Here is a 72089-nt window from a genome sequence, read left to right as displayed (position 1 = left end):
TATGGATATATGGAAATAATAAAAATCTTACGTGTGTAACATTCACTATCGACAGGGTCGCTCCTAACTAAATTGTGGCCCTAAACAGAATTTTTTTTTTTAATTGTATTTGTTTACACTGTTTATTTGCGCGGAACTATTTTTATACATTTTTGCTCCTACTTGAATCTAATGTAATGCTTGATTTGGACTAAATTGAATTAATGGGAAAGCTTAACCCTAACCCTAACCCTAATGCTTACAGGGAATTTTTACAGAAACTCTCCCATTTAATTTACCCGGGTAAATAAAGTTCTCGCTGTGTTTCCACCAAAAAATCTACCCGGGTAGATTTAGTTCTTTAGGAACTTTTTGGAAGGGGTCGAACGCTGATTATTGGAACACAATTGGCGGCCTTCCTAAAACGTATTTTACAAACACACAAACATCATTACAGAATGCTAGACGACTTGTTTATTTCTTATTTATTGTGTATTTCTTGACAATTTGACAACGGAGTGAAAGAAGAACGAAACGCTGATCACTGGAACTATCTTGCAGTGTTTATACTCAGTCCTGGTCTTTAAATTAAATGCAGTTTATTGTTGTTTATTAGTTTTTTATTAACTTAATTTCATTACGAGAAGCTACAAGAAGTGGATGGACTCTTTTAAACGTATTTACGGAGAAGTATGAAGCCCGACTCGAAGCAACGACCGCAGCTGCTCACTACTCTCAATTAATTGGATAAACAAGAAAAAAGGAGGCACTACACGAATGGAACGAAGGTAAATAACATCAATTATGAACTATTTACCTTATTACATGTTGTAAAAGTAGTCAGTGACACGCCATTTGTGTAGTTATTAACCTAAACTCGAGTGAACATGCTAATGCTAACAAGCTAACGTTAAAGCTGATGTGTTTGTGTTGTTGGCGTGAGATAAACACTGATATTTATTATTATATGTGTTATTTATAGCTGAAATGGACTAAAAGGAATCGCCTGACCCTTGGACAAAAGCCTACCGTATTTTCCGGACCATAGGGCGCTCCGGATTATAAGGTGCACTGCCTATGAGCGGGCCTAGTCAGGTCTATGTTCGTACAAAAGGCGCACTGGATTATAGGGTGCGTCAAAGGAGTCATTTTATTTTTTATAAATGTAAAACACTTCCTTGTGGTCTACATAACATGTAATGGTGGTTCTTTGGTCAAAATATTGCATATATTATGTTTTACAGACCATCTTCAAGCCGCTTTCTGACAGTCCCTTCAGGATGCGCCGTTTTGTGGGCGGTCTAATTTACGTGGCTCACCTTTGACAGCATCTTCTCCCCGTCATTTTTGTTGTAGCGGTGTAGCGTGCAAAGACGGGAGTGCAAGAAGTGTCAAAAGATGGAGCTAACTGTTTTAATGACATTCAGACTTTACTTCAATCAATAACAGAGCAGCATCTCTAGTGCAACAACAAAGCCGGAAATGTGTCCTTTGAACCACCGTCCGACCGGAACTGTCTAATAACTAAAAGTTCCTTGGGTGAATAATGTAAACTCACTACACCGGGATGTTTTAGAGCTTTCATAGCGAGTTTACCTACAAGAACTTTACACTACTTTATATTAGAAATGGCAACAGCGGAGAATAAATGTCCCATAACAAGAAGATCGAAGAAAAGAAGAAGCTTATCATCTACGATGTCGTCACGGACTACAAATGCGGATTGGCGCAAATTTTCAGGACTTATGCAGATCCCAAATACAGATCAGCAGGTACCAGAAGGTAAGAAAATATGCTTTTGCATAATATTGCGAAACAAAACGCCAGATAGTATGTCTTATCTTATACACACACCATAATATTATGTGTATCTTGAAGCACAGTACAATTCATCAAGGGGTGCGGCTTCATAGCTTACCAAAGTCATATTAAAACATTTTGATAGATTTTTGAGCATGTGTGTATTATTATTATGTGTACCGTATGTTTCTGTACTGCATGTCTAGTTAATAGATGGTGACAATATTTTGTTGCCATGAAGCTAATAGTAGTATTGTAATTATTGTACGTTACAATTAGGGATGTATACCAAGTACCTGTATATTTTGGTACCAGTTCCTAATCCATCGATCCATGAGAACCCCTAAGGTTCTGGACTAACAATACTGCTAACAGTAATTTTTGACATGTTGTCACATTCAGTTCAGCTGCCACTGCTCCACATTAAAATCAGCTTTGAATAATGACAAATAAAGAAGCAACACCACACAAAGAATATTTCCTCCTCAAAAGTTCCTTAAAGACAAGCACGCTGTGTCAGTTTGATGTGAACACACTTTACTCCAACGAGTCATGACCGCGTTAAGTCAACCCTCCTCCTTGCGATCCACTAACTCGCTGGCCGATATGAATCCACTCAAAAAAGTTAAAAATTGAGGTAATATAATAAATTGCTTTGAAGCAAGATAGCGTCTACTGTGACTGACAGGTCTCTGGTTGCTGTCTGACGTCACTCCATTGTGTCATTAAAAAACATTTTGCTTAAATGTGTTTCAGTCTGTTCTGTCTCTTGATTACAAACTGGACGATTGATCGTTACACTTGCTAACTGAGTCATTTCATTTATATAACACACACTGCACACTAGGGTTGTACCCTCTGTCAGGCAGTTCTGTTTGCTTCACACAACATGTTACGTCTTTGTTTCTTGTTCCCGTGCTAGTTTATATTTGCTAATCGGCACGCTTTTCCTGTTTTGCATTCTTGCGTGATTTATTTATTGAAATACGTCATCTTTCTCACCTGCACACTGCTTCCGGAGGTCCATCTGCAACTTGGGGAAATGATCAGCGCATTACCATACGACCCTGGCGTAACAAAACCAAACCCAATACTTAAACTATTGACATTTCAATTAGGTGGAAGAGTATAATATTGTAACAAAATATGTACCCAGCACATAGAAAACAAACACCAACATACTTTCAAAACATATTTGTAAAAAGAGAAAGTAATTATAACCTAAAATAAATTGATATTAAAAAAAAAAAGTAGATAGGACAGTGGTAATGGAAATCTGTTTCAATCAAAAGGTGTTCATTCAGAGAATAAACTTGACAGTGGAACAAAACATTGTACATTAAATCTGACAACTAGTACAATGGAACCAACACATGAGCACAAGGACGTCCATCAGTAATATTTGTGGATTCCAGGAAGCGACTATTGAAGGCTCGCCTTGGACCAGGGGTCGGCAACCCAAAACCTTGAAAAAGCCATATTGGACTAAAAATACAAAAAACTAATCTGTCTGGAGCCGCAAAAAATGAAAAGCTGTATATAAGTCTTAGAATGAAAGCAACACATAATGTAAGTGTCTATATTAGCTATAATAGCCTACTATCAAAATGACTATGTGTCACAGGCTGAAGCAAATCTTCCTTGACAGAAATGTTGAAATGTAATATTTATTCTACACATTTTTACAACATTAGAAACCATTAGTGAATCAGAGGCTACACAGAAGGTGAGATAACTCCTGGAAATTGCTGGCTTTTTAATGGCCAAAGGTATAGACGTGTGTGTGCAAGTCTTCTTTTAATAGATTTATTACAATATTTGGCAAGCCAGGTAATGTTTGCTGTAGTCTGGAACAACATGGCACACAAAATCTGAAATGCAGCCAATATGAGACATGAGACATGCAAAACTAAATTATATACAAAGAGGATAAAAGTAAAGGATATTAAATTAGCTCAAATATACCTACACATGAGGCATAATGATGCAATATGTACATACAGCTAGCCTAAATAACATGTTATCATTGATTAGTTTCCAGTCACGGATAGACCAAATATGCCTGATTGGCTCTCCAACAAGTCAATAATATCAACAAAGCGCACCGTTATGCATTTACGCACAGCATAAAACTTTTGGTGGACAAAATGAGACAAAGAAGGAGTGGAAGAGTTTAACATGTAAACAAATTGTTGCGTCACAGTCCACACTATGGTGAGTTCAAGAACTGCTGAAATTAGCAGGACAAAACCATGTTCACCAAATACTCTCATCAGTGAAGCATACACACAAACATATTAAACAGTGGGCTTTCTAACAATTGGGAAGGTTTGTGTCATGTTTGTTCTCAAACAAAAAACATACTAAAACAAAAACATTATTTTTCCATTTTCAATCCTTTTTAAAAAAATGCTCCAGAGAGCCACTCGGGCGGCACGAGAGCCACAGGTTGTATGTGTGTGAAATAGGGGCAGATATAAGTTTATACTGCTCCTTTTCAGTCATGATGTAATTGAATGCTGTATCAAATATTTGATTTAATAATGAGTGGATTAAAATACAATGCCAATGGAAAATATTGCCAACTATATAGTTAATTAGTTTTATTTGGCCTGAGCTCTTAATCATTTAAAGTACTGTACTGTAGTGATTCTCAAACTGTGGTACGTGTATGGACAACTAAAAAAGGCACCATGACTGCTACCGAGGACGTGTGCAATTGCTGTTGTATTGATGTTTGTTTTTTCTGATGAAATAAACCAAAATAAAATGTGTATATACAGTTTTAAACATACTCCAGCTCATAAACTTACAATAAAACATGCTTTTATTTCGGGAAAGTAGAATCTTACGGCCGTTGTTATGATCCGTCGCCCGGATCATAGTTTGTTTACGTTTTATGTCACTTGTTGGCTTAGTTCTGTTTCAGCACCCCTGTTGTGTGTCTCCTCGGTTGGTTGCCATGGTTAAATATTAGTGTCACCTGCCTCTGATTAGTGTTCAGGACACTCACCTGTTCCTGGGCACTAATCAGAGAGCTATTTAGTCCTGCCTTTTCGCCTCACTCGTGTCGGTGCTTTTGTTTGCTTAACGCAACTGTGACTTGTGCTAAGTCCCGCCTTTAGTGTTCCTCGTGAGCTATCCCGTTAGCTTCCTGCGCTCTATGCACGTTTGTTTTGTATTGTTTCCTGTCATTTTGTTCGATTTATGCAAATAAATAATTCTTCTTACCTGCAAGCTGCTTCCTGTTGTTCCGCCGCAACCTGGAAGGACGACCTCCGGCATCACCATGCCTTGACAACGTTACAGATTTTGCTACACCCCTGCAGTGTTTTGTGACAAGCAGGCACTTTAACACGCACCCGACGGCGCAATAAGTGTACAAAAAAATACACAGAACTACCAAAAAAACAAAAACTTATTACCCTTGTTTTTGTGACTTTTGTATGAAGTATGTCAACTGTGGTGTCTGCCTGCATTTGTCATCACTGTACATATCACTCATTATGTACTATTATAACTCTTCTTTCTGTTTTGGAACATGCTAAGTGAATTAGTATACTTTTGTACTTATTTCCCCATATTTCTGCACAACAACTCAGATATGGTAACACTGGCGAGCAGTAGAAAATATAGAGTGATTTTTGGTCCAGAACATATTTTACTCTATTCGTTATTGACGTGTTTCTTGCCGCTTTATGTATATTTGACACACACATCAGGACTGGCGAAAATTGCCATCTAATAAAAAAATTTTTTTTTAAAAACTCAAAATTGCGCTCTAGCGCCCCCGAGGAAAAAACACAGACAAAACTGCTTGTAACTTCTGGTAAGAATGTCGTAGAAACATGAAACAAAAACCTCTATATAGGAAGTGGCAATTCCCCCTTCAAAACACAAATGTAGTAAAAACTGTCACTTTTGCCTCTTTGAGCTGTAATTTGACCCTCTTAACATGCTTCAAAACTCACCAAACTGGACACATACATCAGGACTCGCAAAAATTGCGATCTAATAAAAAAAAAACAACCCCAAAACTTAAAATTGCGCTCTAGCGCCCCCTAGGAAGAAAACACAGACAAAACTGCTCCTAGGAAGAAAACTCAGACAAAACTGACTGTAACTTCCAGTAGAAATGTCTTAGAGACATGAAACAAAAACCTCTATGTAGGTTTCACTTAGACCTACATTTCATATATTGACAACCCCCAGCAAAACTCAACAGGAAGTTTGCAATTTCCCCTTCAAAACAAAAGTTTTGTAAAAACCGGTCACCTTTTTTCAAACATTATCTCCTCTGAGCGCGTTTGTTGTGTCGGCTTCAAACTAGCACAGGAGAGAGATTGAACCCTTCTGATTAAAAGTTGACCAAAGAGTTTTAATTACTGCTCTGGTTTGGATTTTATGTGCCGTCAAAGTCGGTCCCGTCCATCGCTGCTTGCAGCTTTAATTTGTATTAGCTCCTGCGTGTTCTCTCCTGAACAAAACGCAGACAATGTGTCGTGTTTACCTCGCACAAGACGCTGTAATCGGTGCCTCTCCGGTTCCTCTCCGGTGTTGTTCGCGAACTTTCACTTCCCACACTTGTCGTCTTTCCAAGTTATGGTAAAGGCTTTCCACAATTATTTCCACAAGGTGTTTATACACGCCCGAAAAACCAGCAAGAAAGCGCCGCAAACACATAGTCTGAGCTCGGTAGCAAACATGGCGCCCTGTAGTCACGTGAGTGCCTTTTGACCTATTATTGAAGAGATTGCCTGAAACCGAGTTGACCATACTCTCTCTATACATACTGGTCGTACGCGGGCTCCATCAAGTGCAGGGGTCGGCAACCAAAAATGTTGAAAGAGCCATATTATACCAAAAATACAAAAAAGTAATTTGTCTGGGGCCGGGAAAAATTAAAAGACTTATATAAGTGTTAGAGTGATGGCAACATATAATGTAAGTGGCTAATTAGCTTACCTGCATATGCGGTCCTCTCCAAGGTTTCTCATAGTCATTCACATCGACGTCCCACTCGGGTGAGTTTTTCCTTGCCCTTATGTGGGCTCTGTACCGAGGATGTTGTTGTGGCTTGTGCAGCCCTTTGAGACACTTGTGATTTAGGGCTATATAAATAAACATTGATTGAATGATTGATTGACTTACACATGCCTTCTCTATCTGACCGACCACATCAAACATGAGGTGGACGCGGGCAAATACTGTGGCATGGTCATGCTGGACCTTCAGAAGACCTTTGACACCGTAAACCACGCTATACTGTTGGATAAGCTTAAAGCAATCGGATTTGACAAAACCTCATCGAGCTGGATGCAATCTTACTTGGAGGGGAGGGAACAGGTGGTAGAGGTGAACGACACCGTGTCCTCCCACCCCTCTCAGTAAGCTGTGGAGTCCCCCAAGGCAGTATATTAGGGCCTTTACTGTTCCTAATATACGTAAATGACATGTCATCAGCATGCGACTGTGAATTGTTCCTGTTTACGGATGACTCGGCCCTGCTGGTATCTGGCAAGGACAAATCACAGGTGGAACAAATTCTCAGTGCCGAACTCTGTAGAACTTGCACCTGGCTCGCCAACAACAAGCTATCCATACACTTGGGTAAAACGGAATCCATCCTATTTGGGTCCCAAATCAACCTTAAGAAAGTCAGTGACTTCACTATTAAAGTAGGTGACATTGTTATCACCAGGAAAGATGAGGTCACCTACCTAGGTTCCATTCTAAAGACTAATCTTTCCTGTGATAAAATGGCAACCAAGGTAATCAAAAAGGTCAACCAACGAACGAGATTTCTCTATAGAATCTCCTCTCTGGTCAACAAAAGCACCATGAAGATTCTAGCGGGATCTCTCATTCAACCCTTTTTCGACTACGCATGCACCTCCTGGTACCCTAGCACCTCCAAAACCCTCAAATCAAGACTCCAAACATCCCAGAACAAGCTAGTTAGGTTACTTCTAGACCTCCACTCCAGATCACACCTCACTCCTACCCACTTCTCCAAAGTGGGCTAGCACAGGGTGGAGGACAGAGTAAAAACAACTTGCACTGAGCCTAGTTTATAAAATTTGCTACACCTCCCTGATACCGAAGTACATGTCAAACTACTTCCAAAACGTAAATGACGGCCATAACCACAACACCAGGGGGAGCTCCACAAACCACGTCAAACCCAGATTCCGATCTAACAAAGGTCTTAACTCATTCTCCTTCTATGCCACATCAATATGGAATGCACTCCTAAAAGGTGTAAAAGAAAGTGCATCTCGGTCCTCCTTCAAAACCGCACTAAAAGAACACCTCCAGGCAACTACAACCCTAGCCCAACCCCTCCCCCCACCACATCCCACCTCCCCGGATTGTAAATAATCAAATGTATATACTTGTTCTTATGCTTTCTGAGCTCACTATGTTCACCGCTCGCTGTACACATCCTACCAAGTCAGACCTACACTGTTACAATGTCCATTTCTCAGATGATATAATTGTTGATGACTGAAGTATGCTGATAGCATTTTTCTGGTGTTACCATTTAGTGGTCAATTGTACGGAATATGTACTGTACTGTGCAATCTACTAATAAAAGTTTCAATCAATCAAAAGTGTCAAACTTAAAGGAAACATCAGGCTGTTTTCTTTTAATGGATTTATTACAATCTTTGCAAACTGGCTAACGTTTGCTGTGGTCTGGAACACACACTAACAACTATCAGGAATGCACACAATATTACATACAGATAATGGGACATGCAAATATAAACTAAATACACAGAGGACATAAGTAAAGGAAATTAAATGAGCTCGACTATACCCACAAACGAGGCATAATGATGCAATATGTACATACAGCTAGCCTAAATGGCATGATAGCATCGATTATCTTGCAGTCATGCAGTGACCAAATATGCCTGATTAGCACTCCATAACAAGTCAATAATATCAACAAAGCTCACCTTTGTGCATTCACTCACAGTATAAAACGTTTAGTGGACAACATGAGACAGAGAAGAAGTGGCATAAAACACGTATTTCTGTGGCAGTGTCAGAGAAAGTCATACATGTAAACAAACTGTTGAGTCACAGTGCACACAACGGTGAGTTCTAGGGCCACTGAAATTAGTAGGGCAAAACGGCGCTCGCCAAAAACTCTCATCAGTGAAGCATAAACACAAACGTTTCAAACTGTGGGCTTTTTAACAATTAGGAATGTTTATGTTGTGTTTGTCTTACAGAAACCATATAACAACAAAAAATATATTTTTCACCCTGTTTTCTTTCAATTTCCATACATTTTTTAAAAAGCTCCATGGAGTCACCAGGGCGCCGCTCAAGAGCCGCATGTGGCTCTAGAGCCGCGGGTTGCTGACCCCCGATCTGTCAAAGAATCACTTCATTAAGTAAGGTGTTTTATTTTCCTATATTTAAACACAGTTTTACTGTTCAAACTGTGTGTGATGTTACAGTGGCCAAAAATGCATAATGTACTTGTAACGATTATTTAGGCCTACTACGCTACCGCATTTTAATGTTGGTCATTATGGGGCCACTTTTGGAGGCACTGCTGTATGTATACAAGATGATGATCATATCACCGTTCCTCTCCTGTGGCGACATTTGCATAAATATCACAAATCACACATAAAAGCCGAACAAATAAAGCAAACACAATTGTGGAGTTAACTCTTGTCAAGGTACAAGGGGCTGCGGGACATCTTTTCTCAGAGAAAAATGATGCAATTATTTATTTTTTTTCATTTTCTGTGAAAGAACCCATTTTCTATGATCGAACACTTGACATTGTGCCCACACGTTTCTATTGTGTTGCTCAGTTCCACTTAATCTCAGTGTAAAGAGTGTGTACATTTTAGGGGAAATTTCATTTTACTTTGTACATAAAGTTTGTTGTTTCCCAGCTGGACTAAATGTGTTTTCGTATCAGCCTTGCAGCAAGGGGAATGATCACATTAGAATAGGATAGTATAGAATGGACTGTTTATCACTTAAACTTTGTCGTATTTAAATAAAAATGACCACCTGCTACTATAAAATATTACCACAGAGTGTGTAAAGTACAGCATTCCTATTGACGGGCCACAATCTTGCTTTAATTTTGGTCCGCCGAACATCACCCAAATAACCTGGATAAAACCATTAAAACTAGGGTTGATCATGCATGCAGTACTCCCGCCACCATGCAGGGGGCAACAGTGAGGCATGTGTGTCACAATGAAGCAGCACTGGGGTGAGTAGAAGAAGACTACTTATTCAACCCTGGAAAAAAAAAATCTAAATAAATTGCAAAAATCTGACTTTCAACAACGACTGGGCAACAAAGTGCTCGGGTCATTGTTTCCTGTCGGACTTTTTTAGTGACGGACACGTTGATCCAGATAGGTAACAACACGGGTAGAAATCCCAGCTTCATCACTAAACTTGGTCAAACATTTGTAAGTAGATATCATTTGTGCATAAAGATATTTAGTTTGTTTTGTATTGAAATTGCTGACTTTGTGATGTCTTTTGTATTTGTGTCGTGTTGTTTATTTCTCTGAGAGTACATCCAAACCTCCTTTAATGCATGTACTGCTAATGTTGACCAGTAGAGGGCGACAACACTCATAGTGATAAGTCACATACAATGTTTGGTGTGTGAATGATTTCTGTATGTGTAAAATGTGTAGTTTATTGTGTGGATATATTAACACTAAACATTCTATTTTATTTATGTAAATACAGAATGGACGATCTACATTTGTTTAGTTTATTTTATGTTTATATTTTCCGTCTTACAAACTTAAATGAAGGAGTGTAAAGAAATAAAACGAAGGAAGGCAAATAATTCAGAAGAAGGAACATCAATCCTTAATAAAAAAAACGGAGCTTATTTTTCTTCATGCTAACTAGCTGCACACGCTGTAATGGAGTAGCGAGGGCAGAATAATGAATTTATTGACAGTGCAGTGTGAAAGCTGATGTGTTTACTTTGTAATTAATGAAAACACAGTCTCAAAGGAATACAACCTGTGGAGGCACTTTCTGACGAAACACATTTCGATGTCCGGCCCCTGAGCCTATGGGCTCTTGAAACTGTGGCCCTTTTCATTATGTGGTTGAATAGCGCTGTACTATAGTATATGGCAGCAACGATTAATCGAATAAAAATCATGTGGCTTCGATTGATCGTTTCAGTGTAACGAATACAAATTAATAAAATCTGGACCGCTTGGAGTACCTGGAAAATTGTTGTCTATACCAATATTTTGGTATCGGTACCACAAAAAAATTAATTATTGGCTTTATTTTAACATACAATCGTATGATACATGAAAAATATGTTTCTTATTGCAATCAAAGAACAATGTTGTCCTTATATAAAATAGTGAACATACTAGACAACTTCTCTTAAGTAAGCAAACAAAGGCTCCTAATTAGTCTGCTGACGTATGCAGTAACATATTGTGTCATTTATCATTATATTATTCTGTCAGAATTTTGAGGGCCAAATGGTAGAAAATGTATTATTAATCTGCTTGTTCATTTACTGTTAATATTTGCTTATTTCTGTTTCAACATGTTCTATGTACACTTCTGTTAAAAAGTAATAAACACTTATTCTTCTGTTGTTTGGATACTTTACATTATATTTTGATATCAATCCAATACCAAGTCATTACAAGATCATACATTGGTCATATTTAAAATTATTCGGTGTCTAGGGACATTGTTCCTGAATTTATGAACAATAAAAAATGACAAAAGATGTTGCGATAATATTAAATATCTATGTAATAATTGCAGTATTGACTATAAACGGGTCTTGTACTCTGTATAATTATTACAATTTATATCTGTGTAGATCCACCCACGACATTTGTTTACATTCAGGAGCGCTAGCTTGCTTTTAGCGGTTAGCTATTGTATCCTCCTACAGTGTGTAGTGAAGCATCTTTCTGCTATTCCTCATATGTGTCAGGGACTGCTGTCCGCCTTGAACCCTAAGATGCAAAGATGGCAGGTGTAACACAGTAAAACATGACTTTGATGTCAAAAAAATAATAGTGCAACTGGTGAGTGCACGTGCAGGGAAAACAAGAACCAGGATAACAGGTTACTGGAAACAGGCAACAGGATACAATCATTGAGCCCTGACTGGAGGGCGAGGCAGGCATAAATAGTAGCCTGGTTGGCAACTGCAACCAGGTGAGGGAAACAAGCGCTCGGGAAGACATGCAGGAAATGGAACCAAAATAAGAGCGCTGACAGGAAATAAACACAAAAACAGAGGAAAACCCAAACAAAACCAAACTGTCAGTAACAAGCCTGACAATATGTACTTAAGAAACGTAGTTTGTGTCGGATTGGATGCAAGGATCAGTGATTTAGAAGTAGCTAAAACACTGCCGACTATGGATGGACGTTAGCCGCCAGCTAGCTATGTTTTAAAGCCCCAAGTATTTATTTAATGTGCTATATATGTTCTACATCGCTAGCAATAGTTGTCAGTGGAATGCTCACAACTCGACGTGACATCATTACCAGCTCCGACTTCCAACTTCCGAGGTAAACGGAACGCACCTAATGACCAACCTGTCAGCATTTACCAAGTGAAGGATATTAATGCTGCAATTACTTAGTGCTGCGATAAAAATAAATCAACAAGGACGTCCAACCTCTCATGTTTCTTTCCTCTTGTTTCTGCAAAATGTCCACATTTTCACAATGTTTGATAGGAGAGAAGACAGGGTTGCTTGGTAGCAGGGTGACAAGCGCAATGCCATGGATAAAAACACGGCGCTAAGTACATGTACAGAATCGTATTTGATCTGTAGATGCATCTGACAGATAAAAAATGTGCAGATAAAAGTCGCTGATAATAATTGTCAGGAGTCATTAATAATTGAGAGCGTATGCAATCCACATTTTTTTCATATTAAATGTATAGTATCAATTATTCAGGAGTAAAATTGAACTGTTGTTTATATTTTGTTTTAATTGAATATACATTATATATGTTATTTATGAGTTTAAATTATTCAGGAAGGTTATGTAGTATCCCTACCCATGACTCGTTTATCTTATTGTAGTTCTCAGTTCTCTCTAAAACTACCAAATTTCCACAAAATAATCACACTGTTGGAGTGAAGATCTGCTTCATGAATAAAGTAGAATTGAAATGTTTGCATTCATACAATTAAAATGTGATGTCTGCAGAAGTGTCTCCACGCATATTTGTACGTGCTATCGTAATGGAATGACGCCAGCATCGCTAGCATTAGCTTGTATGCTAACATATGTACGAGTGTCTGTGTTAGTATTATTAACTTACAATGGCATTCTTTTTGTGTTTCAGTTTCACAAATTCCACAGTAAACTCACCAAGACGTCAACGTGGAGTTATTGAGTCTGTTGAGTTGATTGGAGAGCTAGCTTTCGCAGTTTGTGGGTCCATGACGATGACTTCTGTTTTGTTTGATCAGCCGTTTTACTGCCTTGTCATAGACACTGTTTGAAAGCAATTGAGGTATGTAAACAAACATTTACTAAATCTTTTTATTTAAATAACTCATTTTAAAGTGTATATATCTGCGGCTAATATATGAAAAATATGTTTTCTTCAAAAATATAGTGGGTACTGTTACGTTTGCAGGAGGGAGGAGTGACGGCACAGTTCCACAAGGGGGCGGTATAGCTCTATGTATTTTTTTTATTTTTATATATTCACTATATATATATATAATAACAGACAATAATCTAAATTAATTAACACGGGAATGGTGTGTGACAAAACCCAAGGGCTGTATAGTGTGAGACTAAGTGTATGAATGATTAGCTGTTGAGTATTACCGTAATTGTTGGATGAGGAAGCAGACAAGTCCAAAGGGGCTAAGCAGAAGAAGGTCCATGAGACAGGCAGGTTGTTGGGGAATAGAGCGAGGCTTCAACAGGTACGTGTACAGAGTGGGGGTGGAGGGGGCAGGCCAAAGTCCACAGGAGAGTCAAGGCACACAGCTCGACGGCGGAAGACACGGGAAGCACTGCGGTAAACACAAAGGGACATGAGACACGGGAATAAGGAAGTCACAGGGAGAGATCAGTATGCGGGAGGGAAGCCAGACACGGGATGCTTACTACGTAACATAGGATTACGTTCCGGCGCAGGATCCTTGGGTCCACTGGTCCTTATACTGCTCGCACTCATCAGACCCTGGTGTGCGGATTGCTGATGGAAAGCAGCTGCTGCTGCCGGCCGGAGTGACGCGAGCAGGAGATGCAGAATATGCATGCCAATGCGCCCGGGCATAGACAGACAACTAATATAGTCTGGAAAATGTTGTACATCGTGACGTTTTCAGCCACATGGCCCAGCCCTTGTCAGAAGCATATCCGTCTGCCGTGCGCAAGGAATTGGAACCAAACATTTAAAGATTTGCGCACACATCAAATCAAGAGCTAGTAAACAGAGCGAGCCTCTGGGTTCCCCGCCTAGGGGGGGCCAGACGCACAGCCGTTTTTGTAATTTGAGTTCCACAGCCAACGCGCCGTCTATGTCCAAGCAGCTAAACTGTCAATCACTGACGTAAAGATGCGGCAGAAAAGCACTCAGTAAGACAAACCAGATTGCTTCCCCCAGCAACAAGACGCCCCCGCAGAAGCCCAGAAATAAAACATTATGGTCGAATCACTGACACACTTGACAGCTGCAATATCAGAGATGCAGAAGACTCTGCAAAGCTCCTCAAGAAATATAATAAAGTATTACCTAGTAGTTCTCTTAACTCAAAACACTTGTATCTCAAATCAGCATTGTCCATTGAAATTAATTAAAATACTCTAATTGGTGCTGGGCCCCCCCCAAAACAGAACCATTTTAACATGTAACAAGACTTTTAAATAGAAAAAAAAATTGTATGAACAAGAATAAAATGTGCGGCAAAACTACAGCAGTTGTATGGAGTAATGTATTACTAATGTACAGCATTTACCTAATACAGTATGTCCTTTGAGCTGCTTTTCCGTCAAACACACCATCAGCAGCATCAACATATTTTGTTTATGGGAAAATTGTATTTTAACGTCGTTGGCTGGTGATATCAACTCATGCTGTTTCAGTATGGTGCAGAGATACGCTTCAACTGCTTCACCAAGAAAAGTAAAAGTTATGTCATGTTTTTTTTTAATTCAATAAATATCTACTTCTTCTCAGCACTGTCCTCCACACTCACTTTCTTCCTTCCCATGCTTGGAAAAACAAAGTTATGTCCATCTATAGCAGGGGTGTCCAAACTTTTTCCAGCAAGGGCCACATTCAGTAAAATTGAAGGATGCGGGGGCCACTTTGATACATTTTGTACATTAAAAATGCTAAAAGCAAACCAATGTATGTTGATATAAGCTAAGCTAGCTGAACAAAACATCAATGCTAGCTTTGTGTTATACTGTAAGTGACAAAGAAAATTGGTGTAATCGAATAACTAGGGCTGTGTATAAATAACAAAGTTAACTAATTCAAATAATCACAAACAAATATTGCATTAATGACATATGTACGCATATAAATCGCACAATTTAGTTTGCTCCTTTACTTTTTAATCTGTTCTAACAATAAAACTGCATTTGTGACCAAGTACTAGGGTCTTTTTTTAATTTAATTGACATGTTTAAGTTAATGGTAATCAGCAAGTTTATTCTACTAGTAATATTTGTGATTAATCATGATTAATCCACATTCAAAAGTGTGATTATTCTGATTTTAAAAAGGTATCGTTTGTCAGCATTACTACAAACATCTACAAAATTCTGAGTTCATTTTACGATTTACAGAGGGCCAAATAAAAAACGAGCTGCGGGCCGAAATTGGACCCAGGCCACACTTTTGACACCCCTAAATTCTCTCGCTTTAATGCAATGCCAGCGAGGAAGACCAGATGTTTTGGTCGGATCTTGCTTGGAACCCCAGTTTTGCTTGCAACTTAAAGCATAACAATTACAGTAGGACGAGGATACACACAGCACCATTCGACGCGGCTTACCTGACACACGAAACGTGACAAATTTGTCTGCATGCACTTTAGTTGGCAGATGGCAGTCGAGTGTTGAATATTCTAAAATGCGTTCTGTGGCAATTCCAACTTTGACTATAGCGTCAGTTGTTATGTAGCTTGGCGCTTTCCATCATTTTCAGCAGACTGCGTTGCAAAATGATGGCCAAAAAACATTGTTTTAAAAATGTGATTAAAACAAATTTAAAAAATGATATCAATTGCTAAGAAATTAGGAATTTATTTAGAATGAGAATGAATAATAATCGCGATTCGGATGTGAATTTTTGTTTTTGTTTTTGTTTTTTTATGTTACAAAAGGTACATTTGTATTTTTGCCTCATTCCACTTCAAATCATGCGTGTGACTGAAGCATTAAGGAGTAAGACTATCCAGGGCTAGCTGTAGTGTGCTCAGTGTGAGCAGATAATACTGGAGCATCTCTTTCTCTCTTGGACTTTTCAGGTCTTATTAAAATATTAATGTGACAACCATGGTGGTTGTCACAATGTGTCACTCCTGGAAAATGAGAGGGACGCATATTTTACACAAACACCTTAAGCCGGAGGTCGGCAACCCGTGGCTCTGGAAAAAATGGGGCGGGATATATTTTTTGTTGTAATATGGTTTCTGTAGGAGGACAAACATGACACAAACCTTCTTAAATGTTAGAAATACCACTGTTTATATTAAACATGCTTCACTGATAAGAGTATTTGGCAAGCGACGTTTTGCCCTACTAATTTTGACGGTCCTTGAACTCACCGTAGTTTGTTTACATGTACAACTTTCTCCAACGTTGCTGACGTGTCTTATGCCACTCCTTCTTTGTCTCGTTTTGTCCACCAAACGTTTTATGCTGTGCGTGAATGCACAAAGATGAGCTTTGGTGATGTTATTGACTTTTGTATAGTGCTAATCAGGCATATTCGGTCAATGCATTACTGCAAGCTAATCAATGCTAACATGCTATTTAGGCTAGATGTATGTACATATTGCATCATTATGCCTCGTTTGTAGGCATATTTGAGTTGATTTATTTCCCTTTACCGTATTTTCCGCACCATAAGGCGCCCTGGGTTAAAAGCCGCGCCTTCAATGAACGGCATATTTCAAAACTTTGTCCACCTATAAGCCGCCCGGTGTTGTAAGCCGCATCTAACTGCGCTAAAGGAATGTCAAAAAAACAGTCAGATAGGTCAGTCAAGCTTTAATAATATATTAAAAACCAGCGTTCTAACAACTCTGTTCACTCCCAAAATGTACGCAAATGTGCAATCACAAACATACGTATATCAACATGGACAGAGCTGCGTGAAAAAAGCCACCCGGCCTCTTCGCGTAAACTTAAACTTACCTTAACCACTCGCTCATCTTTTCTTCATCCATCCCTTCGAGTTAGCTTTTTATGATGACGCCGGCTGGAAAGGTCTCTTTTGGCAAGGTCTTCCTTTTGAATATCACCATGGGTGGAAGTTTCTGGCCATTAGCATGGCAAGCTAGAACCACAGTGAAGGATGACTTCTCATTCCCTGTGGTGCGAATATTCACCGTACGTGCTCCCGTTGTATCCACAGTGCGTTTCACAGGAATATCAGTTGCTGTGAAATAGTAATCCGTGTGTGGATGGAGAGATTGCGTCTTTTCATGAACCGGATCCCTGACGCTTAGTAGGAGCCATTTTGTGGTCTTTACAGATGTAAACACACAAAGGAAATGAAACGTACGGTGATATCCGCGCGCTTTTTCTTCTTCTACGCGGGCGGGTGGTTGCTTACAGTAGAAGAAGAAGCGCTTCCTGTTCTATGGGGGCGGGTGCTTACCTTGGCGGTTGCTTGCGTAGAAGAAGAAGCGCTTCCTGTTCTACCGGGAAAAAAGATGTCGGCTGTTTACCGAAGTTGCGAGATCGAAACTTTATGAAAATGAATCGTAATATTAATCCATATATAAAGCGCACCGGGTTAAAAGCCGCACTGTCAGCCTTTGAGTAAATTTGTGGTTTTTAGGTGCGGCTAATAGTGCAGAAAATACGGTACTTATGTCCTGTGTGTATTTAATTTAAAATTGTATGTACTATTGGCTGCATTTCTTATAGTTGTTTGTGCGCCATATTGTTCCAGACCACAGCAAAAGTTACCCAGCTTGCAAATATTGTAATAAATCCATTAGAAGTAGACAGCATGCCTTTTCCCTCAACTTGGACACACACATCTATAACTTTTGGCCACTTTTCCCAGAGTCATCTCACTCTCTGAGAAGCCTTCGTTTTACTAATGTTGTAAAAATGTGTAGAATGAATATACCATTTCAACATTTCTGTCAACGAAGATTTACATCAGCCTGTGACACAAAGCAGACCTGCTTTTTGGCGGTTCTCGGTTGACTCTTGATCATCCCGACCAATTTTCTCTCAGCAGCAGGTGATAGCTTGTGTTTTCTTCCTGATTGTGGCAGTGACAAAACTCTGCCATGCACTTTATACTTACGAACAATTGTCTGCACAGTTGCTCTTGGGACCTTAAGCTGCTTTGAAATGGCTCCAAGTGACCTTCCTGACTTGTTCAAGTCAATGATTCAATTTTTTCAGATCTGTGCTGAGTTTCTTTGACTTTCCCATTGTCGCGTTTGTAACCGAGTCTAATGACTGCATCACACGAGCCCTATTTAAATGGGCTCAGACAGGTCAACAGGTGTCATCAATCATAATCACTCACATGAAGTTAAGAGGCCATGCCATGAAGCTAATTTGATTTGATTGTAACTTTTCTACATCACCAAAATTGATAATGTATGTTGCTGTATGTATACTTTTGACCCAGCAGATTTGGTCACATTTTGATAGTAGGCTAATATACACCTTGCCTTCATTATAACACTTACTGTATATAAGGCTTAATTTTTTGCGGCCCCAGACAGATTTTGCTTTTGTATTTTTGGTCCAGTATGGCCATGTCAACATTTTGGGTTGCCGACCCCTGCCTTAAAGGGGAACATTATCACCAGACCTATGTAAGCGTCAATATATACCTTGATGTTGCAGAAAAAAGACCATATATTTTTTTAACCGATTTCCGAACTCTAAATGGGTGAATTTTGGCGAATTAAACGCCTTTCTATTATTCGTTGTGGCGTCACATCGGGAAGCAATCCACCATTTTCTCACTTTCCTCGGTGTGTTGTTGGAGGGTGTAACAACACGAACAGGGACGGATTCAAGTTGCACCAGTGGCCCAAAGATGCGAAAGTGGCAAGAAATTGGACGAAATTTGTTCAAAATACGAGGCTGTGGGGAAAGCCGACGAAATGGTCAGTAGTTTGTTCCGCACACTTTACCGACGAAAGCTATGCTACGACAGAGATGGCAAGAATGTGTGGATATCCTGCGACACTCAAAGCAGATGCTGACATCAACTCCAAAACTGGACGGATCAGCTTTCAGGAAAAGAGAGCGGATGAGGGTATGTCTACAGAATATATTAATTGATGAAAACTTTATTCATTACTCGCGGTTTTACGTAAATTATTATACATAAACTGTGTTTACCAATCATTTAGCTTAAAAACATACATTTTTTTCAATCATTCGAGTACATTCGGGTAGTCTTGTGTAATGCAGTATTTTGTGTCTATTTAGGTATGGTTAACCTGAGTGCTGAAATCGTGGAAAAATATATGTTCTTAGCGCACCTGAAATGGGCTGTCTGCACTCTCAAAGTGCATGTTGTTGCCAAATGTATTTCATATGCTGTAAACCTAGTTCATAGTTGTTAGTTTCCTTTAATGCCAAACAAACACATACCAATCGTTGGTTAGAAGGCGATCGCCGAATTTGTCCTCGCTTTCTCCCGTGTCGCTGGCTGTCGTGTCGTTTTCGTCGGTTTCGCTTGCATACGGTTCAAACCGATATGGCTCAATAGCTTCAGTTTCTTCTTCAATTTCGTTTTCGCTACCTGCCTCCACACTACAACCATCCGTTTCAATACATGCGTAATCTGTTGAATCGCTTAAGCCGCTGAAATCCGAGTCTGAATCCGAGCTAATGTCACTATACCTTGCTGTTGTATCCGCTATGTTTGTTTGTATTGGCATCACTGTGTGACGTCACAGGAAAATGGACGGGTGTATATAACGATGGTTAAAATCAGGCACTTTGAAGCTTTTTTTAGGGATATTGCGTGATGGGTAAAATTTTGAAAAAAACTTCGAAAAATAAAATAAGCCACTGGGAACTGATTTTGTAATGGTTTTAACCCTTCTGAAATTGTGATAATGTTCCTCTTTAAGCTTAAAAAAACAATGTAGAGATGACTTTTGAAAGATGTTTTGATGGACATTGGACTTGAAAGTGTGACGACCAACCCCATCCATTACGTTTTATATACAATTACTAAAAATCAGTACGGGGTATGCTTCACAGGAGTGTGAATTAATAAGAAAAAAAATACCTAAGTGACAGAATAAGTGTAGATAAAGGAGGTGTGAACTGAACATGTTCGGAATGCATTGCACATTTCTATACTCGGGCTGCCACAGCACTGATCCAAAGAACCGGTACAATATCGTCCGCGTTAGTTAGGCTCAGCACACTACCTCACGGATTTAATAATAATAACGTGTCAGCTTGCTCCCTCGGTATTGTGAACCTCAGCGTGTGTACTGCTCCATCACATTTCCTGTAGCGGTACTGGTGATTTCCCTCTTTCTGTTCCTGCAGCAATAGTCCAACACAAATGTGACAGAACTCGCAGGAATACTAATAATGGCTCACAGTGTGCACCAGTATCCCTTGCACGCCTACTTCTATATGTACTCACTGATGCTGATAGGTGTTCAGTGTAGTAAGTCCCAGGAACCACAGGTGGTGATTTGAGTATAGGTTCCGGAAAATGTCCCCACTTAAGGGGAACTGCACTATTTTGGGGGGGATTATGCCTATCATTCACAATCCTTGTGTAAGACAAGTACACATAAGCTTTTATTTTTTTATTGCATTTCATAAATAGTAAATAGTTTAACTTACAATGGAGCCTAAAGGTGCCTATAAATCCTGTTAAAAACACATCCATTAAGGGTTTATATACATGATGTAAGTATATATGTAATGCCATAACAGACACCTTTTATAATAACATTTCATATTTAGGTATTTTGATCATTTTAAGTATATTGCACATTAAAAAAAAAAAGCATCACGTGTGCTATTTTTAATGGTAAATGGTAAATGGGTTATACTTGTATAGCTTTTTTCTACCTTCAAGGTACTCAAAGCACTTTGACACTAATTCCACATTCACCCATTCACACACTGATGGCGGGAGCTGCCACGCAGGGCCCTAACCACGACCCATCAGGAGCAAGGGGACTACGTTGGTAGAAGCTGGGGATCGAACCAGGAACCCTCAGGTGGCTGGCACGGCCACTCTCCCAACCTCACCACGCCGTACCCATTAACAACTAATCAACAACATCACTGATTATTTCTCACTGCAGATTTCATGAGAGCCAATAAACATAATAAAACATCACCTACTGTACAAGGTCTGCTGTCATTCTTCGCCATTTGGCGAAGAATGACTCATAATTGTTACAAACGTGTATGATCCGCTGCCCGGATCATAGTCTGTTTATGTTGTCGGTTCACTTGTGTTCTCAGCACCTGTTGAGTTTGTGTGTCTCAGTTGCCATGACGGCAGATTACAGTCACCTGCCTCTGGTTAGTGTTCGGGACGCGCACCTGTTCAGAGGGCTATTTAGTCTATGCCCTGGCCTCACTCGGTCTGGCTTCCTAATTTGCTTTTTGCGACAGATGACGACTTTGGTTCCCTGCTCTGTACCTGCTAGCTTCTGCGCTAGGCTCTTTTACTTGCTAGCTCCCACGCTAGCCCCTTTAGTTTTTTAACTTAAGTGCTATGAGCACGTTTTTCTTTGTTCTGTCTGATTTATTCCTCAAATACATAATTTCCTACCTGTACGCTGTGTCTGAAGACCGTCTGCATTCCTGGGAGAACAAACCCCGCATCACCATGCGACCCGGTCGTCACAACAATCCTGGCAAAAAAAAAGGGGGGGGACTAACCGTCTTTTCTCGCCAATTCCGGGTGTAAGTTGGCTATCAAAGTGTACCAACATGTCGGAATTGTCACGGCGCGGATTCGAACCCGTGTCTCTCTTAATTCTGAGTGTCACAATTCCTCTTCTGGCTGCTCGCTCGGACACGCCCCCGCTCACGCTGGGCAGCAACAAGGCTGCAGGCAATCACTCATCATCACACCTGGGCTTGACGAGAGGGAGCGGCATAAAGAGACAGCGAAGCCAGGAGACCTTTGCCAGAACGTAGCCAATCTCACCTGAGTAAGCATCACGTCTGGCACCTCTCCCTCGTTCCTTGCTCGCCTTCATTGTGCTCTTCCTCGTTCCTGTTTTGATGTCCTTTGTGTCTTCCACAGTGTTTTCCGCGATCGTGTCTTGCCTCACGACCTCCTCCCGGATTGTTGCTTGCCTTCCCCGATCCTTGACCACTGTTTGGACCCTGACATCGTTGCCTCTCTCCAGCCCCCGACTGCTTGCCTTCCTGCTGACTACCCCTTCGCCTTCCCCTTTGGATTCGACGAAAGATACATCCAACACGCACCGACAACACCCTCTGGTAAATTATACATTGTTAATTCCACACATAGTCTGCATTCACTCACTAGTGGTAGCATACACTTCCCACACATTCATCAAAGGTTTAAATAAACCTTCAAAAACGCAGTTCTGCCTTGGTGTCGCCTCCTTCCCTTTGCCTAGTACACAACAGTACGTTCTGGCCAAAAACATGACGGAACCAGGCGACACCCGAGAAGCCCTGTCTCGATCCCCCAGGACTTCTGGCTTGTCCATGCTTAGTGCTGTGGTTAACGAGCACCAAGAGCGTTTTATTGCCCTTGAGGACAATTTTGAGAGAGCTTTTTCTAAACTTCACTCTAGGCTGGACTGCCTTATGCCTAGAGTGACCCCCTCTGCAGCTACCCCGCAGCTCACTTCCCCAGTCCAAAGACCGGAACGCTGCGGACTGGAACGAGAGCCCAAAATGGCTTGTCCTAGACCCTTTGAGGGTGATTTTGAGCTGTGCAGGGGATTTCTTGTTCAGTGTGATCTTATTTTTCAACACCAGCCTTCACGCTATTCTTCTGATGGGGCTAAGATCGCTTTTATTTTTGCCCTACTCACGGGACCTGCACTCAAGTGGGCTACGGCTGCCGTGGACAAGACCTTGGGGCTAGGCACAGACTACGCTGCTTTCCGGGCCGAATTTCGGGCCGTATTTGACCACCCCAAAGATGGGGGGGACGCGGCGGGACACCTTCACTCCATCCAGCAGGGACTTCGCTCGGTGGCGGCCTACACTCTGGAATTCCGGACCCTGGCGGCTGACAGCGGATGGGACGATCGGGCACTCCAGAGCGCGTTCCGTCGAGGACTTTCGGAGGAGATTAAGGACGGACTACTGAGGGACAGACCCAGATCCTGCAGGGACCTCATCGAACTTGCACTCTTGTTCGATCAGAGATTGACGGAACGTGCGGCTGAGCGAGCCCAGGAAGCCACAAGGATCAGTACCCGACCTCAACTGCTACCCACTTTTGAAGCTCCAGCCCCACCACATATGGCTCCAACCACCATGCTGACAGCCCCGGAGCCCATGCAGTTGGGAAGGACTCGGCTGACCATTGAAGAGAGAGAGAGAAGGTTCAGACAACGCCTTTGTCTTTACTGTGGTCTAACCGGACATATCCTTCGTTTTTGTCCGGCTAAACCAAAAGACCAGGCTCGCCAGCTGAGGGGGTCCTGGTGAGCCATACTTGTTTTCCCCAAGATAAGGAAAACCCCGACTTCGTGATACCCGCTACCCTAGCGTGGGGCTCTAAATCTATCCAAATAAAGGCTTATTTGGACTCTGGAGCCGATGAGAGTCTCCTGGACTATGAATTTGCCCAAAGGATGGGCATTCCCCTGGTCCACCTGAACCGGTCACTTCCTGCTCAAGCCCTGGACGGACGACCTTTGGGACCCATCAGGTTTCGTACTGAACCCATTACCATGACAATTTCAGGAAACCACAGCGAGACCATCAGTCTTTGGGTTCTGGAGACCCCCGTCGCCCCGCTGGTGCTGGGTAGATCTTGGCTCCGTCAACATGACCCCCACGTCTCTTGGTCTTCTGGCAGGATCTTGGCATGGAGCACACCCTGCCACGCTAACTGTCTCAGGGCTGCCTCCCCTCCGGTCCACGTTCCCAGTATTGCTACCCCCCAGACAGATCTGTCCCGTGTACCTGCCTGCTACCATGACCTAGCGGAGGTTTTCAACAAGCAGCAAGCACAGGGTCTACCCCCGCATAGGCCATACGATTGTGCTATTGAGCTACTCCCGGAGGCTAAGCTACCTGCAAGCCGGCTTTATAACCTGTCACTCCCCGAGAAAGAGGCCATGAAGACATACATCACGGAGGGTCTAGCTTCAGGAATCATCACTCAATCTAAGTCTCCACTGGCAGCTGGATTCTTCTTTGTCTCCAAGAAGGACGGTTCACTCAGGCCTTGCATCGACTACCGTCATCTCAACAACATTACTATTAAGAACAAGTACCCCCTGCCTCTTCTCAACTCATCCTTCGAACCATTGGCACCAGCCACCATCTTCTCCAAATTGGATCTTCGGAACGCCTATCATCTTGTGCGGATTAAGGAAGGGGACGAGTGGAAGACAGCGTTCAACACCCACCTTGGGCACTTCGAATACCGGGTCATGCCTTTTGGACTCACGAACGCCCCAGCTGTTTTTCAGGCCCTCGTCAATGACATTCTGCGTGATATGCTTGATAAATTTGTCGTTGTTTATCTTGATGACATTCTGATTTTTTCCCAGAGTTTGGCTGAACACCAGGAACATGTTAGACTTGTACTCCAGAGACTTTTAGAGAACCGGCTCTTTGTCAAGGCCGAGAAGTGCAACTTTCACACCTCTTCAGTGGAATTCCTCGGTTTTCTAGTCGAGAAGGGACACATCCGAGCCGACCCCAAGAAAGTGGATGCTGTGGTGGATTGGCCTCAGCCATCTTCTAAAACGGAGTTGCGGAGATTTCTCGGCTTCGCTGGATTTTACCGACGCTTCATCCAGGACTTCAGCCGGATTGCCGCACCACTCCATGCCCTCACCTCTCCTAAAGGTTTTTTTGTCTGGTCTCATACTGCTAACAAGGCTTTCGAAGAGCTGAAGAAGAGATTCATCTCCGCCCCTGTCCTCGTCCACCCTGACTTGGACGTTGCCTTTCTTGTGGAGGTGGACGCTTCAGATTCCGGGATTGGAGCTGTACTTTCTCAACGCTTTAAGATTGACAATCTCATTCACCCAGTTGCATTTTTTTCCAGACGCCTATCCCTGGCAGAGCGGAACTACGACGCTGGGAACAGAGAACTGTTGGCGGTCCACGAAGCTCTTGCCGAATGGAGACACTGGTTGGAGGGGGCTCGTCACCAGTTCCAGATCCTAACTGACCACAGCAATCTCCTCCACATCCGCTCTGCCAGGAGGCTGAATAATCGACAGGCAAGATGGCAACAATTTTTCTCCCGCTTCGACTACTTGCTGTCTTTCAGACCCGGATCCAAGAACGCTAAGGCGGACGCTCTCTCCAGAGTGTTTATGGAGGAACCTTCTGAGCGCCCAGTGGATGTCCCCATTCTTCCTCCCTCTCGCATTGTGGGGATGGTTTCCTGGAAAGTGGAGGAACTTGTTAAAACTGCACTGTGCTCCAATCCAGGACCTGGGGGTGGACCACCCAACAAGCTCTTTGTCCATCAGGAACTGCGATCCAGAGTCCTGGATTGGGGCCACTCTAGCCTGTTTTCCTGCCATCCTGGATTCCAAAGAACCCTTTCACTGCTTCGTAGACGCTTCTGGTGGCCATCCATGGCCAGAGACACGCGTGAGTTTATCGCAGCATGTTCTTCTTGTGCCCGCAGCAAGGCATCACACAGACCCCCAGCTGGTCTCCTTCACCCGCTCCCCATCCCTGCCCGCCCTTGGTCACACATCGCCTTGGATTTCATCACTGGATTTCCAGCCTCCAGAGGTAACACTACCATATTAACCATTGTAGACCGATTCTCCAAAGCAGCCCATTTCATTCCTCTTGGCAAACTACCTTCTGCTTCGGAGACGGCTGACCTCCTCACACTTCACGTCATCAAATTGCATGGTATCCCGGTAGACATTGTGTCTGATCGGGGCCCCCAGTTTTCTTCACAAGTCTGGAGAGCCTTTTGTAAGGGGATTGGGGCCTCGGTCAGTCTCACTTCGGGATACCACCCCCAGAGCAACGGGCAGGCTGAAAGGGCGAACCAGAGCGTGGAGACCATGCTCCGCTGCGTCGCCAGTAAGAAGCCCACTACCTGGAGCAAGTTCCTTCCTTGGGTGGAATACTCCTACAACTCCTTGAGGAGCTCCGCTACCGGTATGTCACCTTTTGAATGTTCTTTGGGCTATCAACCCCCATTGTTTCCCCAGCAAGAATTGGAGATTGCAGTGCCCTCTACTAAGGCCCACATAAGGAAGTGTCAGAGGGTGTGGAGAGCCGCTCGAGCAGCCTTAGAGAAGGCTTCTGCAAAGATGTGCCGCAACGCCAACCGTCATCGCGTCCCGGCTCCATCCTATCGGCCGGGCCAGCAAGTCTTGTTATTGGCCAAGGACCTTAATCTTCAGGTACCTTCTAAGAAGTTAGCACCCCGTTACGTTGGTCCATTCCCCATCATCTCTATAATTAACCCCGTATCTGTCAAGCTAGCTCTCCCACCCTCGGTTAAGAGACACTCGGTAGTACATGTTTCACAGATAAAACCGGTAGCGGAGAGCGCTCTGTCTCCCCCTGTCCCTGCCCCCCCTCCCTCTAGGTTCCTGGAAAATGGAGATCAGGTTTGGACGGTTAAAGAAATCCTCAGGGTCCGTCGACAGGGTAGGGGGCTTGTGTATCTGGTCGACTGGGAGGGTTATGGACCAGAGGACAGGTCTTGGGTACCAGCCTCCTATCTTGCCGATCCCTCACTTCTAGAGGATTTCTACCGCGCCAATCCTGATGCTCCCCGGCGCTCGTCGGGTGCCTCGCCTAAGGGGGGAGGTACTGTCACGGCGCGGATTCGAACCCGTGTCTCTCTTAATTCTGAGTGTCACAATTCCTCTTCTGGCTGCTCGCTCGGACACGCCCCCGCTCACGCTGGGCAGCAACAAGGCTGCAGGCAATCACTCATCATCACACCTGGGCTTGACGAGAGGGAGCGGCATAAAGAGACAGCGAAGCCAGGAGACCTTTGCCAGAACGTAGCCAATCTCACCTGAGTAAGCATCACGTCTGGCACCTCTCCCTCGTTCCTTGCTCGCCTTCATTGTGCTCTTCCTCGTTCCTGTTTTGATGTCCTTTGTGTCTTCCACAGTGTTTTCCGCGATCGTGTCTTGCCTCACGACCTCCTCCCGGATTGTTGCTTGCCTTCCCCGATCCTTGACCACTGTTTGGACCCTGACATCGTTGCCTCTCTCCAGCCCCCGACTGCTTGCCTTCCTGCTGACTACCCCTTCGCCTTCCCCTTTGGATTCGACGAAAGATACATCCAACACGCACCGACAACACCCTCTGGTAAATTATACATTGTTAATTCCACACATAGTCTGCATTCACTCACTAGTGGTAGCATACACTTCCCACACATTCATCAAAGGTTTAAATAAACCTTCAAAAACGCAGTTCTGCCTTGGTGTCGCCTCCTTCCCTTTGCCTAGTACACAACAGGAATACCTCCTCATCCTTCTACTATCAAGGTGAGAGTCATGATTTATGATCTATGATAAATGTCCAGAGGCGAGGAAGGATATTAACACTTGATAATATCAATATAGGCACACAAGCTTGTGATCACGGCGCCGCTATAAATAGTTTTTCTGCGTTAGCGCTTATAATAACAATATTATTAATGCTTGGTTAATATTGAAGTCATTAAATGTTTATTTATTGGGTGGAATGGGTGGAATGGAGAAACTACCACTGGCTTTGCAGTAAGCTGACTTTTATTTACGTTTATTTACAAGTTAGAAAAAAAAAACAGGACTATTGTTCCCTTCGAGGCGACAGTTTGTGATTGTGTTAGCTTCACGTTAACATTTTGTTTTCATATGTTCACCGTTGACGAAAGCCCACATATTTATGTTTGTTTTCATGCTATGCTAAGGGCTATTCTGTTGCCTTATTAAAGGATTAAGGAGATCTTACTTGCCTACATACTGCTTCCTGCCGTCCTTTTTGCATCCTGTGAAACACGACCAATTTGACTACCGACCGGAACGTAACAATTTAAGCTACATTTGCATCAGTCTGGCTGGCACTGGGAGCCAGGTGGGTGAAGTGTCTTGCCCGGGACTAAGATGGCGGAATCAGGCCGGCGAACAGGTTTGTGCCGGCCCGCGAGATGAGTTTCCTAAGTGTAAAAATGAGCTGAAATGTCTTAATTTAAAAAACTGCTGTTCTTAATGTGTCCACTAGATGCCGCAATAGCAATTCTTTGCAGCTCCGGCCGCCAGAGTGCGCATGACTTCAGAGGGGGCGGAGCTACAGTATGTGTTAATACTTCCGTGTTTGGGCACTACATACTTACTTTACTTGTAGTGATAGCATACAACATGTTGTTTGTTATGTTCACGCCTTGATTGTCAAATATGTTGTTGGTAATGTAACCTGTGACATTTATAGCCAAACAAATGCTTTTGATTATATTTACATTTTGTGTTGTACCTATATGTATCCAAATTCACAAGTTTTGTCGAAGATATGTACTGTACATCAGTTGAGAACTGGTTTCTTGATCTTTTAAAACTCCCCTAAAGTAATAAATTCTGGTAGCCTCAGATCTTTTTGGATGCCATTCCATGACCAGGGAGCAGCATAACTGAATGATTTTTTTTTTTTCTAAGATCTGTGTTTTTAGGTTATCATGCCATGATTTTATCAGCCCACTAAGGAATATCTTTTCTTCCATGTGGCCACAGAGTTAAAGTGAGTTTGAGACCCGTGGTATACACATTAATGTACTCAATGTAAGACAGCAGTGGTTCTGATTTTACAAAATATATTATCTGTGTATTATCTGTGAATATTACATTATTTTTTTTAAATGCAACAAACACAGCAAAATATGAACACAAATGGTATAAAACATCTACAATCTGATCAGTGACGTGCGGTGAGGTTGATGGCTGGTGAGGCACTGACTTCATCACAGTCAGATTTACAAACATATGAACCCTAAAGAGTATCTTATTCACCATTTGATTGGCAGCAGTTAACGGGTTATGTTTAAAAGCTCATACCAGCATTCTTCCCTGCTTGGCACTCAGCATCAAGGGTTGGAATTGGGGGTTAAATCACCAAAAATTATTCCCGGGCGCAGCGCCGCTGCTGCCCACTGCTCCCCTCACATCCCGGGGGGTGAGCAAGGGATGGGTCAAATGCAGATGACAAATTTCACCACACCTAGTATGTGTGTGACAATCATTGGTACTTTAACTTAATTTTAACTTTACACATACAAACTGTAGCACACAAAAAAGCACATTTAATAAAAAAAACATTATGGTCTTACCTTTACTTATAAGTGCGGGAACAGTGGTGTTTGTGTTGGAGGAGTTGTGAATGAATGAAATATGAAATCCGTACTGCAGTCTGCAGGTGTACCTAATGTTGTGTCCCTGCAGTCGTTCACGGCTCCTCCGGCGCGAGCATTGTTGTGTTTGCACTTTTTGGCTTCTTGTTAAGTGACTTTTTTTGGGTGGATTCGGTCTTGCACGTGGAGGGTTTGGGTGTGGGCTTTGGTTGGTGTGGCGCTCCCGTCGGGAGGTGCATTCTGCGGCGGAGGTGCATTAACCGGCCCCAGGAGGCAGGATTACTGCGAGCCTCACACAGTGCGTCTTCGCAGCAGTTTTATGATTGCTCAGCACAAGAAATACGTTACACACATACAGTTGTTGACAAAATACACTGTACATTATATACCTCAGCTAACTAAACTAAGGAAATGTATAATATAATTCATATAGCAATACGGTCTCACTGCACAGCAGGCCAGCAGTTAGCCGAGTCCGCAATCCATGTTGAGGCACAACTGAGTGACGTGCCTCAACTGGCTGCTGATCACCGCAAATCTCTTCTCAGTATTTGAACGGAAAATGTGAAAATTCAGCGATTTTGAATAAAAATAATCTAAAACTGGTGAAGTTAAATGGAAAATAACTTTATAGTATAATCACTGAATACATATAACAATTTAATTTTTTTTTTTTCTTTTTACATTTTTTTTCTTTCCATGATGGCAGGTGAGGCGGGGCGGGTAAATCTGATATAATATCACTTTTTTGGAAACCAACACTGCTTGGTGCTTTGTCGGAGCTGCTGTGACGAAGATTACCGTAATAACTTGTATATGTTCCTGAGGGAACTCTCCTGAAGGAATCAATAAAGTACTATCTATCTATGACTCAAAAGCGCGGATTCCAACCATTGAAATACTTTCTATAGTTCAAGACCTAAAACAGCGCTGAATATCATAATGGCAAATACAGTATCGATGTTAAAGGTCTAAAAAAATCATTTGAAACATCCGGCGTGCCGGATTGAAAATCTTAACGGGCCCGCGGCCCATAATTTGCCCAAATCTGACGTGGGGTTTAGATCTTAGCGCTAAAAGCAGATACGAGCAAAAAAAGCAAACAATGCAATAGAATCGATCCCTATACGCTAGCAAGGGGGCAGCACGGTGGAAGAGGGGTTAGTGCGTCTGTCTCACAATACAAAGGTCCTGGGTGCGATCCTGCGCTCGGGATCTTTCTGTGTGGAGTTTGCATGTTCTCCCCGTGACTGCGTGGGTTATCTCCGGGTACTCCGGCTTCCTCCCACTTCCAAAAACATGCACCTGGGGATAGGTTGATTGGCAATATTAAATTGGCCATAGTATGTGAATGTGAGTGTGAATGTTGTCTGTCTATCTGTGTTGGCCCTGTGATGAGGTGGCGACTTGTCCAGGGTGTACCCCGCCTTCCGCCTGATTGTAGCTGAGATATGCTCCAGCACTCCCCGCGACCCCGAAAGGGATAAGCGGTAGAGAATGTATGGATGGATTAGCAAGGAAATATTTGTCGAGAGATCTCAAGGAATATCTGTCGGTCGCATTCCCAGACATGTTGAACTATATGGTGCTCCAACAGACGTCATTCTAACAGATGAAAGCCAGGAAAAACACAGAAGCCGTTTGTGTTTGGCTAGGTCAAGGAAATTGGTATCGAGACTTCTAGGTAAGTCATGCTTGGCTTTTGCTCGGGTAATGTTGCGTTTCTTGATTTAACTTGCACAAACATGTCCTTGGGAATAATTTTTGGTGATTTAACCCCCAATTCCAACCCTTGATTCGGAGTGCCAAGCAGGGAGGTTTTCTATGGTCTTTGGTATGACTCGGCCGGGGTTTGAACTCCCAACCTACCGATCTCAGGGCGGACACTTTAACCACCAGGCCACTGAGTAGGTAGTCTTGATTCACGTTTTTTTTTCATTTTTACCATTATATTAACTACTCGTAAAGATAATCGGAAACACCACTACCAGTTGTGAAAGAAGACGGACAAGTGATCACAGCTCACTCGGGTAAGTTTCGTCCGTGTTGCCTTGTTGTTGCACGCCTCATATTTATTTTTTGTTCAAATATAACGACAGATATTAATGTTGTGTATATGCTGAAAGCTTGATCTATGACCGCTGCCTTTGCTAAACACTTAACTCGTTTGGGTTTTGCTCACGTTGGCTTTCTTTTACTTAGACTCGCCGAGTTGGAGGTTTATGAAACGCTAGCAGCACAAATTTGTTGTCAGAACTCCGAAGCAAGATTACATAGTCAAATAGGAAATACTAAACGTTAAAAGTATATCAAACAAACCTTTAACAAAGAGACCACTGCAAACTTGTACGTTTCTTGTCGTAATTTCGCAAAATCTTGCGCCCTTTCGCCCTTATTGATTACCTCTCAAGGATCTCTGAAGAAACGTTTAGCCTTTTCCCGATTTGAACGGTTACAACAGCCTAAAACAAAGCAAGTGGCGGCGTGGCGCAGTAGAAGAGTGGCCGTGCGCGACCCGAGGGTCCCTGGTTCAATCCCCACCTAATACCAACCTCGTCATGTCCGTTGTGTCCTGAGCAAGACACTTCACCCTTGCTCCTGATGGGTGCTGGTTAGCGCCTTGCATGGCAGCTCCCTCCATCAGTGTGTGAATGGGTAAATGTGGAAGTAGTGTCAAAGCGCTTTGAGTACCTTGAAGGTAGAAAAGCGCTATACAAGTACAACCCATTTATCATTTATTTTATCATTAAGTGTTACGGCGGGGTCGCATGTTTATGCGCGGATCTTTTCCCCAAGATGCAGACGGAACTCCGGAGGCAGGGTGAAGGTAAGACAATGATTTATTTTTCATAAATCAGGCAAAATACAAAAATACAGGAGAGCGTGCCGATAGCACGGGTAGCTATGGAAAAACTAACACGTAACTTGTTGCATGGAACAAACAAGACCGCCAGAAGAAGTGAGGCGAAAAGCAGGGATAAATAACTCTCTGATTCGGTGAGCAGGTGAGCGTCCCGAACACTAATCAGAGGCAGGTGAAAAATAATCAGCACCCATGGCAACTAAGAAACACAAACCCAGAGGTGCTGAAAACCGAACTAAGGGAGTCGAACTAAAATAAAACATGATCCGTAAAAAGCAAAATGCCGCCCAGAATGCCTTACAACAGACGCCAGGTGAATACAAAGTCCATTAAGTAATACTTGCAAATGAGGCACAGAAGTGTAAGAAAACAAGATAGACAGCACATAAATTATTATTTTTAAACAGTTAACATTAATGAACACAAACAAAAGTCCTGACAATTGGCATCATTGCGTTCTAGTATCGATTCCTAGGTACTGGGCATTGGTTCAAATGTGAAAGGTCCATACGGCTGTTTTGGCTTTACAGCGGCAGGCTAAAAAAATGTATACACAATAAATGTATTTGCATCGTCATCCTAATTCGGGCGCCGGCTGTTAAAAAATACTATTGCATTTTTTCAGGGAGTAAAAGCATCTGGGGCTGAATGACCGCTGTGATTGATACGGCTGTAGACGTCTTGCTATGATTTAAAGACGACGCAGTGAGACTTCAAATCAATACTTGTTTGCATCCGTCTATCTCCAAACAATTTATCTTTGTACGTTTTTTTGTTTTTTTTTGGTGCCAATAACTCTTGAAAATGATGAATTCTTTCCCCGACTCCTTTTGTCATCCCGCTCTTATTTATTTCAGAAGGTCAGCGTTGGCAGGCCAAGCTGCGTCAACTGCATTTGTCTGTCGGCATTCCCTAAGAAGCTCACAATCCGGAGTATGACCCTCGCTTTATTATTTCCCACTGAAAATTTCCAATGTAGCGTTGTGCATTTTTTTCATCTGTTTGGAACCTCTCTTTAAGACTGAATGTGGCATTGTGGGAATAAATCTGCTGCTGACAGCCATAGTGAAAGTCATTAGTCAGCCCACATAGACCCTGGCCATCTGCCATTACAAAAGAGCCTCTCCTCTCTCTTTCTCTTTCTCTCTCCCATTGCCTCCCTAACTAGGACTATCTCGCTCGCCCATAGTCTCATTCCTCTAATGGAGCCCATAAAATCCGGAAGAATCTTGTTGATGCAGCTACAGTACTTTAACACTGACACCATGTTTAAAGTAACTGGATATTAAGTAGTCATTTTAGTAGGCCAGAAGCGTAGTCATGAGTAAGTAAAAATAATGATCAATAATGTATTAATGTGTGTTCCAAAAGAACAGGACATGCGTGTGCAATGTTTTAATGAACTGTATCCTGAAAAGTAGTGATGTTGAGAAGGATTCCAATTTTGTCAAGACACGCTTCGTCGGTTGACTGTATATACAAATGGATGCATGAGTATTGCAGGGGGAAATAATAGCAAGCCAAAACGTCACGTGGGAATCTCAGGGTTGGGACTGTGGAGGAGTTAAAGTCGATTGTCATTTCCATTACGAGGCCCATGGCCGTTCGATACAAGCGTACGCTTTCAAGAGGACGACAAAATTCAAATATGAATGAGTCATATTGGAAACTCTTGATGTTTTCCTTTTTTTTTAAATTTTGATAAGTGCTGTCAAACGAATACATTTTGCTGTTGTGTGTTGTTTTCTGTGTTTTCTTCCCATTTTATTTTTTTCTTTCCAGTTGCTGTAAACCAGGGGTGTCAAACGTACGGCAGGTTTTATCCGGTATGCGGGATGAGTTTGCTAAGTCTAAAAAATAACCCTATTTTTTTAATTAAATCACAATCACAATCAGAAATACTTTATTAATCCCAGAGGGGAAATTAAGATTTTCAGCACAATCCAATTCTGTCATGTCTTGGTGATCATGTTTAGTTTGGCTATGTTCTGTTTGGTTTTTGCACTCTGTCAGTGTCTGTTTTTTCACTCCCTGTTTTGTTTCCATGACTACCAATCAGTTCACCTGTCCTCACGACTCACGCACCTGATTCATTTGAACTCACGCACCTGTTTTCAATCACCCCATGACTATTTAAGCCTGTCATTTTCTGTTGGTCGGGCTGGCGACATCACATTCATGCTCTGCGGAAAAGTGTTCTGTGGTCTGACGAGTCCACATTTCAAATTGTTTTTGGAAACTGTGGACGTCGTGTCCTCCAGAACAAAGAGGAAAATAACCATCCAGGCTGTTATGGGCGCAAAGTTCAAAAGCCAGCATCTGTGATGGTATGGGGGTGTATTAGTGCCCAAGACATGGGTAACTTACACATCTGTGAAGGCACCATTAATGCTGAAAGGTACATACAGGTTTTGGAGTAGCATATGTTGCCATCCAAGCAACGTTATCATGGACGCCCCTGCTTATTTCAGCAAGACAATGCCAAGCCACATTTTAAAATGTTAAAACAGCATGGCTTCGTAGTAAAAGAGTGCTGGCCTGCTTGTAGTCCAGACCTGTCTTCCATTGAAAATGTGTGGCGCATTATGAAGCCTAAAATACCACAACGGAGACCCCCGGACTGTTGAACAACTTAAGCTGTACATCAAGCAAGAATGGGAAATAATTCCACCTGAAAAGCTTCAAAAATGGGTCTCCTCAGTTCCCAAACGTTTACAAAGTGTTGTTAAAAGGAAAGGCCATGGAACACAGTGGTAAAAATGCCTGTGTGCTAAGTTTTTTGCAATGTGTTGCTGCCATTAAATTCTAAGTTAATGATTATATGCAAAAAATAAATAAATAGTTCCTCAGGTCGAACATTAAATATCTTGTCTTTGGAGTCTATTCAACTGAATACAAGTTGAAGAGGATTTGCAAATCATTGTATTCTGTTTTTATTTACGATTTACACAAAGTGCCAACTTGACTGGTTTTAGGTTTTGTACTTATTTTGATTTTACAATTCCTGCTAAATTCTAGACATGCAAATCTTGAATTAGGATGTCCTATCAAGTAAAATGACATGTCCATACAGCAAAGAGAGCCAAGATAAAATCTAATATTTTTTATCTTAGCTCTTTTTTGCAGTGTACAGACTTTGGGTTCCCTGGGAAGGGAAATACGAGAGTATGTGTATGTCCAAGTTGAAGCAGATTTAACCTTTTTTTAATCAGATAAAACTCAAAATATTAAAACCCATGGAATTATTTGATTTCATCAGCACAATTGTGATGGACAATCGAGAAAATGCGGTTTAACGATTCAGAGGGAATACCTGTGTTGTTAATCTTCATAGGTAACATTCGTTAAGATAGTATTAGGTAAAAAGTAGTAAAAGTTTTTTTTCTCCATATTCGTACCTCCGACATCGATTTAGAAACTCATAGCATTCATGAGACACAGTATACAGCACAGCCAATTACGTGGGCCTGGTGAACAGAGCGAAACGCCATCAAAGAAAAGAAGAATATGTGCAACCACTAATGATGTTCTCCACACAGTCAAATAATAAACACCCAAACAAATCAAAGCATTGGCTGCCGTTTAAAAGGTTCGGTTTGGCACGGTTGGGGTGAAAAAGAAATAATTGAGCCCACAACTAAAAAGTGTTGAATATTATTTGGGGGTAGATATGCTAGTCCGTCATAATCTCATTCAGATATCAAAACCTGCCTCGCTTTACCCGATCTCAGTTCAGCCAGCATCAAAGTATTAACTCAAAGCCGGGGCAGTAGTGAAGTGAAGTGAAGTGAATTATATTTATATAGCACTTTTTCTCAAGTGACTCAAAGCGCTTTACATAGTGAAACCCAATATCTAAGTTACATTTAAACCAGTGTGGGTGGCACTGGGAGCAGGTGGGTAAAGCGTCTTGCCCAAGGACACAACGGCAGTGACTAGGATTTCGGAAGCGGGGATCAAACCTGGAACCCTCAAGTTGCTGGCACGGCCGCTCTACCAACCGAGCTATACTGCTCGTAATTTACTCTAAAACATGCAAACTTGATAGCAGACCTGAAACTTGTAGCGCAGAGGTGTCAAATTTTAGCTCAGGCGCTGCATGGAGGAAAATCTACTGGTAAATGGTAAATGGTAAATGGGTTGTACTTGTATAGCGCTTTTCTACCTTTTTTAAGGAACTCAAAACGCTTTGACACTATTTTCCACATTCACCCATTCACACACACACACATTCAAACATTCACACACTGTAAAATGGTAAAGTCATGGCATGATAACTTAAAAATAAAGACAACTTCAGGTTGTTTTCTTTGTTTTACTTTGGCCAAAAAAATAGAACAAGAACATTCTAAAAAGGTACAAATCACAAATAATCCTCTGGACAAAACACTTCAAATTTGTTGAAAATTCTGAGGAAATTGTCACATCGTGGTGAGGGAAGTCCTGTTTTGGGGGTTGTCTGGCAAACTTCCTGTTTTATTTTGAAAATTCTAATCCTCCTCTCGTTTCAGGCCACTTGCTCTTCCTCCTGTGTCACTGGTCTGATGTCTCTCCTGATTGCCTGATTGTGCCCACCTGTGTCACCCTCCCTCATGTGTATATAGTCCTCGTCTTCCCCTGTCTTGTCGCCAGAGTATATCGTCTTGCTACGTACCGCCAGCCTTGTCCACAGCCTTGAACCAAGTTTGATAAGTATTGTCTCGCTTTATTTATTGATTTCTTTGTTTCCTCTGAGAGAGTGATTTTCTTTTGCTAAAGTTTTTCGGTCAAGTCTTTTTGTATCAATTTTCATAGTGCCTTGTCTTCCTTTTTTTACCTCCTTCTGGAGCGCTTTTAGTTTGCAGTAGTGATGGGTTGATGAGGCGTCATGAAGCGTTTCGACACATTGCAAAACTGTATTGATACTGTGTCGATACTGTGTCCCTAAATACTGACATCTGCTGGACATTAAAAATCCCTACAGGCAACCTATGGACCGACTCAATTGACACTGATTTTATGACCCAGTACAGTGGTTCTCAAATGGGGGTACGCGTACCCCTGGGGGTACTTGAAGGTATGTCAAGGGGTACGTGAGATTTTTAAAAAGTATTCTAAAAATAGCAACAATTCAAAAATCCTTTATAAATATATTTATTGAATAATACTTCAACAAAATATGAATGTAAGTTCATAAACTCAGTGAAGCACAAGCTCAGGTTTGTCACTAAAATGTCTGTCAAAAAGAACTGTGAAAAGAAATGCAATATTCAGTGTTGACAGCTAGATTCTTTGTGGACATGTTCCATAAATATTGATGTTAAAGGTTTTTTGTTTTTTTTTGTGAAGAAATGTTTAGAATTAAGTTCATGAATCCAGATGGATCTCTAATACAATCCCCAAAGAGGGCACTTTAAGTTGATGATTACTTCTATGTGTAGAAATCTTTATATATAATTGAATCACTTGTTTATTTTTCAACAAGTTTAGTTATTTTTATATCTTTTTTTCCAAATAGTTCAAGAAAGACCACTACAAATGAGCAATATTTTGCACTGTTATACAATTTAATAAATCAGAAACTGATGACATAGTGCTGTATTTTACTTCTTTATCTTTTTTTTTCTACCAAAAATGCTTTGCTCTGATTAGGGGGTACTTGAATTAAAAAAAAATTCACAGGGGGTACATTGCTGAAAAAAGGTTGAGAACCACTGACCTAGTATATACACAATAATATAAACCAAGTCATTGTATTTCATTTAGGATTATTTCATAACTTCATTTAAATAAAAATATATTTTTTGTCTTTTTTAGATAAAGTCAATAAATAATGTGAACATGTATCATAACATGGAAATCTAAGAGAACGTGTTGTGAATGAGGATGCTTGTGGACCTGGAAATTATTTTTATTTTTTTTTAAACATTTTTATTTAAAAAAAAAAAAAGTTTTTCCAACGTATTCAATTTTAGACGCTTTCTCTTCTTAGTTATAATTTCTCCGGCTGTAGAAAAGACACGCTCACAGGGCACAGAGGAGGCGTCAGTGCGACACAGTTCGCGTATCGGTCACGTGACCAAAACAGCTCATGATCGGTCACGTGACTTTCTAAAAGTGGTACGCGCACCGACACAGGGTTTCGCTCTATGAGCTCGACGCATGCGCCGATGCATCGGTGTTGCCGGACCCATCACTAGTTTGCAGGCTTCTCAACTCTTTACAACATATTTTCTGTTTTTAGCTTCTCGACTTTTCATGAGTGAAATTACCTTTTTGTAGATTATCATAGATTGTTGGTTTTTTGTTATTAGACTCGTATAGAACTTTTGCTATTGCCCTTTTCCTCCTTATGGAGTGATTTTCTGTTTATTGCCTTATGTCCTATGCTACACATCCTCTTGTTGCTCGAATATATCATAGATAGATTTTTGTAATCACTCTGTCCAAGAGATAGCAAAGAAAACTATCTGAATAAAGTCTGAGTCAATTGTCTCTCTTCTGCACCTGAGTCCTCATTTTTGCCAAGACCTAACAGAAATTGGTGCAGTTTCAAAAAGACAATGAGCTTAGACTTAGTCTGTTTATCTACAAAGCCAGGATTATATTTTAAGTCACAGTCTTTCTGGGATAGAACAAAAACGCAACATGTAAACTCTTCTATGTATCAAATAACTCCTCTGTCATGTCCACGTATCAATCCAGAGCTAACTCAACAAACCGTAATAAACGGAGGTAAAAACTTTTTCAAAAGGGTTAAGTTCACTTTTCTCGTGTTTGACAGAGACATTTCGGGGCAATAAGGGTGCCAAATAACCATGTGTTCGAAGCAGAAGATATAAAACGGCAGGTTAAGTTTTATGCGGGTCGAGGAGGAGGAGCCACACTCCCCCTTTACAAACCGTTTCCTTGCCTAACAGAATTGCTATTGTGACATCCGGTGGACACATTTAGAACAGCAGTCTCTTTCGTTCCCCAAATAAAGGAGCTCGTTTTTATACTTGGCAAACTCTTCACGCGGGCCGTATAAAACCTGTTCGGGCCCTACATTTCACACCCCTGTTCTAGCGCGTCTGTCTTCATGAATATGCAGCATATATGCTGATCAATAAAACAGGATAAAATGCAAATATAATTATTCAGCATGCACATGTGATTTGTCAAGACTGAAACTGCGCTGCGGGCACTAGTTTGTGTCTTTATTTGGCACGTCTGAAAAGCACGCACACAATTACGCACACGGCTGTGAGAAAAGAGGTGATGCAGAGACGGATGATGGACAGAGAATCATTTGTCATGTGTCAACATATTTCCACTATCAAAAATTTTAAAACAAATATTAGACATGTTAGGTTAAAGTTAACGTACCCATGATTGTCACACACAGACTAGGTGTGGCGAAATAACTTATTCTCTGCATTTGACCCATCACCCTTGATCACCCCCTGGGAGGTGAGGGGAGCAGTGAGCAGCAGTGGTGGCCACGCCCGGGAATAATTTTGGTGATTTAACCCCCAATTCCAATCCTTGATGCCGAGTGCCAAGCAGGGAGGTAATGGGTCCCATTTTTAGAGTCTTTGGTATGACTCGGCCGGGGTTGGAACTCACGACCTACCGATCTCAGAGCGGACACTCTAACCACTAGGCCCATGTCATTTTTTCAGCAATATCATTTTATAATTGTATAGCTACTGGATGACTTAAGGGGCTTATTAAAACAAATTCCAAATGATTTTTTTTTTTTTTCGGTCCTATCATAAGTACATGGAAAATGGCAATTACTAAATGACGGGGAGCTTCAAAGACTATATTGTCCACACGAGTGAAAATGGCATGTGTGGCGCCCCCTATCGGTTTTGCTGGAACATGCCTGCATACATGAAATACAGATATCCTTTTAAGTTGTATAATCATTGGACTAGGGTTGTACGGCAATGAATTAAAAACGGTGCTATACTGCTTCTGGAAAATACCAGTACTTTTTTTTTTCTCCGGACACAACTGCACGACATCGTCACGTTGTAACATTGCTGGTGAAACAAACAGAGGCGCATGTTAGACAACAGACACAGGAACAGTGTGGAGATAGAAAAGGAAGAATGGACACATTTTGGCTTAAAAACTAAGGGTAAAGTTGAAGCTTTAAGCTTCGCTCTTGCTCTTGTTAGCTATTAGCTAGCTAGCGGCTAACGTCCATCCACAGTCGGTAGTGTTTTAGCTACTTCTAAACCCTAATACTCGCCTCCATGGCAACAAATAAACTATGTTTCTTAAAAATATCATCCCTGAAGGACGAGGAGTAGGTAAACTTGCTTCACTACACTTTGTAGAAGGATACAATAGCTAACCGCTAACAGCAAGCCAGCACTCCTTAATGTAAACAAATGCCATGGGTGTATTTACATACACAGACATCGACTGTAATGATACCAAGTACAACAACCGTACAGAGTCGATACTACTATGATTACATCAATATTTTGTTTTTTTCATTGTTTTTCAAACCAATGAAATACGTCCCTGGACACATGAGAACTTAAATTATGACCAATGTATGATCCTGTAACTACTTGGTATTGGATTGATACCAAAATTTGTAGTATCACCCAAAACGTATGTAAAGTATCAAACAACAGAAGAATAAGTGATTATTACATTTTAACAGAAGTATAGATAGAACATTTTAAAATAGAAATAAGCAGATGTTAACAGTAAATTAACAAGTAGATTAATAATAAAAAGTTTTACCACTTGTCCCTCATAATTTTGACAAAATAATGCAACCGGAAATTAGGAGCCTTTGTTTGCGTACTACTAATTTAATGCCAAAATGTGCCTTTGATTGCAATAAGAAACCTATGTTTAATGTAGTGTTGTAACGATACCGATATTTTGGTACCGGTACTAAAATTATTTTGGTACTTTTCGGTACTTTTCTAAATAAAGGGGACCACAAAAAAATTGCATTTTTGGCTTTATTTTAACAAAAAATCTTAGGGTACATCAAACATATGTTTCTTATTGCAGTTAAGTCCTTAAATAAAATAGTGAACATACTAGACAACGTGTCTTTTAGTAGTAAGTAAACAAACAAAGACTCCTAATTTAGTCTGCTGACATATGCAGTAACATATTGTGTCATTTATTATTCTATTATTTTGTCAATTATTAAGCACAAGTGGTAGAAAATTAATTATTTATCTACTTGTTAATTTACTGTTAATATCTGCTTACTTTCTCGTTTAACATGTTTTGTCTACACTTCTGTTAAAATGTAATAATCACTTATTCTTCTGTTGTTTGATACTTTACATTAGTGGTGGATGATACCACAAATTTGGGTATCAATCCGATACCAAGTCGTTACAGGATCATACATTGGTCAAAATCAAAGTCCTCATGTGTCCAGGGACATATTTCCTGAGTATATAAACATAATATACATTTTAAAAAAACTAAAGAAGATGTGATGCCAAAAATTATCGACGTAATTATAGTAGTATCGACTAGATACCTGCCTGTACTTGATATCTTTACAGTGGTCGTCAGGTTTAGATCCACCCATGGCGTTTGATTACATTTTGATGCCGGTGAGCTACGGTGTGTAGTGAAGCATGTTTAGCTATTCCTCGTCCTGCAGGGATGATACTTGTAAGAAACGTACCCTATTTGTTGCCATGGAGACCAGGATTAGTGATTTAGAAGTAGCTAAAACTCTGCCGACGGCGGATGGATGTTAGCCGCTTGCTAGCTAGCCATGTCTTAAAGCACCTCTTCCTGAGGGCGTTTCAGTGTTATAACTTCACCTTTATCGTTAGTTTTTAAGCGTCCGTTCTCCCTTTTCTGTCTACACACTGACTCTGCTTGTAAGTACGCCGTGATTGTGAGCTCGTCTGCTCGTAAACCCGCAATGTCATGACATGAATTCGACGCGGGCGGGTGCGGGATCGGTACGTTTCAGAGACGGTATCGTACCAAAAATTATTAATTAGTATTGCGATACTATACTAATACCGGTATACCGTACAACCCTAGTTTAATGTATCACAAGCTTTTCTTTTGAAAAATAAAGCCAATGATTAAATTTCTTTGTGTTCACCTTTATTTTGAAAAGTATCAAAATACATGTTGGTACCCGTATCAAACTGTTGGTATCAGGAAAACCCTACATTGCACCAGTACTTCTTTTTATGTGGGGCGGGGGTAAACAATACATACACTTTCAGCTAGGTGGCTGTAGGTGCTGATGGTAGCATTTCATAGAGTGGTTTATATGGATAAAGAAATTTTTTTTTTTAAATCTTCTCAATCGTATTTATATCTAGAGGGCATGAAACAACACTGGCAAGTATATCCCACAATCACCATGTTTTGCTCTAAGATACCATAACACCCAATTATATATAGGACTTTCATACTTTGACAGATTTCCACTGTTGTTTCAAAGTTTGTTTTTCTCTGATGGGTAATTATATTCTGTTTTACGATTCACTGACCTGTTGGCACCACTGGCTGGATCTTGGCTGCATAATTGTGCTCCAGCATGTTGGATAAAATGCACTGTTTGAAAAGGAATGCTTTTAGCCGTGGTTGAGCGAGAGGTGGAAGGTTAAGAAATGATGTGCCCAAAGGGAGGTGACACGGTGAAATTGATCGCAGCCTCGGATAATCGTCAGCCTATTAAATGGGTCTTAAGTGGTGGTAACGGGCTAAGACAATGAAACTTTGCAACAAACACCCCTGATGGTTTCTCCTCTTTTCATCATTCCGCTGCCTGCTCAAAGTGAAGATCTTTAAATATCCGGCTGAATTTCTTTGAGTAACATCAGACTGCTTTGATGCTATCAGTGTACCAGAGTGGCTGCACTGAGATGCTTTGCAAGACCGTCACCAGCAGTGTTTCCAGGTGGGAAATGATAAATTACCATGGCAAAACCTTAAAATGAATGTATTTTGAGGAAAACAAAAATTGTATTTTTTTAGTAAAAGTTTGTACACTTTGAACACAATCTAAATATACAGTACTGCATATCAAACCAACATAACAAGGGGGTTCAACTTTCTATTAAATAACAAAGTAGAAACAGCAACTACCTGAACTGTCCTCATTAGTTAGCGCACTGCCGACACGCACACACACTGTCACTAGCCCCGTGGTGCACTCACAGTTTAAACTACTTAACAGCCAGTACACTGCAATTATTAGGAATAAAAAGAAAAAATGCACTTTACCTTGATGGTTTTTATTTTTTGCGTGCAGCAGAAGGTAGTGGAATGGGTTAAGGTAGTGTCGAGAAAGAATACTTTCTGAATGTTTAAAACTACAAACCCCGTTTCCATATGAGTTGGGAAATTGTGTTAGATGTAAATATAAACGGAATACAATGATTTGCAAATCCTTTTTAACCCATATTCAACTGAATGCACTACAAGATATTTGATGTTCAAACTCATAAACTTTATTTTTTTTTGCAAATAATAATTAACTTAGAATTTCATGGCTGCAACACGTGCCAAAGTAGCTTCAGTGATGTAACCAGGGGCCTCCCAAATACATAGAGGAAACACGTGGGCTGGACTTTAGAGCGTAGTTTGGATCTGTAACTAGAGTTCAGCCCAAACGTATCTCCTCATTGAGCCAAATTTAACTGTGTCTCTGCATGATTCCTTGCTTCTTGTCTGTTTAATAGATGTCATCAGTGTTTGAAACTGACAGTTGTAAAAAGGTTAAAAAAAAACACTTAAAAAGCACACAAAGTAGCAGTTAGCACATTAGCTAACGAGAGCACACAATTGAAGGATAAAACGTTTGTACACTTGAACAAGGTTCGTACACCTATGCATATTTTTATTCGGTCTGTGGGTCATATGAGGGGTTCGTAAAATCAAGGCTCCATGAAATGTGTTTTCGTACGTTGTGCTCTGATTGGATGTAAACGAGCATGTGAGACAATGCACAGCATTAAGCACAGTGCAGGATGTATTTACATTTCCTAAATGATGGCCATGTAATTTTTTAAGGTTTTATTATGCACATACAAAATACTAAAAACGGTCTAGTGCCATCTTATTTTGCTGATTGTATTTTGCCATATGTGCCGCCTCGAAATCTGCGTTCCAAGAACGCCGGCTTATTAGCGATTCCCGGAGTCCATATCAAGTCTGCAGGCGCCACAGCATTTTCTATTCAGGCTCCAGTAATCTGGAATGCCCTGCCGGCAACAGTTAGAGATGCTACCTCCAGTAGAAACATTTAAGTCCCACCCTAAAACTCATCTATACACTGAATAGATCCTGTTTGGACCAATTGACCTGACATTCCTCTTTTCTGTTTTGTCCCCCTTCTCCTGCATGGACACCAGGTGGCCATGGATAATCTCTGGAAGAGGTACCAGTCTGGAGGAGGCGCTACCTGTTCCAAGTCGCTACACCGGGCGGGACCACTCTTCTATGCATCAGTTGGTGACGTGTCTGCTTTGTCGAGTCGTCTACAAGCAAGAAGGCTTCCTGATTGACTGGACTCAAATGTATCTATTAATATAATAATTCAATATTTGTACCAACTCGGCAGCCAGTCACCCAGTAGGTTCCAGGTTCAAGGTTCAAGGATTTTATTTGTCACATGCAGAGTACACCACAGTGAAATGCTTTTTTCCATGCTCTTCAGATATTGCGTACAGTGGGATACAAACACCAGTTGCTGAATCTAATACACTAAAGACAAAAAAATACAACAATCTGAATAGCTCTGATGTACATTAATTACAAGACAATAAGTTGCACAATAAGTCCCAGTAGTTATGGTAGAAGTATCAGTACAAGTAAAAGTACAGTAGTCACATACAGTACCAGTGCAATATCAAATAGCATAACAGTATATACAGTATAGGAAGTAATAAATATTAAGGTGTCTTCAGGTGGTCCCCACATCTGCAGACCCTTCCCAAGGTTTCTCCTTTTTTGCAGTTTTTCCCTGTCCAGATGTGGATTCAGATCAGATTTGAGGCTGTACAAATACATTGTGACTGATTGACTGATATTAAGGGGGTCAACTACATCAGTGTTTTTCAACCACTGTACCGTGGCACACTAGTGTGCTGTGAGATACAGTCTGGTGTGCCGTGGGAGATTATCTAATTTCACCTATTTGGGTTAAAAATATTTTTTGCAAACCAGTAATTATAGTCTGCAAATGATGTGTTGTTGTTGAGTGTCGGTGCTGTCTAGAGCTCGGCAGAGTAACCGTGTAATACTCTTCCATATCAGTAGGTGGCAGTCGGTAGCTAATTGCTTTGTAGATGTCGGAAACAGCGGGAGGCAGGGTGCAGGTAAAAAGGTGTCTAATGCTTAAACCAAAAATAAACAAAAGGTGTGTGCCCCTAAGAAAAGGCATTGAAGCTTAGGGAAGGCTATGCAGAACGAAACTAAAACTGAACTGGCTGCAAAGTAAACAAAAACAGAATGCTGGACGACAGCGAAGACTTACTGTGGAGCAAAGACGGTGTCCACAAAGTACATCCGCACATGACATGACAATCAACAATGTCCCCACAAAGAAGGATAAAAACAATTGAAATATTCTTGATTGCTAAAACAAAACAGATGTGCGAAATATCGCTCAAAGGAAGACATGAAACTGCTACAGGAAAATACCAAAAAAAGAGAAAAAGCCACCAAAATAGGAGCGCAAGACAAGAACTAAAAGACTACACACAGGAAAACAGCAAACAATTCCAAATAAGTCAGGGCGTGATGTGACAGGTGGTGACAGTACACCTACTTTGAGACAAGAGCTCTAGTGATGCATGCTTGGTTATGGTTTAAAGTCATATCCAACAATTGCGACAACGACTTTTTACTGTCGACTGAGTTTCGTTTTTCAATGATTTCTGCTGGTGGTGTGCCTCTGGATTCTTTCAACGCAAAACATGTGCCTTGGCTCAAAAAAGGTTGAAAAACACTGACATTATGGGACTTTTGGAATCATCGATTGTACATCGTACAGAGGGTGAAAGTACTATGAAATACGATCTCCAGTGATGTGTTGAGGCATGGATTCTGTTCCTCAATTTTAAAAATATCTCAACCAAAAGAGTAGTTTATTAGTCTTATCAGAACATCACATTTGTACAGAGCACATCTCTTTTAAACGTATAGTTTAGTCTGCATAGTCATTCTAATTTCCATTTTAAACTCAATTAAATACAGAAACAAGGACAAACTAACAATAATTGACCAATTGATCATTTTTAATATTGTATTTTTTATACAAAATTGAAAACCATCTAAAATGTCCGGACGTTTCATTTCAGCTTATCATCAAGGAGTAGCGTTGTCCTTAATTTGTCCTACACTGTCTTTTCAATGCAGACAATGACTCCTCCACAGATGCCGTTTTAGCTGCCGCAAGAGCCTCCGCAGATCGGAGCAGCAACAAACATCTATTGGGCTAACATATGTTCTTCAGTGAGGCGCTTTATGGTGTGCCTCACCTTGTGGCTTTCCACCAGCTGCGAAACTACTTCAAAAACGCAAACACAGACCCAACAGTAAAAAATCCTTAGAAAAAAATCCTGATTCCAGAGAGTGATCCATATCTCCCCCAACATCTAATCACTTGCTCATTATCCCATTCCTGTCATCAAAATCTGCCGATAACGTTTCGAGTTATGTTGCTAACAAACTACATTTTTTTGTACCCATATGTGGTGAGAAAAATGTAAAACAACATAGTATAAAGGACAACTCAGCATGCACAAGACATTGAAACAACGTTGAAATTAGGTCCTGACACCGAGCAACTCAAACTTAACGTTGGAACATGCTTTTTGACAACATTTAATCAATGTCACGTTCTGACGTTAATTTGACCGTCGAATTTTGGTAATTTCCTGACCAATATTCTATAACACAAATACGACATTGAAACTGTCATGATCTGTTGCCCGGATCGTGTTTTTGTTTCGTTAAAGACTCCCTTAGTTCTGTTTCAGCACCCCTGGGTTTGTGTGTTCTTGGTTGCCATGGGTTTAGATTATTTTCACCTGCCTCTGACTAGTGTTCCGGACACTCACCTGCTCCTGGGCACTAATCAGAGAGTTACTTATTCCTGCTTTTTGCCACACTCAGTCTGGCTGTCTTGTTTGCTCTATGCAACCTGTTACATGTGAATACCTTTGTGATTCCTGTTTTTGGACTAAACTTCGCCATAGCTTCCCATGCTATCGGCATGCTTTTTTTGTTTGATTTGTATTTCCTGACTGATTTATGGTAAATAAATAATTGTTTTACCTGCACACTGCCTCCGGAGTTCTGTCTGCATCCTGGGAAAACGATCCGCGCATTAACATGCGACCCCGCTGTGACAGAAACATGCTTTTTAAAGGCCTTCTGAAACCCACTACAACCGACCACGCTGTCTTATAGTTGATATATCAATGATGAAATCTTAACATTGCAACACATGCCAATACGGCCGGGTTAGCTTACTAAAGTGCAATTTTAAATTTTGCGCGACATATCCTGCTGAAAACGTCTCGGTATGATGACGTCAGCGCATGACGTCGCGGATTGTAGAGGACATTTTGGAACAGCATGGTGGGCCAGCTATTAAGTCGTCTGTTTTCATCGCAAAATTCCACAGTATTCTGGACATCTGTGTAAGTGAATCTTTTGCAATTTCTTCAATGAACAATGGAGACAGCAAAGAAGAAAGCTGTAGGTGGGAAGCGGTGTATTGCGGCCGACTTCAGCAACACAAACACGGTCGGTGTTTCATTGTTTACATTCCCGAAAGATGACAGTCAAGCTTTACCATTGGCCTGTGGAGAACTGGGACAACAGAGACTCTTACCAGGAGGACTTTGAGTTGGATGCGCAGACACGGTACAGTGAGTACACATGCAGCTGCGGCTTCCAAACATTTGATCGCTTGCCCGTACGTGCGTGCCGCTATGTGCAAGTCACGTACGTAACGTTGGGGACTTTGGGGAAATATATGTGCTGTATGAACTTTGGGGAGGTGAAGGGTACTTTGGGCTGTGGGACTGAGTGTGTTGTGCAGGTGTTTGAGTTGTATTGGCGGGTTATATGGACGGGAGGGGGGAGGTGTTTGTTATGCAGGATTAATTTGTGGCATATTAAATATAAGCCTGGTTGTGTTGTGGCTAATAGAGTATATATATGTCTTGTGTTTATTTATTGTTTTAGTCATTCCCAGCTAAATATCAGGTCCCACCCGCCTCTCACAGCATCTTCCCTATCTGAATCGCTCCCACTGTCCTCTAGTCCTTCACTCTCACTTTCCTCATCCACAAATCTTTCATCCTCGCTCAAATTAATGGGGAAATCATCGCTTTATCGGTCAGAATCGCTCTCGCTGCTGGTGGCCATGATTGTAAACAATGTGCGGATGTCAGGAGCTCCACAACCTGTGACGTCACGCTACTCGTCTGCTACTTCCGGTACAGGCAAGGCTTATTTATCAGCGACCAAAAGTTGCGAACTTTATCGTCGATGTTCTCTACTAAATCCTTTCAGCAAAAATATGGCAATATCGCGAAATGATCAAGTATGACACATAGAATGGACCTGCTATCCCCGTTTAAATAAGAAAATCGCATTTCAGTAGGCCTTTAACAATGTGTATTCAGTTAGGTTCTGATGTTGATTTGACCATTAAAATTTGGTCATTTCCCAACCAGCAAAGTCGATCCAACATTAGACGTCAACGTTGTCTCAATTTGTAAATACAAATATTTTGCAACGATGTTTAGAAGTCAGTTTCAAAGAACATGCATGTATAATCAACATTGTATCAATGGCTTGTGCCTGCTTGGAAAGTTTTTCTGTGTTTTTGGCAATGAAGCACTTGGCAAAGTTTGTGACCGTCTGCAGCGCTTAACCGATTGCAATGAACAGACTAAACCGGTGATCCGGATAACTCCCATAATCTATTCACTTTTGACATTTCCTGAAAGTTTCATCAGAATTCACCCATAAATTCTTGAGCTATATTGCTAACAAACAAACCTCTGTGAACACACACTAGTTGCAGGCATCAAGGCTGTGTGTGCAACTCTTGCTGCAACTTTCTGAAAAAAAACTCTTGTGGATTCAGGCACACAATCACAAAAAAGCATGCAAAATTCTCGAGAGATTTTTTTTTTTTCAAGCACAGACAAGTGCACTCATTGCTCATGGCTCCGCTTCCCTAGGTTGACCTCAGACGTTGCAGGTTTCAGGATTGTTTCCAAAATTAGACAAATATTTTGGCTGAGTTTTGATAATAAGATTCATCCTGTGTGTCTCAGATGTAATCAGTGTCCTCTCAGAAGATTCCTAGACCGAAGAGTTTCAATCCTTCAGCTGTTTAGGTGGCTGTCACCTGCCACCTCCCACGTCAGGCACCTCAAACAGCCTTTCACCTCTGTCTTACTCGGCTGGATGCCCATCAGCCTGTCCCCAAACTCCCATTACGCTGTGAGAATCAGCTGTCCGCATGTCAAAAGGAGCCACTTCCCGAAGTCCTTTTCCCTACCGTGTCGGACTTATTTTCATTTAAAAGTGTCGTTGCATGTCTGCTTTATGAAGACTGAAGGATTTATAGCCGTGAAGGTGGATTGTATCACTGGCTTTCACTTCAAATGTTCCAAAGGTGCAGTCAAAGAAACATGATAAACTTACTGTTGCGGCTGACAGAGTTGTATCCAAAATTTACATTTTTAATTTCGGTAGGAACTGATATGCTTGAATGTCCAGGGTGAGTGAATTGTGTGGATGAGATATGTGGGATATGGAGAGGTTCAGATATTGCCCATTGATTTTCAATGGGGGGAAATTCCTGGTAATTTGGGGTAATCAGGAAATTTTCTGAACCAGGAAACATGGTGGCTTGAATTTACAGGGTGAGAAGTGTGTGGATGTTGGAACGGTTCAAATCGGATGAGAAGTGTGGGATTTGCAGTTGATTGTAAATGTTCCCATTCATTGTCAATGGGGAGAAAATTCCGGGAATTTTAGGAGAGGGAAAACATGTTTTGCGTTTGTAGTGTGGAGGGGATGGTTGTAAAGGTTGGAATTCGATTTAAAAATGGCACAAAATTTAGAGATTTTAGGGCATTGTAGAACTATGAATATATCCATTCATTTGATTGGGAATTTCCTGGAAATTAGAGAATTGTTTTGGAAATATTGATACTACCACAATATGAATGGGTTGGTGTTAAACTTTTTCTCAAAGGTTGAAAAATGTTGACGTATTAGTAATTTGAATCGGGATTTTGGAATTCCTGGAATTTCGGGGAAAAACGGGAATTTGTATGGCAAAAAAAAGATAACTTTTGTTGTCCCTACTAAGAGAAATGTTTTGAATGTGGAATGGTCGGAAACGGTTTAAAAATGTGGACGGTGAAAACTTTCCAGGAAAGAGGTGACAATATGGCTTTAGAAATTCTGGGAATTCCTGGAATTTTTTTAAACTTGGGAAATAGTAGTTTGATTTTTCAAGTTGAGTGGAATGTGTGGATGGTGGTTTGAATTGGTTTGAGAAATGTGGGATATGGAAAAGGTTTGTATATTGCCGAATGATTTTCAATCGGGGGTCATTCCTGGTAATTTTGGGTAATTATAAAATGTTTGGAACCAGGAAACATGGTGGTATGAATTTCCAGGGTGGGTAAAATTTTAGGGCATTGTAGAACTATGAATAAATCCATTCATTTGAATGGGAATTTCCTGGAAATTGGGTAATTTTTTTGAAAATATTGATACTACCACAATATGAATGGGTTGGTGTTAGAATTTTTCTAAAAGGTTGAAAAATGTTGACATAGTAGTAATTTGAATCGGTATTTTGGAATTCCTGGAATTTTGGGGAAAAACGGGAATCTGTATGGAAAAAAAAGATATTTTTTGTTGTCCCAACTAAGAGAAATGTTTTGAATGTGGAATGATCGGAAACGGTTTAAAAATGTCGACTGTGAAAACTTTCCAGGAAGAGGTGAAAATATGGCTTTGGAAATTCTGTGAATTCCTGGAATTTTTTTAAACTTGGGAAATAGTAGTGTGATTTTTCAAGTTGAGTGGAGTGTGTGGATGGTGGTTCGAATCAGTTGAGAAATGTGGGATATGGAAAAGGTTTGTATATTGCCCAATGATTTTCAATGGGGGGGGGGTCATTCCTGGTAATTTTGGGTAATTAGAACATTTTCGGAACCAGGAAACATGGTGGCATGAATTTCCAGGGTGGGTGAAATTTTAGGGCATTGTAGAACTATGAATACATCCGTTCATTTGAATGGGAATTTCCTGAAAATTGGGGAAAAAAAATTGAAAATATTGATACTACCACAATATGAATGGGTTGGTGTTAGACTTTTTCTAAAAGGTTGAAAAATGTTGACGTAGTAGTAATTTGAATCTGTATTTTGGAATTCCTGGAATTTCGGGGAAAAACGGGAATTTGTATAGAGAAAAAAAAAGATAACTTTTGTTGTCCCAACTAAGAGAAATGTTTTGAATGTGGAATGGTCGGAAAAGGTTTAAAAATGTGGACGTTGAAAACTTTCCAGGAAGAGGTGACAATATGGCTTTGGAAATTCTGTGAATTCCTGGAATTTTTTTAAACTTGGGAAATAGTAGTGTGATTTTTCAAGTTGAGTGGAGTGTGTGGATGGTGGTTCGAAACGGTTGAGAAATGTGGGATATGGAAAAGGTTTGTATATTGCCCAATGATTTTCAATGGGGGGTAATTACAGGTAATTTTGGGTAATTAGAAAATTTTCGGAACCAGGAAGCATGGTGGCTTGAATTTCCAGGATGGGTGAAATTTTAGGGCATTGTAGAACTATGAATACATCCACTCATTTGAATGGGAATTTCCTGGAAATTGGGAATTTTATTGAAAATATTGATACTACCACAATATGAATGGGTTGGTGTTAGACTTTTTTTAAAAGGTTGAAAAATGTTGACGTATTAGTGAATTTGTATGGGAAAAAAAGATCATTTTTGTTGTCCTACTAAGAGAAATGTTTTGAATGTGGAATGGTCGGAAACGGTTTACAAATGGGGAAGGTGAAAACTTTCCAGGAAGAGGTGAAAATATGGCTGGGGATTCCTGGAATTTTTTTAAATTAGGGAAATAGTAGTTAGATTTTTCAAGTTGAGTGGAGTGTGTGGATGGTGGTTGGAATCGGTTGAGAAATGTGGGAATTGTGCAAGTTTGAAAAATGGCCCATTCATTTTCATTGGGAAAAATGTACCGGAAAACCGGGAATTCTGGGTAAACTTGGATGTTTTTAATTTTTGGAGAGCTCATTATTTCCGGTCGAGCCGAACGTTTTTGATCGGATGAAAACTGAGCTGTGGAGGGCGCCAAAGTTTTTGGGCGCAATAATAATAATAATAAATAGATTATTTTTAAGTGTATAATCTTATATGTGTGAATTCACACAATGACGTTGATTGTTTAAAGTGAAATAAAAATAACAGTGATGCTTTTTTTTTTTTTTCTTTTTTACATCTCCTGCACATTCATAAATCACACTAATTGTCAAGTGTGAAGGAAGAAGACAAAAAAGTACAATTGTCAAATTGGAGAATAAAGCTGCTACACTACGGGGCAAAAACGTGTTAATTTCGCTCCTGGTGCTAATATTCGGTCTTGCCTGGTTTTGGGCATATTTGTCTAAATTGCTCTGTCACCTGTAAATTAAAACCGCAGCAAATTGAGGAGGCAGTCACCAGGAACAATGGAATATTGATTCGGAATAACAAAAACGCTTCAACTTTGAGGAATGGCTGCCAGCAAAGGGCTAAGGTAGTTTATGTCAAATGGCAGTGTTCTGTGCATGGACGTATAAGTCAATTTTAGTAGCCCTGAAAATACAAATGATAACTGTAGCACCGTAGTATTGATCATTATCTCTGCCAGGAAGTTATGTATTCGCTGTGGTTTGTTTATCTGTCTAACTCTTGAAGGGGATCTGCACTTTTTTTTTTTTTAGTTGTGTCTATTATTCTAAATGCTTATGTGGGAAAAGCACTACTTTTTATGCATTCTAACTCGTAAATAAACACTAGCAAGAGTCAGCTAACAATGGAGGTACTACGATTTGCTCTATTCCGCCCTCTAAAGCGCTCTAAAAAAACATCCAAAAGCCTCCCTCAACGTTTTATAAACACACTATAAATAAATATGTAATGTCACAGTCATAATAATATGTAAAAATTACAAATTTTAGTTATCTTAAGCATTACGGAATCGCAGGCATTTCACAGATGTGTCACAACAATCCCTTTTTTTCCTTCAAACAACTACCACTATTCTTGGCAGACTTCATGAGAGCCAACAATGATCATTCGAGGACAAATGATGATCCAGAACCTTATGTTTTTGAGCCTGAATATTCAGAGGATGAGCCACGACTTTTGGACACTGAGTGTTAAGCAGATGCAGCAAGTAGCAGTATTGCTAAGTGCCACACTTAATGAAGCAATCGCCTACTGTACAATGTCTGCTCTCACTGGCATGCCAACTGATGGGACGTTTATGTCTTCCCGTTTAGATGACGAATTAATTATAATCCTCGTGTAGGTGAAAAGGTGGGCGTAAATGTGCGTTTTTTCATGTTTTTCTCACGATCCCAGGGTCTAAATTGAATGTCAGAGTTGATCAACTTATCTGTTTATGTCCACGGCCTTCTACTATCCAGGCGAGAGGCATGATTTAAAATCTAGAATTAACTTTTATCAACTCAGAGGCGATGCAGCAGCTCACCGTCTCAATTAGTCAAAATAGCAGCATAAGCTAGGTACAGCATACAATAACGATATCGCTAATACTTGGTTAATATTCAGGTCATGACATTTAAATGGAGTATTGTTGTTGGTTTTGGGATGTTTTTTAAAGGGCTTTATGGGCGGAATAGATGACTCATTAGCCCCTTTGTTACCCGTATGTTACAAATAGAATGCAAAAAAATGTAAAATGTGTTCCTGTCTCACATAGGGATTGTGAATGACAAACAAAATTCCCCCCAAAATGCAGTTCCCCTTGAAAAAGTTTTAGGCACATTTTAAACTTTTAGGAAATGTCAGAAATTAGATATTTGATTCGATTTTAGAGGTGATTATTTCTACAACTTTAACTTACGATACGAGGGTGTAACATTTCTATGGTTAAGTATGCTAGGGGGCCTCCACCCACAGCGACAAAGAGAGTGCATGACTGAAAAGAGGGTTCACTCCATTTATTGTAAAAAACCCAAAATCAGTGAAGTTGGCACATTAATAAAAACAGAATACAATGATTTGCAAATCCTTTTCAACATTCTTGCTTGATGTACAGCTTAAGTTGTTCAATAGTCCGGGGGTCTCCATTGTGGTATTTTAGGCTTCATATTGCGCCACACATTTTTAATGTGGGACAGGTCTGGACCAAAGGCAGGCCAGTCTAGTACCCGCACTCTTTTACTATGGAGCCACGCTGTTGTAAAACGTGGATGGGCATTGTGTTGCTGAAATAAGCAGGGGCATCCATGATAACGTTGCTTGGATGGCAACATATGTTGCTCCAAAACATGTATTTACCTTTCAGCATTAATGGCGCCTTCACAGATGTGTAAGTTACCCATGCCTTGGGCACTAATACACCCCCATACCATCACAGATGCTGGCTTTTCAACTTTGCGCCTATAACAGCCTGGATGGTTCTTTTCCTCTTTGTTATGGAGGACACGACGTCCACAGTTTCCAAAAACAATTTGAAATGTGGACTCGTTAGACTACAGAACACTTTTCTACTTTGCATCAGTCTATCTTAGATGAGCTGGGGCCCAACGAAGCCGGCGACGTTTCTGGGTGTTGTTGATAAAGGGCTTTGGCTTTGCATAGTAGAGTTTTAACTTGCACTTACAGATGTAGCAACAAACTGTAGTTACTGATAGTGGTTTTCTGAAGTGTTCCTGAGCCCATGTGGTGATATCATTTACACACTGATGTTGCCTTTTGATGCAGGGATCGAAGGTCCGTAATATCATTTGCTTACATGCAGTGATTTCTCCAGATGCTCTCAACCTTTTGATGATAATACAGACTGTAGATGGTGAAATCCCTAAATTCATTGCAAAAGCTCGTTGAGAAATGTTTTTCTTAAACTGTTCGACAATTTGCTCACGCATATGTTCACAAAGTGGTCACCCTCGTCCCATCCTTGTTTGTGAATGACTGAGCATTTCATGGAAGCTGCTTTTATACCCAATCATGGCACCCACCTGTTCCCAATTAGCCTGTTCACCTGTGGGATGTTCCAAATAAGTGTTTGATGAGCATTCCTCAACTTCCTCTGTCTTTTTTGCCACTTGTGCCAGCTTTTTTGCAACATGTTGCCGGCATCAAATTCCAAATGAGCTAATATTTGCAAAACATGACAATGTTTTCCAGTTCGAACGTTAAGTATCTTGTCTTTGCAGTCTATTCGATTGAATATTGGTTGAAAAGCATTTGCAAATAATATTTACGTACAATTTACACAACGTGCCAACTTCACTGGTTTTGGGTTTTGTATTTCATTGTAGAACGAATGTGCTTATGGACTGATTTTGATGAAACTTTCAGGAAATGTCGAAAATGGGATATGGAACAAGTGATTACATTTTGGGGGTGATCCGGATGGTCGTCTGAATTCAGGATTTTTTACCAGAATTATTTACCATTGGGAGAGAGCGCTAAATTGTTATGTGTGTGCTGTGCTACGCAAATATTAACACAGCACAGCACACACACAACGATACAGAATCTACTCGTCCAAGCCCGAAATCTGACATGAACAAATTTGATCACACAAAATCAATGAAGAATAAGGAGAAGAAATAGAACAAAGCAACAACCTTAACAAAAAACGTAAAACCCGAAATATAGAAGCGGACAAGAGGATGGAACGATGGTGGTCTTGGGAGTTAGAACTAAAAGGAAAGACTGTGAAAATAACAACTGGAGGGTTCCAGGTTCGATTCCCGCCGCCGCCGTCCTAGTCACTGACGTTGTGTCCTTAGGCAAGACACTTTACCAACCCGCACCCTGTGACACCCGCACTGGATCAAATGTAGCTTGAAGATGAAGTCTCTAAAGAAAAAGCACTATATAAATATACAAACCCCGTTTCCATATGGGTTGGGAAATTGTGTTAGATGTAAATATAAACGGAATACAATGATTTGCGAATCATTTTCGACCCATATTCAGTTGAATATGCTACAAATACAACATATTTGATGTTCAAACTGATAAACATTTTTATTTTTGCAAATAATCATTAACTTTAGAATTTGATGCCAGCAACACGTGACAAAGAAGTTGGGAAAGGTGGCAATAAATACTGAGAAAGTTGAGGAATGCTCATCAAACACTTATTTGGAACATCCCACAGGTGTGCAGGCTAATTGGGAACAGGTGGGTGCCATGATTGGGTATAAAAACAGCTTCCCAAAAAATGCTCAGTATTTCACAAGAAAGGATGGGGCGAGGTACACCCCTTTGTCCACAACTGCATGAGCAAATAGTCAAACAAATTAAGAACAACGTTTCTCAAAGTGCAATTGCAAGAAATTTAGGGATTTCAACATCTACGGTCCATAATATCATCAAAAGGTTCAAAGAATCTGGAGAAATCACTCCACGTAAGCGGCATGGCCGGAAACCAACATTGAATGACCGTGACCTTCGATCCCTCAGACGGCACTGTATCAAAAACCGACATCAATCTCTAAAGGATATCACCACATGGGCTCAGGAACACTTCAGAAAACCACTGTTACTAAATACAGTTTGTCGCTACATCTTTAAGTGCAAGTTAAAGCTCTACTTTGCAAAGCGAAAGCCATTTATCAACAACATCCAGAAACGCCGCCGGCTTCTCTGGGCCCGAGATCATCTAAGATGGACTCATGCGAAGTGTAAAAGTGTTCTGTGGTCTGACGAGTCCACATTTCAAATTGTTTTTGGAAATATTCGACATCGTGTCATTCGGACCAAAGGGGAAGCGAACCATCCAGACTGTTATGGACGCAAAGCTCAAAAGCCAGCATCTGTGATGGTATGGGGGTGTATTAGTGCCCAAGGCATGGGTAACTTACACATCTGTGAAGGCACCATTAATGCTGAAAGGTACATACAGGTTTTGGAACAACATATGCTGTCATCTAAGAGACGTCTTTTTCATGGACGCCCCTGCTTATTTCAGCAAGACAACGCCAAGCCACATTCAGCACGTGTTACAACAGCGTGGCTTCGTAAAAAAAAAGAGTGCAGGTACATTCCAGGCCCGCCTGCAGTCCAGACCTGTCTCCCATCGAAAATGTGTGGTGCATTATGAAGCGTAAAATACGACAGCGGAGATTCCGGACTGTTGAACGACTGAAGCTCTACATAAAACAAGGATGGGAAAGAATTCCACTTTCAAAGCTTCAGCAATTAGTTTCCTCAGTTCCCAATCGTTTATTGAGTGTTGTTAAAAGAAAAGGTGATGTAACGCAGTGGTGAACATGCCCTTTCCCAACTACTTTGGCACGTGTTGCAGCCATGAAATTCTAAGTTAATTATTATTTACAAAAAAAAAATAAAGTTTATGAGTTTGAACATCAAATATGTTGTCTTTGTAGTGCATTCAGTTGAATATGGGTTGAAAAGGATTTGCAAATCATTGTATTCCGTTTATATTTACATCTAACACAATTTCCCAACTCATATGGAAACGGGGTTTGTTATGAACTTACATAGTCTGTGTTGTAAAACATCAATAGGGTTTTTGTTTTCCGATTTTTGTCGCACTTAAAACATTGATAACAAATTATTAACATCACAATTTTATTCAAAGTACCGTAAATTCCGGACTATAAGCTGCTACTTTTTTCCAACACTTTGAACCCTACTGCTCATACAACGGTGCGGCTAATTTAAGGACCCACCTTCGCTGATGCCCAAAATACAAATAGTTCTTGGGGCGGTATAGCTCGGTTGGTAGAGTGGCCGTGCCAGCAACTTTAGGGTTCCAGGTTCGATCCCCGCTTCCCCCATCCTAGTCACTGCCGTTGTGTCCTTGGAAAAGACACTTTACCCACCTGCTCCCAGTGCCACCCACACTGGTTTAAATGTAACTCAGATATTGGGTTTCACTATGTAAAAGCGCTTTGAGTCACTAGAGAAAAGCGCTATATAAATATAAATCACTTCACTTCACTTCACTTAAAAAAAAACCAAATACACTAATAAGGTTTTTTTTTGTTCGGACATTGTGTGCTTTCTACCGTTAAGTAGAGTGTTGTTCAGTCTACCAGCTGTCCATAGTGTTGCTATCCGTATAGATTCTTCATTTTGTAGCTCCAAGAATGTTTGTAAGTTTTACAACATAACAAAGTGTTTATACTGACTAGACCGCCCCATGTGTGATGTCTGTAGGAGTTTTTTCATGTACATTTGTCCATGCTATCGTAATGTAATGACGCTAGTGTCGTTAGCATTAGCTAATATGATAACACGGTGCCTGTGTTAGTATTAACTTACAATGGCATTCTTTTTGTATGGTTTCAGTTTCACAAATTGCTCAGTAAATTCACCAAAACGTGACTGTGGAGATATTGAGTCTGTTTAGCTGATTGAAGAGCTAACTTCCGCAGCTAGGGGGTCCATGACGATGACTTCTGTTGTGTTTGATCAGCCGTTTTACTGCCGTGTTACAGACACCGTTTGGAAACAATTAAGTTATGTAAATAAACATTTACAGAATCTTTCTTTGTAAATAACTAATTCCACAACGTACATATGTGCGCTTATAGTGCGGTGTATGGTAAAAAAAAAAGTTTCCCTAACATTTGGTGGGTGCAGCTTGTATCTAGTGATTGCGGAAGAGAAATGCCTCAAAACATCGCAACTTTGCCGCGATTTCCTGCGAATACAAACATTTTCGGGCTGCAAAAATCCCAGAAAAAGCCAGCAAAATCCTGGAATGGCTGATTAGTGCAGTGTTTTTCAACCTTTTTTGAGCCAAGGCACATCTTTTGCGTTGAAAAAGATGTGAAATTTCTGCTGGTGGCACACCACCAGCAGAAATCATTAAAAAACGAAACTCAGTTGACAGTAAAAAGTCGTTCTCGGAATTGTTGGATATGACTTTAAACCATAACCAACCATGCATCACTATAGCTCTTGTCTCTTGTCTCTGCTCCACAGTAAGTCTTTGCTGTCGTCCAGCATTCTGTTTTTGTTTACTTTGTAGCCAGTTCAGTTTTACTTTCGTTCTGCATAGCCTTCCCTAAGCTTCAATACCTTTTCCTAGGGGCACTCACATTTTGTTTATTTTTGGTTTAAGCATTAGACACCTTTTTACCTGCACCCTGCCTCCCGCTGTTTCCGACATCTACAAAGCAATTAGCTACCGGCTGCCACCTACTGATATGGAAGAGTATTACACAGTTACTCTGCCGAGCTCTAGACAGCACCGACACTCAACAACAACACATATTTTTGCATAATATAATTACTGGTTTGCAAAAAATATTTTTAACCCAAATAGGTGAAATTAGATAATCTCCCACGGCACACCAGACTGTATCTCACGGCACACTAGTGTGCCGCGGCACAGTGGTTGAAAAACACTGGATTAGTGCACTAAATGCTGCTATCTACCAACATAAGTCCCTGCCAAACAGGCAAAACTAAAACAGTTGTGTGCATTCACTTCTTTTGCCACAAGATTGGATTGTGCAACACTTTGAAAAGATTGTGAATAACAATCCAACACGCTGCAACATCTGCTCCAATTATACATTTTAGGCTTTTTAAAGCAATGCATATTGATGATGTTTTCATGTTTGTGACTAAACTGAAGCCAACAAGCAGGAGAGTTTTTGCAAAGGGCTACAAACACTGCATATTTTCAAAGCGCCAGTATCTGCAAATATCCATCATCATTAATGGCGCCGTCGCTATCAGGCTTGTCCAAAAAAATATTTAAACATACAGTTTAGCCTTAGCGAGCATCAATATGCTTCCATTTCATGGCAGTGTGTTCACAAGGACCACATAATTAGGCTCCATGGTTTTCAAGATGTTTCCAATTAAACTAATTCCTTTTGGAAATGAAGCTAAAAGGTTTCGAGCCAGCTCTAAATGGGCTATGGCTGGTCGGGAATTATAGTGAATGGTGTCTAAATGGTGTTGAAATATAGTGGATCCCACAATTTGAATTGGAGCCCACCATTTTAATTACCGGGGGTCAGATATGGTAATATGCGGCTAACAAAATATTCATTCATTCAACATGAGCCTGTTCAGAGTCCGTCATTATTCAATGGTGTCAGCACATTATTGGACCTGAGTGTCCTGAGGGTATACCGTACTGAATGTGCAGTATTTACCCCTCGCCACACCGAGCTTCAAATATTGCGGCTTCAATACACTGCGGATCTAATAACTACAATTTATGAACATTTTTGGCCTAAATTGTGTGTTAGATTAAGTCTTATTCATGTATTATATGTATTACAGTGCACTATTGTTGTCGCGATACCAATACTTTAGTACCGGTACCGGTACCAAAATTATTTCGATACTTTTCGGTACTTTTCAGTACTTTTCTAAATAAAGGGGACCACAAAAAACTTGCATTATTGGCTTTATTTTAACAAAAAATCTTAGGGTACATTAAACTTATTGGAAGTTTGTCCTTAAATAAAATAGTGAACATACAAGACAACTTTTATTTTTCTTTAGTAAGATTCAAGATTCAAAATGATTTATTGTCAATTCTTAACATGCACAAGACACATAAAAACTGAAAAGTATATTTTCGGCACAGTCCCACTAAGAGCAGACATACGTTACAGGGAGACAAGACAAGACCGCCGACGACACAGCCATTTTTACGGCGCTTCTTAAAAAAAAGGTGAGAAAAAGATGCTATTGGGAAAGGGGGGAGAGTAAAAAAAAATATCAGTCAAAGGCTGGATCCGTTGTTTGAAGGGAAAAAACCTAATTTGCAATGCAAACATAAACACGTTACATTTAGTCACAACAAACTCGCAACAGAGGGAGGGGGAGTTGGAGCAAACAAGCGGTGGTGAAGGCGGTGGTTGGGGAAGGGGCGGGTGCAATCACACCCAATCAACTTGGGTGTGATGTTGAAGTGTTTTTGTGGACTGGGGCCGATCTCAAAGTTCGACACCAGGTGCTTGTTGAGAAAAAGGGAGGTCAAAAGCGTCCATCGTTGAGGTGTCCTCGGGGGTGTTTTTCAGAGCAGCCTGTTCCTGATAACACAGCGTCAAGGCCATTCGAGGGAGTCAAATCGTAGATTAGGATGTTGTTTTTCTTCGAGCAGACAGAAAACAATGACTTGCCTGTCCTATTGTCCATGCTGGTTTTCTCTCAAATTCAATTCAATTCTCCTTCTCAGCAAACTTCTCCAAGATGTGATCCATCTTGCGTTTCAGATCAGAAATCACCGCAGTCTGTGTTCCCACAGCCCTGCCCAATCCTTCTATTGCGACAAAAAGTCTTTAGGCTCCTTGAGTGGCTGCCATCGTCTTCCGAATTTGACGATACACCAGAGCAATGCCCAGCCCAATCAGCAGGTGCCCCGCGATCACGGTTCCAAATAGGTAGATGTCTTCCACGTCCTCGATGGAAAGGACTGAGAGGCACATTATTCTCCATTTATCCCAGGAGTCTCTCACGTACCCCGCAGCAATGGTTCCATCAGGGCAACCAGGCTCCCCCGAACCTCTTTTCCTTGTCGAAAAGACTTTGTCAATTGCGTCGAGAGTCCAGCTGATCATATCCATGTTTGATGTTTAGATTTGAGGACAGCGCAAAGAAAGAGGCTTCAAAAAAGTAAGTAAGCAAACAAAGGCTCCTAATTAGTATGCAGTAACATATTGTGTCATTTATCATTCTATTATTTTGTCAACATTATTAAATACAAGTGGTAGAAAATTAATTATGAATCTACTTGTTCATTTACTGCTAATATCTGCTTACTTTCTCTTTTAAAATATTCTATCTACACTTTTTTTAAAATGTACTAATCACTTATTCTTCTGTTGTTTGATACTTTACATTAGTTTTGGATGATACCACAAATTTGGGTATCAATCCGATACCAAGTCGTTACAGAATCATATATTGGTCATATTCAAAGTCCTCATGTGTCCAGGGACGTAAGTCCTGAGTTTATAAACATAATATTAATTTGAAAAACACGGTTCTTTTTAGAGGTGGTATAGTACCGAATGTGATTAATTAGTATTGCGGTACTATACTAATACCGGTATACCGTACAACCCTACAGTGCACCCAAAAACCGATTCACGTCTGAATCGCAATTCTTATTAATCCCGATTCAAAATAGATTCACATTTTTCAAAAATGTATCAAAAAAATAAAATAAATACAAAAACATTTTTAACTTTTCTTTTTTGAAATTTTCTTAAAGTAAGTTTTTTAGACCATCTCTATGCAACCAGAATACGGTTTTATAAGCTGTTTTGAAAACTTTTCATTTGAACTATTACACCAAATGATACATTGCGAGAATCGATTCTGAATCGAATCGTCACCCCAGGAATCAGGATCGGATCAAATAGTTCGGCGTCCAAAGATTCACATCACTAGTATTTGTCTTATTTTCAATTATTATGTTGTGGTGATCGATGAAGATATTTACCAAGCGGGACTTTCCAGGTTAAGGGTGAAGAATGCTCGCAACAACACGGCGGCTAATTTTCGTTTTACTGTATCTTCACAGCGACAATCAAGTTGACCAACTTTTTGCAAAACCAATGTGCCGTTCCGTCTTCTAATCATCCGTAGCGTTTCTACTCGTACTTCTCCATTCATCACTCCAAGCAATATTTGTAAGTTTTACAATATAATCAAAACTGTTTATACTTACTAAAGTGTCCCATGTGTGATGTATGTAGGAGTGTTTTCATGCATGTTTGCGAAACAACTTTTTCATTTCATCTTTCGCTCCTGCCTCATGAGTAACACATCTCTAGGTCAGCTTTTGGCATGAGCGATTTTATAAGACAAGACTTGAAACATACCAGTGCCGCAGTGCTACTTAATGCTAACCAGACAGCTGTCCGGTGCAACCTCAATTTACTAACTAAATTGTTTTTTAAACAGGGTTGTCGAGTTTTTGATTGATTGATTGATTGATTGATTGATTGAGACTTTTATTAGTAGATTGCACAGTGAAGTACATATTCCGTACAATTGACCACTAAATGGTAACACCCGAATAAGTTTTTCAACTTGTTTAAGTCGGGGTCCACTTACAGATATATACTATCAGATATATGCTATCATCATAATACAGTCATCACACAAGATAATCAACAGAGTATATACATTGAAATATTTACATTATTTACAATCTGGGGTGTGGGATGTGGAGGGGGGAGGGGGGGGTTAGGTTTAGTTGTTATCATCACTTCAGTCATCAACAATTGTATCATCAGAGAAATGGATATTGAAACAGTGTAGGTCTGACTTGGTAGGATATGTACAGCAAGTAGTGGACATAGAGAGAGAGAGAGAGATCAGAAAGCATAAGAAAATGTATCTACATTTGATTATTTACACTTGATTATTAACAATCCGGGGAGGGTGTTAGTTTAGGGTTGAAGTTGCCTGGAGGTGTACTTTTAGTGCGGTTTTAAAGGAGGATAGAGATGCCCTTTCTTTTATACCTGTTGGGAGTGCATTCCATATTGATGTGGCATAGAAAGAGAATGAGTTAAGACCTTTGTTAGATCAGAATCTGGGTTTAACGTGGTTAGTGGAGCTCCCCCTGGTGTTGTGGTTATGTCGGTCATTTAACAGATGGAAGCATGTAGTGCTCTAAAATCTCTTGGTACACGGCTGCATTGACTCTGGACTTGATGAAACACAGTGTACCAACACCAGCAGCTGACATGGCTCCCCAAACCATTGCTGACTGTGGGAACTTCACACTGAATTTCAAGCAACTTGGATTTTGCTCCTCTCCAGCCTTCCTCCAGACTCTAGAGCCTTGACTTCCAAATGAAATACAAAACTTGCTTTTGTCTGAAAACAGGACTCAGGACCACTCTGCAACTGTCCGGTGCTTCTTTTCCATAGCCCAAGTCAGACGCTTCTAGAGATTTTTTAGCACTACATGCTTCCATCTGTTGAAAAGCTCTATGGAGATGATGATTTCATTTTCCAGCATGATCTGGCACCTGCCCACAGTGCCAAAACCACCAGTAACTGGTGTACTGACCATGGCATTACTGTCCTCGATTGGCCTGTCAACTCCCCTGACCTGAACCTTATAGAGAATTTGTGGGGTATTGTGAAGAAGAAGCTGAAAGACACCAGACCTAATAATGCAAATGAGCTAAAGGCCGCTATTGAAGCATCCTGTGCATCAATAACACCTCAGCAATGCCACAGGCTGATTGCCTCCATGCCACGCCACATTGATGCAGTAATCCGTGCAAAAGGATTCCCAACCAAGTACTGAGTGCATTAATTGACATTTTCAAATGTTTGATTTTGTTTTGCTGTTATAAATCTTTTTTTTTCACTTGGTCTGAGGAAATATTCTTATTTTTTGAGATGGGATTTTTGAGTTTTCTTAAGCTGTATGTCATAATCAGCAATATTAAAATAATAAAAAGCTTGCAATATTTCAGTTGATGTGTAATGAATCCAGAATGTATGACATTTTTGTTTTTTTAATTGCATTACAGAAAATAAAGAACTTTATCACAATATTCTAATTTTCTGAGACAGTCCTGTATATATATTGTCATTATGACCGTCAGCAAAGAAAAATCTATATAGTAGCTGCACCGTTTTAGAAGCCGCAGGGTTCAAAGTGTAGGAAAAAAAGTAGCGGCTTATATTCCGTAATTTACGTATATTTTAAAACCTACAATTATTGCTTTGAGTGATAAATGAACAATCCTTTCGAGCAGAAACGCTGTGGACGGTTTTACTTCCGGTTCAAGGCATTAAACAGGAAGTACATTTTCAACTATTTGTCGAATACAAAACATTGAGGCCGTTAGCGAAGAAAACCCATAATTAAGCTGCATCATTTTATAAGCCACAGGGTTCAAAGTGTAGGAAAAAAGTAGCGGCTCATAGTCCGGAATTTACGGTATATTTTAAAACTTACAATTATTGCTTGGAGTGATAAATGAAGAATCCCTTCGATCAGAAACGCTGTAGACGGTTTTACTTCCGGTTCAAGGCATTACACAATAAGTTGTCGGGCTTGTCACTGACAGTTTGGTTATGTTTTAATTTTCCCTCTGTTTGTGTTTTATTTCCTGTCAGCGCTCTTATTTTGGTTCAGTTTCCTGCTTGCCTCCCTTAGCGTTGTTTCCCCTCAGCTGTGGCTGATTGGCACCTGGCCACACCTGGTGTCAATCAGTCGGCTGTTATTTATAGCTGCCTTGCCCTCCAGTCAGTGCCGGAGTATTGTTTGCTGTATGCTGTGGACTGCTTGCTGTCTCCAGTTCTCCCTGGTTCCTCTTCTCTTGTTAGCTGTTTCTTGTATGCTGTGAGCTATTCCCTGATTCCTGGTTCGTATTTTACCTGCTTTTTTTGGACATTAAAACCATGTTTTCCTGTATCAATCTTGCCATCTCTGCATCTTGGGGTTCATCAACCCCACTTTCTGACAGAAGTACATTTTCAACAATTTGTCGAATACAAAACATTAAGGCCGTTAGCGAAGAAAACCCCATAAATTAGCTTCATGGTTTTGTAAGCCGCAAGGATCAAAAGTGTCAGGAAAAATTTGCGGCTTTTAGTCCGAAAAATATGGTATTAACAAAGCCAAAACAACAACTAACTTAAGTGTTTGAAATCACAAAATTCTTTATTTTTACCAGCCAGGTCGCTACAGTGATTGGGAATAAAAAATTAAAAAAAATACCCACTTTATTTTCCTAAATGTCTCACACCAAACATTTCTTGTGCATCGCTTTCTTTATTAAGCTAGAAAAACTAGAAACATTTTGTAAAAAGTCAAAAAAATAAATTAAGCACACAAAGTGGGATTTTTTTACGGTATGGACGCCAACAGCAGCAACGCCCGGGACACTGCAAAAACTGAAATCTAAGTAAGATTAAATATCTCCAATAAGGGTGATATTTGCTTATCTTCTGTCTGATAAGAATTCTTCTCACTGAGCAGATTTTATGTTAGTGTTTTACTTCTTTTAAGGGTTTTGGTCCTAAATGATCTCAGTAAGATATTACAGCTTGTAGCTGAGATTTGATGACCTATATTGAGTAAAACATGCTTAAAACTAGAATATCAACTGTTGCCAAGTTATAAATATAATAAATGTGTGTCATTAACACTCACAGGTATAAAACTACTTTTTTAAAGTAATAATTTCTTATTTCAAGCATGAAAAAAAAAATCAGGACTTTGACACAATTTTGTCTCATAATTAAAACAGATGACAGCCAAATGGACTTTGCTGTTTTATTTTCAATGAAACAATAGAAAACACGTACTCATATAGTAGTACAGTTGGCACAGTACAGTAAACTGACAGTTGATATTTAAACATTCAACATGTGACATTTCTAACAATTTTGAAAAGAAATAGTTCATGCAGATGAATTCTTCAAAATTACAATTAAACATTTTTTGTGCCAGGCTGTATTTATGCGCACTAATTGACTGAAAGAGCACGCACTTGGCGCAATGATGTCATTTTATCGATGGAAAAATGCATTTTTAAACCATATGATTTACCTGAGCGGCTAGGAGACCCCGAGAGTAACAAGCGGTTGCCTTGTTGCCTTTCCATTGAGAACAATAAATTAGTTTTTAGTATAAGTTTGCTGGTTTCAAGAAATTGAATGCCGAGCGCATGTCATTATGTCAAGATAATGGCACTAGCATTTACTTAATCTAAGAATATTTTGCAACATCCATCCATCCATCCATTTTTCAACATATTGAGCAAAAAGATCTCTTTTTTTTTTTTTCTACCAAGAAAAATGCACTTGTTATTAGTGAGAATATACTTATTTTAAGAAATTTTTGGGTTTATTGAAGTTAGCTAATTTTACTTGTTTTGGAAAGTCTTGACAAGCCAAATTTTCTTGTTCTATTGGCAGATCATTTTGCTTAGTTCAAATAAAATACCCCTCATTTTTGTATTTTTTTTTCTTGTTTTTGAACATTGACTTTTTGCAGTGTGCTGCTGCTGGAGTGTTCATCCTGCGTTTGCCGTCCTCTTCGTCACCACCTGACTCTCCCAAATTCAGCTTCAGGGACACATGGCCTGGAATATTTAATGGCCATCAGTTCTTCGCGGCGGAAGCGCAGATTGGCGACCCTCCAACCGCCTTCATTTTGGACTAGTTTTTCTATGTCTAGGACTGCTTTAAATTCCTGAAATCTGTTTCTTTTTAGGGGAGGGCACTGTAATGACCTGTCATGATAGAGCAGACTCGATATTGTTACTGCTGAGTTTCGTGTTAATTTCTGTTTCAGCACTCCTTCCTTTCTTTTTCGTTGCCATTCCTCATATTTGCCAACCCTCCCGGATTTTCCGGTAGACTCCCGAAATTCAGCGCCTCTCCCGAAAACCTCCCGGGACAAATTTTCTCCCGAAAATCTCCCGGAATTCAGGCGGAGCTGGAAGCCACGCCCCCTCCACCTCCATGCGGACCTGAGTGACGTCAGGTGCGCAACACCACGTAAATCGTTGGCCAACCAAAAAGTAACCCCAGTACGCTATAGCCAACATTCACCAGGAGATGGCAACAGACAAACATAGATCACTCTATTACATTCCTCCCCTTTTAGAAATGTATAGAAGTTACTCAAAATAAATAAACAACCCAACCAAAAAATGCAGCAGCTCAATTAAAAAACTGTACTTAAGCCACATTCTTTTTTTTCTTTTTTTTAGTACTGAACTCTTAACCCTCATTTGTAAAAAATAACATGCTTATTATACAAACAGTATTTGTACACCTTTAACACAGATTTGTATACTGTCTTCAGAGATTCAGTTTTTTTGGTGGTACTCGAAACCTTTCTGGGTGCCTGCGAAAGGGTGTTCAGCATGGTTGGAAAAATAGTGACAGAGAATAGAACAAGGATGGACAATTCAACCCTTAACTCAACAATGAGTAGATGAGTGTTATGTGTGTGTATATGTGTAAATAAATGAACACTGAAATTCAAGTATTTCTTTTATTTATACATATATATATATATAGTATATATATATATATATATATAGCTAGAATTCACTGAAAGTCAAGTATTTCTTTTATATACAGTATATATATATGAAATACTTGACTTGGTGAATTCTAGCTGTAAATATACTCCTCCCCTCTTAGCCCCACCCCCAACCACGCCCCCGCCCCACCCCTGACCACGTCCCCCCACCCCCCAAAATCGGAGGTCTCAAGGTTGGCAAGTATGCCACTCCTTATTCTGAGCGCCGATTGAGCACACCTGCCTCTGATTAGTGATCAGGAGACTCCCCCTGCCTCTGATCACTAATCAGCAGGGTAAATATGCCAGCCTGGCTTTTCAGACGAGGCTGGATCATTTCCATTGCTTCGTTTGCTTCCATGCTGCATAGCTTTGCCTATGCTTCCGGTGCATTTCCCTGCTGCACTATTTTTTGTTTATGAACTACATTTTTTACCAGCGTCTGTCGCCGCATTTTGGGGTCACAACCAGTTCGTAGCAACTTAAATGTCAAATCAAAGCGAGAAGCTACTGATGTTACATGTTTCAGCTACAAGATGGCACTTGCAAATAGAAATGCAATTATTCAATTCCAGAGGTTGCTATCACTTTTATTTGTGAATGTGTTGCATTCATCAACTCCATTTTATCCCGGAGCCAAGACTCATTGTGCATGAAATGGTCAAAAAAAAATACCTCAGCTTCACTTTTGCAGCCTCTCTCACATATTGTTCATCATGTGAAACGTTCCATCCAAGGACGAGGTCAGTGGCCCTGTACTAATCACGTGACCTTCCTCCTCCTCATGGATTGTTCTCATGCTCCGAATCTTAACTTTGATACACTTTGTTGGCCTCACAGTGTTTGTAAGTTGCACTCTGCCTATTTGTTGGGCGCTCTCAAAGTCATGGCTCAGTGACTCTTGATTTAAGTTGACAGACCCTAACCTTCATGTGTCATCACACTTTTTTTGTGCCTGGTTCTCTATTTCGCGCCACTTGGCAGTTTTGGTGTGAAGTCACCGGTTTCTGTGTACTAGCAGGTTTTCAATGAGTTGTAGGTTTTTTTTTGTTGGTGTTGTGGATGATTCAACTTAAAACTAGAAAAGCACGTGCCTGGCCCTCTCTTCTCTCTAAAAAAAAAGAGTCCTGAATCCAGACCAGGGGGTGTCCAAACTTTTTTACATGAAACAGCTACATACAGGACTATAGAGTCAAAGTATGTGGAATCCATTTGGATATTTCTTTATCTGGTAAAAAAAAAAAAAAGCCTATATATATACAGTCGTGGTCAAAAGATTACATACACTTGTAAAGAACATAATGTCATGGCTGTCTTGAGTTTCCAATCATTTCTACAACTCTTATTTTTTTGTGATAGAGTGATTGGAGCACATACTTGTTGGAAGTTTGGTTCTTTTATGAATTTATTATGGGTCTACTGAAAATGTGACCAAATCTGCTGGGTCAAAAGTATACATACAGAAATGTTAATACGTTTTACTGCGATAAGGCGCTTTTGGTAGCCATCCACAAGCTTCTGGAAATCTTCTGGTTACATTTTTTGACCACTCCTCTTGACAAAATTGGTGCAGTTCAGCTAAATGTGTTGGTTTTCTGACATGGACTTGTTTCTTCAGCGTGGTCCACACATTTAAGTCAGGACTTTGGGAAGGCCGATCTAAAACCTTAATTCTAGCCTGATTTAGCCATTCCTTTACCACTTTTGACGTGTGTTTGGGTTCATTGTCCTGTTGGAACACCCAACTGCGCCCAAGACCCAACCAGGTTGTTCTGATGAATTTGGAGGTAATCCTCCTTTTTCATTGTCCCATTTACTCTCTGTAAAGCACCAGTTCCATTGGCAGCAAAACAGGCCCAAAGCATAATACTATCACCACCATGCTTGGCGGCAGGCATGGTGTTCCTGGGATTAAAGGCCTCATTTTTTCTCCTCCAAACATATTGCTGGGTATTGTGGCCAATTTATGTTTCATCCGACATCACATGGACAAAGATAAGACCTTCTGGAGGACATTTCTGTGGTCTGTATATTTTTTAAACTGAATCATATTATTACTTTGTTGGACTTCTTTGCTTAGTCCATTCCATAATTTAATTCCACACTCTGATATACTAAAGATCTTAAGTGTTGTACGTGCGTACATATGTTTGGTATTATTTTTACCTCTAAGGTTACACGTCTCCTCTTTTTTTGAGAAGAGTTGTTGTACATTCTTGTGTAGCAGGTTATAGTTTGCTTTGTGCATACATTTAGCTGTTTGCAAATGCACCAAATCATACATTTTTTACATTTTTGCTTCAATAAATGAAGGGTTGGAATTTTCTCAATAGCCAACGTTATGTATTATTCTAACAAACCTTTTTCGTAACACAGTCAGTGAATAAAGTGTACTTTTACAGTAGCTATAGTAAAACTAGCGAGCGCTAGAGAATACATCTGTTGAGGAAATTGGGCCATCCATTTTATTCATCAAACCCGAAAAACACAAATTAAAACCATGATTGAGTACATAGACGACATCCGATTAAACATATCTAATCAATTAGGTTTTGTAATCCCAGCCCAGCAACACTCCGAGTAGCAATTAAAAGAGCAATTTGGAAGACACAAACACAACAAATCTAGGAGGGTCAAATAAAAATGAATAATATCAACAACAGTATCAAATGCCAACATAACAGTCATTAAAACATTAAAAAAAAACATCAAGCAAAACAGTCACTGTTAATTACACTCATTACTATTGCCATCACTGTTATTAGTAAAAAAAAACAATAGTGGCACCTAGTTTAACTGCAAACAAATTCATATAATGCATTCTATATTTAAAGATATGACTTATAATAATCTAAAATAAACACACTGATATCATTTCTATAGCTTGTGTACACCAGTCAATATAAATTGGACTATCAACATCTATCCATTTTTTTTTTTAAATGACTGTTTTTGTTATGACGCATATTAACAGAAATACATTTTTATTCTTTAATGACACGTTACTAAATTGATGCAGATCACCAAAAATACAAGTTTACAGTTTCACTGGGACGTCTATATTTAAGAATGTGATTGCTTGTTTTGTTGTTTTAGTCCACAACTCTTTGATTTTCTGATATTCCTACAAATAATGAATACGAGTTCCTTCAGCTGCCTGACACTTTATACATAACTTGCATACCCAATTTAAACAGCTGAGAAGGTGTAAAATATAATTATTTTAAGATCTTAAATTGAGTCTGCTTAATTTTCATGCATCTAAAGGGTTTATTTATTGGCATTTTTCCAAATATCAATCCATCTCTTTCCAAAGTTTTTAGGCCGGTCATTCATTTCCAAACACATTTACTCGTATGATGTTAATTTATTATTCCATAAAATCGTTTTAACAAATTATTTAAATTCTATACTAATTAACAAGTGTGTGCTGTCCTAAG

Source organism: Nerophis lumbriciformis, linkage group LG23 (genome assembly GCF_033978685.3).
Source record: "Nerophis lumbriciformis linkage group LG23, RoL_Nlum_v2.1, whole genome shotgun sequence".
Taxonomy (NCBI): Eukaryota; Metazoa; Chordata; class Actinopteri; order Syngnathiformes; family Syngnathidae; genus Nerophis; species Nerophis lumbriciformis.
Note: the sequence above shows the minus strand (reverse complement) of the source record.